Source organism: Mesoplodon bidens (genome assembly GCF_964165515.1).
Source record: "Mesoplodon bidens genome assembly, chromosome: 18".
Lineage (NCBI taxonomy): Eukaryota > Metazoa > Chordata > Mammalia > Artiodactyla > Ziphiidae > Mesoplodon > Mesoplodon bidens.
The window spans coordinates 51,758,287-51,827,459 of NC_138175.1; the positions used below are offsets into that span (position 1 = coordinate 51,758,287).

A 69,173-nucleotide genomic window follows, 5' to 3' on the forward strand; every position below is an offset into this window, starting at 1 on the left:
TTTACATATTTACTTGACATAAACTTGATCACTCACCAGTGCGAACCTGAAAACGGAGTTAGAGAGGCAAGGAGGTGGGGCTGGGGTACAGAGGGTGCCAGACCGGAGGAGTGGGGAGCAGAGGGATTGGGCACGGGATGGAGGGGTGAAGGTGGAAGGAAGGGGCTGGGGACTGAGAGGGAACGATGGGGTACAGAGGGGGGAGGGATTGTAGAACTGGGGTGCGGTCGGGAGTTGGGGGCGGAGAGGAAAAGCGGAGGACTCAGTGGATAGGGAAAGGGAGGAGGCGGAGCTGGGCGACTCAGGAGGCGGGGCTGGGCCACTGGAGGGGGTGGGATTGGAGGTCGGAGGGGCCCACCCGGGGGTAGGAAATGGAGGAGTGAGCCGGGGGTGCGAGTTAGAGGGTGGGGGCTGGAATGAACTAGGTGGGTTCAGAAGTGTACTGGTGTCGGAACTTGGCGGGAGATACTGGGCCAGAAGGCGCGGCCAGCCGACCTTGCTTGCACTGTGCTGGCGACACTGCTGAGAAGTCCGCGGCAAGGAGTGTGGCGGGGGGGGGGGCTGTATTCCACTGCACCCGCCCCCTCGACACACACACACACACACACACACACACACACCTCTCTCTCTCTCTCTCTCTCCCCCCCCGCCCCCCCCGGCATTCCAAGTCTTCGTCTCTTGTCCCGCCTCTTTCATGGAAGTGACAGACCGGTCAACCAACCAGAGCTGCGGGCCGGGCGCTGCTCAGCCAACCGCTCGGCGGGGGGAGGAGCTGGGGAGGGGGCTCGCAGGGCAGGGGAGGGGGCTAGGGGCCTCGAAGGGCTCCGGAGCGGCGACTGGCGAGTCATGGCGCTGGGGCTACAGCGCGCAAGGTACTGGGCTTTGGGGGCAGGAATGATAAGAACTGGGGGGGCTCCTCTTCCAGCGACCCCTGAGCCGGGTGGGGAAGGCGCGGGTGCAAGCCTAGGGCCACTCGGGCGCGCGGTTGGAGACACATCCCCGCCGCAACCTCCACCCTAGGGGACTGCAGGGGTGGGGGCATTTCCCCAAGTCCAGGCTGCCACGCCCCTCTAGCCAGGAGCGACATCGGGGTCGTGATCCCAGATTTCCTGCTGTTCCGGGTTCGCTTCCCCTCCTGACTGGGGGTGAAACTCGGGGTCCCCACGGAATCGGGGGTGGTTGCGTTTCAGCAGTTCCCAGGCTTCTGCGGGAGGCATTCTCCCTCCACATACTGACCCTTCTGGCCTCCGAGCCCCCAGAATTGAGGTTGTTCTTTGACACCAGACCCCTAGGGTCCTAGGGGATCCGGGGTATCCCCAAATTGAGCCTTCCCATATATAGGGAGTCCCTTGGAATGCGGAGTCAGCTTCTGAGTTCAAGAGAAGAGAGATCCTCCTTAACTGGACCCTCCCTGACCGTCTCCCAAACCTTGAGTTGTCTAGAAATAGGCAGAGATGGTCACCTTTCAGAAGCCACCTTGGGACCCTTCCCGGGGGCCTTTTGGAAGGTAGGGTCACCCCCTTTAAGAACAAGAAAACAGCCTGACCCACTTTCCAAAGTCTAGCCTCCTCCACTCCCACCCAGTCCCTGTGACAGTGGGAAGGGGCACCCAAGCCTTATTTGGGGAAGACTCCAGAGCGGGTGCTGTGCCTGATTCAGTGCAAGCTGTGGGAAGCGCCCCCTGCCGCAGTGCCCAGCTGGGGTCATCCTGGACAGGTGGTGGGTCTCTGTGTTCCCTTCCCAGCAGGTGCAGGTTTGCTGGGGCAGCACAGGGAACTCGTGCTCTGGGTCCACTGCCAGGGGGTCCTATCTGGCCATGTTTTCATGGGGCCCCGGAAAAAATCCCACGCCCTTGGTTTCTCCTGTCCAATCTGAGGCGTCCAGGAAGCCTCACCCCCTTCCCTCCTCCCTGGCTTCGCAGGTCTGATTGGATCCTTCCACACCCCCATGTTTTCACTCCCCCCACTTATACACCCCCCAATTCTATTCTAGTCTCTGGCTCTGGGCCTGCCAGGGAACTCTATCCCACCCCTTCTAGGCCAGCCCTGGCCTAGCCCCTCCCAGCACCCCTTCCTGGCTAGGTGGGGGCCCCTCTTGGCTGAGCTGGGGCGCTCCCCACTCCCCATCCAAGGCCAGCCCTCTCCTGTGGTGTCATCCGAGCCCACGCACCACGCACTCATAACTCGCACCCAGATCCCGGCCATGCTTCATCCTCTCCTGCACCCCTAGGATGGCGCTAGTGCCAAAGAGGGTCAGGGTGATGGTGGGTGGGCCCCCCATACTCCCTTACCCCCTTCCCTTCTTCCATCCTTGCCATCCCACTCCAGGCAAGGGTGATTCTTGGGAAGTCCCTGATGGGCATTCGGCCCCGGATGCCCCTCTGGTCACAGGGTTCCCAGAGGACACAGGGCTTTGGGCACAGGCACCCCACTGGATTATCATGTCCTTAGGGATGAGCAGAGTCAGGGGTAGAGAGACTCCCACCGACCCCCACCCCAGGTCCCTTCTCAAACCCAAACCCTCTCAGGCCACCTTGGGGCAATGCCAAGAGGAGTCCCTGCATGTATCAACCTAAGCCCCCGCCCAAATCCTCTACACTTTTTGCAAGACCCCCAGTACCCAGCTGAGTATCAGGAGAGAGAGGCCCAGGAGCAGCCCTGAATGTGGGGAAGGGTGTCCCCGCTTCTCCATGCCTTTGCTCTCGGGTGGCAAGTTCTTCAGGACAGGGAAGAGGTGGGCTTCTCCCTCTCCTGGTTGGGGGGGGCACCAAGCCCTAGTCCCCATTCCCAGGCCTTACCCTGGGGCCTCCCAGCCTGGCTCCACCCCCGTTCTCTACTGGAACACAGAGGAAGGGTGGCAGGGTTCCAGCTGCACGTCCCAACCTGGGCAGAGTGCCAAGGGGACGGACCAGGGCTGGGCATGGGGCCAGCTGGGGAGACTGGCCAGCTGGGGAAATCTGGAGGCAGCAGTGGTGGGACAAGGGGAAGGGACTGGGGCCAATGGACAGAGGAGGGGCAGGACAGGGGTCCGTTGGGTGGCACGCCCACCAAGGCATGGCATTTAAGAGCACAGGCCCCCAAATCAGGGCTCAAATTGCAGCTCACCCGCTTCCTGGCTGTGTGGCTCTGTGCCAGCAACTGCTCTCTGAGCCTTAGTTTTGTAGCCTGGAAAATGAGGGTTATACTTCCCCTCCCCTGCACCCGCTCAAGATGAGAAGCAGTGAAGGGACAAATCTTCGGGGCAGGATACCTGATAGGTGAGCAATAAACTGTGTTCAAGTCAGACAGGGTTCTGGGTAGAAGCGGATACGTGGTCAGACTAACAGAAGCGTTGAGCATAGTTGTGCATTGGTGGAGGGCCCTGGGATTACCAGCCTGGTTACTTGGGTGGGTGATGCAATTGCTCAGAGCCTTGGTTTCTGACTCTGTAAAAGGGAGATCACTTTTCCAGGTTCTTAGGGTTTGTTGAAAGGATTTAATGGGGTCTCTAAGCTCATGAGTGTTTGATCCACCAAAGCTATCATTATTCTTAGTATCACTGTGATTTAGTCTTCTTCCCAAGGTGTTGTTCAAATCACGTGTGTACTTGCACACATACACACACCACACCATGGGGTTACCACTGAAGCCCGAGGGTTTCTCCCGTGTCTACGATGCTCCTAAGCCTTCCATCCCTGATGTGGACAAAGGGGAAATAATAAAAGTTGAACCTTTATATAGCACCAACCAATTGCCAGGCCCGGTTCTAAGCCCTTGACATATATTAACTCATTTAATCTTCACGACAGCCCCACGAGTTTGGGCTGTTCTTAGGCTCAGGGGGGCTATGCAACTTGTCCAAAGTCACACAGCTAATAAGTGATGGAGTTGAGATTGGAACCCTGCACCAGAGGAACTAGCCCCGACTCTGTTTAAAGGGAAAGGCCAGAGACCAGGCATTTGTGGAGCAAGTGAGAGGCCACACTTCCTGTCAGAACATCCGGAGAACAGGCTGGGAGCTAGAAGGAGGGTCCCACTGTAGCCACCAGCTAGCTTCTTCTATGGAGGGAGGAGTGATTTGGCCACAGAGAGGATTATAGAGCCCAGCTGCCCGGGAGGTGGGGGGCCAACCCCACCCCGCAGCCCCGTTCCTGTTCCTACTCCCTGTTCCCTCTGTCTGGGCCCCCAGCTCAGTGAGGCCCGCCCACCCCCACCCTCTGGGCAGGAAGACAAACAGGGCTGGAACAGAACCGGGACAGGAGGACGGAATGTCCCCTGGGCAGAGCGGGACTGGAGGCCCCTGCCCCCCATCAGCCAGGAGGGAGGGGATGAGGGCAACTGCTGGCTCCCTCCACCCAGCTGCCCCCTTCTGTGCCTCCCACCCACTTGCAGTGAGGAGTTCTTTCCCATCTGGAGAGTCAGGAGAGTCCACTCCCCTCCCTCCATCATGCCTCTGGGTGGAGCTGCAGGTCTCCTGCTTGGGGGTGAGGTTAATGCCCCAGAAGTGGCCTCTGGCTTTTAGGAAGGGGCAGCTTCCCCTCCTAGAGTTTTGTGTCCATGGAGGTTGGCGGGGACGTCACAAGAAAGGAATTAGAAGAATAAAGGTTGGGCTTCCCTGGTGGCGCAGTGGTTGAGAGTCCGCCTGCCGATGCAGGGGACATGGGTTCGTGCCCCGGTCCGGGAAGATCCCACGTGCCGCGGAGCGGCTGGCCCGTTACCCATGGCCGCTGAGCCTGCGCGTCCGGAGCCTGTGCTCCGCAACGGGAGAGGCTACAACAGTGAGAGGCCCGCGTACCGCAAAAAAACAAAACAAAACAAAACAAAAGAATAAAGGCTTTGGAAGTTCACTGCCTGACTTCAAATCCCAGCCCCACCAGTTAATGGCTTTGTGACTTTTGGGGCAAAAGACTTCACTTTTCAGAGTCTCAGTTTCCCTTTTGTGAAGTGGAGGTCCAAAGTGCTCTCTGCCTAGGGCTTTCTTAGGATTGAATGAGTACACGTAGGCTGAGTCCTTACTTAGTGCAATGCCAGACCCATAAATGCTTAGCAACTTATAGCTGCTTATTAATGGTTTTATCAATAGTATCAATATGGATAAGATTACATATACTATACTATATGTAACATACTCTATAATTTTTTTCCCCAAAACTATAATTTGGATTCAGACAGACCTGGAGTTTGACTTTTAAGACAGTGGCAGAAACAGGGAGAAGTACTAAAATCTGGAGATAAACCCAGGGCCATACAAAAGAGGAAACTGAAGAGTTGGGACCAGCGTTCAAACCCTGGCTTCACTCCTTGTGGGCAAGCACTGCACCTCTCTGTGCCTGGGCTTCATCTGTTCAGTGGGGAAAATGTTATTGCCTTCCTTTTAGGGATGTCTGAGCTAAACGGGTTAATGTAAGTTACACACTTGGCACAGGGTCTGACCTAATAGTAAAAGCTGTATAAGTGGCAGATATTTCTGAAAAAAAAATGACACTCATCCTCTCCTCCCAACCCCACATGCAGAATTCAGGCATTTGAAGTGGATTAAAGGGCAGAGATGAGTGGTTAGCCATTGGCCCTGGGGTTGGTTTGCTGTGTCACCCTGGCAGGGCCCCTGTTGGTGGGTCGTTGGACTTTGAGATCTGTACTCCAAGATTCTGAGGACTCAGCTCAGCTGAGGAGGGGAAAGGGCAGAAGAGGGGGTTCTGGGAGGCTGTAGGGAAGGGGGCCTGGGGGACTGCAGGCATCTTCTTGCCCCCTCCCTTCCCTGGCTCCTGGCCAGCTCTGCCAGCCCCCTCCCAGCCGGAGGCCTCCCTGTTCCCCAGTCTTCCCAAGCCGGGAGAATAAACAGCAGATAAGTCAGGGAGGGGACAGAGCGGCCCTGGGCACGCCTTGGAGAGGAGTGAGGCACCGGAGGGCAGCATGGGCTGGCGCGGGGACAGATAAAACCTGAGGCAAGGAGCGACTCCACAGTATAATCCACCCAGGCCCAGAGAGCTCCGGCAACTCGCCCGGGCCACACTGCGAGGCTAGCACAGTCGCGGCTCTGCCCTCTCTGAACCCGACCCCCATGTGGCAGCAACCCACGTGCTTGTCCCGTCCAACTCTTTCCCTTCCCGGGGCGCCGCCAGTGAACGCTGCCCATGCCCGCAGGTCGAGCACGGAGCTGCGCAAGGAGAAGTCCCGGGATGCGGCCCGCAGCCGGCGCAGCCAGGAGACCGAGGTGCTGTACCAGCTGGCGCACACGCTGCCCTTCGCGCGCGGGGTGAGCGCCCACCTGGACAAGGCCTCCATCATGCGCCTCACCATCAGCTACCTGCGCATGCACCAACTCTGCGCCGCAGGTGAGGCCCGCCCCCGGGAATTCCCACCTCAGCAAGACCCCGCCCTCGGAAAGGTACATCCCAGGGAGGCCCCTCCTCCGGGAAGCCTCATCTCCACAAGACCCCGTCCCCCGATGTCTTCCCGGCGAAGCCCCACCCCTCTGGAATCCACTTAGTGGGAGAAGCCCCGCCCCTTCAAGTTCTGGGCCAATCGGAACCCAGTTTCTTAGGGATCCCCGCCCCCTAGAAGTCTATCATTTGTGAGGCCCCGCCCGTTGGAATGCGCCCTTGGGAAGCCCCGCCTCCTTAGAGTTAGAACCCTAGGGAATAGGAGGCCGGCTAACTCCCTAAGGCATCTGGACCCTTAGGATTTGGTCTCCTGGGAGATCTTCTCGGCTAGGCTTCCTTTCCTTATAATCAATATCCCCAGGAGGCTTCACTGCCCAATATTTAATTACTTGAGAGAGTCCCGCTTCCCCTCCTCAGGTCCCTGGTTCTATTGCTTGTTCCCTTAGTAGCCATCCCCTTGAATTCTCTCCGTTAGAATTCTCTGTAGGACGCCTTCACACACACACACACACACACACACACACACACACACACACACACATCCTTGGAATCCCAGGACCCTGAAAAGCTTTTATTATGGGGAAAGTGGACTCATCCTCTGGCATGCTCTGCCCATTAGATTAGAATTCTGCCTCCTTAGAATTCTGTTGCGTGGGAGTCCCTGCTTCTTTAGAATCCCACCGATCTGGAAGGTCCTGCTCCTAGAATTCTGAACCCCTGGGAAGCTTGGCCCCCTTGGAATTCTGACTCCTCCTAGGCCCCGGCTTCTTAGAATTTGGACCCCTGGAAATTTCATCCCCTTAAGATTCTGCCCTCCTTAGAGTTCTATTCCCTTAGGGAACCCCTATCTCCTTAGAATTCTGTACCCCTGGGAGGTTCTGCTCCCTTAGAATTCCAGTCCTTGGTGGTCCTGCCCTCTTCCTTGGACTCCAAGCCACTGGGATGTGCCCCACTCACCTGGAGGTACCTATAAGTTCCTCTGAGTGAAGGAAAGCAGAGGGAGGCTAGCCAGGGTGGGCTGACCGCTGACTAGAGATGCTCCATCCATCCTGGTCCGGACACCAGGGGAGTGGAACCAGGTGGGAGCAGGGGGCGAACCACTGGATGCCTGCTACCTGAAGGCCCTGGAGGGCTTCGTTATGGTGCTCACCGCCGAGGGAGACATGGCTTACTTGTCAGAGAATGTCAGCAAACACCTGGGCCTCAGTCAGGTAAGAGGAGCTGCCTGCTTTGTGCAGGTGATGCTGGGATACAGAGGTGACCAGAACCACCTTAGCCCTATTTTTACAAGGCCCACAGTTCACAGGGGAGACAAATATGTCACCAGACAGGAAGATTCAGAATGGTCAGGGCTGGGGTGGGGCAGCCTAGGGGGCTGTACAAGCCGGGGGTGGAGGGTGGTACCTGACCCAGCCTGGGTGGGAATTGAGGGCTTCCTGGAGGAGAAGACATCTGAGCTAAAACCTGAAGGGCTTAGCCAGTCAAAGGGTATGGCGAATGGATGGGACCAGAGAAGACTGGCAATGTACATGGCCAAGGCAACAGAATATGCAAAGACACAGATGTGAGATAAAACAGCATTTGGGGGAAATAAAGACATTAATCCAAGCTAGGTGCAGAGTGCAATTGGAGAAAGTGAGAGAGAAAAGGCTAGAGAGGACATAATTTAGGACCAAAATAGAAGGTTTATCTCTAGGGCACTGTGGAGCCATGGAAAGATTTTAAGCAGGGGAGAGGTTGTGTCAGAAAGGTGGAATCAGAATTTCATTTTATTTAGAAAGATCCCTCTAGGTACTGCACAGAGATAGAATTAGAGGGAGTGAGACTAGCGGCTGGAAAATCCATAAGGAAGTGGATGCAGGGCCCCAAGTGGGAGAAAAAAGTAGGATTAGGGGCCTGGGGATGGGAAGACAAACAAGAGACACTTAGAGAGCAGAACTAATTTTGGCTGATCCTTACAGCAATACCATTCTTCTTCTTAGCTCACATAAATGGGCTCCACAGTTGGCATCCATTCCTTTCCCCTGCCTTGTTATCCCACTCTTGGTACCAATTTCTCCGTTAGTTTGAGCTCTTGGGCTCAGAGAGGTGAATGTCTCAAGATCCCAAAGCTAGGAAGTGGCAGAGCTTGGATTCAAATCCAACTACAAGATCTCACTCCTCCCCTATTCAGCATTAGCTCTGGACTGTGAGCTCTGTGGGTCCCCTTTCATCTGCGTCATCTCCTCCCAGCACCAGGCTCATTTCCTGAATTGAAATAAGGAGTTGGGTCTTCGGCTTGCACAACAAATGGAATTTGAATAGGGTCTCACCTCAGGGCCTTTGCACTTGCTGTTCCCTCTTTCCAAACACTCTACTCCAGAGAGCCACCTCACTGGCTTTGTTCAGCAATTTGTGTAAATGTCACTTCTTCAAGAAACTGTCCCTGACTACTTACTGCCTCTAAGATAGCATCCCATCATTTCATCATCTTACCTTGCTTTAGTGTTCTTCATATCACTTAGTATATTGTTTTATGTACGTGTGTTGTTTTGTTTGTTCATTGGCTATCTCCCGCCACTAGCCAGTAAGCTCTGAGAGGCAGGGATTTTGTCTTCATAGTCACTGCTGTGCCCATACCATGTAGAAGAGTGCCCAGCAAATTATATGCCAAAGAAAGGAATGAATGAATAAGGAGACTGGGGAAATAATCCAGGCTCATGAATTAGGGCAGGATGATGAGGATGGGAGGGAGGAGATGGGTCAGAGGCCCTGGTAAAAATGCTTTTCCTCTAAGACACCCCCTGCTTCCCTCCCTCCCAGCTTGAGCTGATTGGACACAGTATCTTCGATTTTATCCATCCCTGTGACCAAGAGGAGCTTCAGGATGCCCTGACCCCCCGGCACAGTGAGTCCTTGGAGATCTCTGCCCCCAGATTACAGAAACTGAGGCTCCATCCTTTTCTTCAGCATTATCTCCTCCCCCTCTGAAATACTGGACCGAGAAAAATGGGATGAGGAGGACGTGGCCCTGCCCCAGGGGAATACAGGGACATGGCTCCACGCTGGGGGTCTAAAGGAGCATAGCATACCCCATGGAGACCCTCTCTGGGTCGGAAGTCTCGATTTTGGGGATGAGGCTGGGGAGAGGTTGGTAACCAGGGCGCTGGATGGACTGGGCCCTGTCCCAAGCTGCCCGGTGACCTGCTCCTCCCCCCTGCCCCCGGCCCTCCTCAGGCCTGTCCACAAAGAAGCCAGAGGCCCCCACCGAGCGGTGCTTCTCCCTGCGCATGAAGAGCACCCTCACCAGCCGCGGGCGCACCCTCAACCTCAAGGCGGCCACCTGGAAGGTGGGCAGGGCCTGGCCTGGAGGAGGGCAAGGGACCTGCTGGGGCTGGACCTGAGCCCTTAAGTTCTCACAGTGGGTTGGAGTCCGGGAGTCTCCTGGGCCGGGGATCCAGTGGGGCATTCTCAGGCTGGGTCTAGTGCATCCTTTGGGTACCTAGGAGGTTGGGGATCTGGGGGTCCTTGTATCCTTTCTTAGTCTGGGTCTCTGTGAGCCTGGGGCTGGGGGTCCTCAGCATCCTGGGCCTGGAGTCTCCATGGGGTTGGAATCTGGGGTCCTCAGAGCTCCCTGAGTCTTAAGAATCTAGAGATTGTCAGAACCTTCTTAGGTTGGGTCTCTGTGGGGTTGGGGTCTGGGGGTCCTCAGAGCTCCCTGAGCTGGGTCTCTAGAATCCTCAGGGGTTTCTTCTTCTCAGCTCCCTGAGGGGAGGGGCCTACAGGGATATACCTCCCAGCCCCTTGGGTAGCCCTAGGCCCAGGTGCATCATTGCCTCACTCCCTGCCCTCAGGTACTGCACTGTTCTGGACACATGAGGGCCTACAAGCCCTCTGCACAGTCTTCCCCGGCCGGGAGCCCCAACTTGGAGCCCCCCCTGCAATGCCTGGTGCTAATATGTGAAGCCATCCCCCACCCTGGCAGCTTGGAGCCCCCGTTGGGCCGGGGGGCCTTCCTCAGCCGCCACAGCCTGGACATGAAGTTCACCTACTGTGACGAGAGGTGGGCAGGAGCCAGGGGCCCACCCACCACCTGCCAGCCTGGCTCCTCCTCTTCCTTTCTGCCCAAGTTCATTCACGTCTCCTCTCCTACCCCCCAGCTTCTCTCTCTGCTCTGTTTCTATCTCTCTGACTCCATCTATCTGTGTCTTTGTGTGTCTCTCTGTCTCTGAATTGTCTGTGGGTCTTCGTATCTGGGTTCAGACTGCTTGGGTTCAGATGCTGGCTGTGCAGCCTTGGCCAAATGACTTCACCTCTCTGTGCCACACTTTCCTCATCCGTCCTATGCAGTGATAGCAGAACCTACTTTGAACAGTTGTTCTGAGCATTCAGTGAGTTGCATGGTACAAAGCACTCTAGAAGTGCCTATTTTTTAAAATCATTATCATCATGATTACTTTTTATTTCTATTCATTCTTTTTTTTTTTTTTTTTTTTTTTTTTTTTTTGCGTTACATGGGCCTCTCACTGTTGTGGCCTCTCCCGTTGCGGAGCACAGGCTCCGGACGCACAGGCTCAACAGCCATGGCTCACGGGCCCAGCTGCTCCGCGGCATGTGGGATCTTCCCAGACCGGGGCACGAACCCGTGTCCCCTGCATCGGCAGGCGGACTCTCAACCACTGCGCCACCAGGGAAGCCCTATTCATTCTTTTTTATCTTTCTTTTTGTGACTTTCTTTCTCTTCCCCTCTCCTATTTCTTTCACGTTCTCTTTTGTCTTTCTTTTCTTTTCTTTTTTTAATATTTATTTATTTTTGGGCTGCCTCGGGTCTTAGTTGCGGCACCCAGGATCTTTCATTGCGGTGTGTGGGCTTCTCTCTAGTTGCGGCACGCGGGCTCCAGAGTGCGTGGGCTCTGTAGTTGCGGCATGCAGCCTCTTTAGTTGTGGCACACAGGCTTAGTTGTTCCGCGCATGTGGGATCCTAGTTCCCCGACCAGGGATCGAACCTGCGTCCCCTGCATTGGAAGGCGGATTCTTAACCACTGGACCACCAGGGAAGTCCCCTTTTTTGTCTTTCTTTTCATCACTCTTCCAATTTTTACCTTCTCTCTCCTTCTCTATTAGTTTCCTATGGCTGCTGTATCATGTTACCACAAACGTAGTGGCTCAAAACAATACAAATTCTCTATCTCAGTGTTCTGGAGGTGAGAAGTCTGAAATGAGTCTTATGAGGCTGAAATCAAGGGCTATGTTCCTTCTGGAGGCTCCAGGGAAGAATCTGTTTCCTTGCCATGAAAGGCTCTGGAGACCTCCTACATTCCTTGGCTCGGGGCCCCTCTCTCTACCTTCACAGCGCATCACTTCAGCCTCTGCCTCCATCATCACATCTAGTCTCACTCTGATCACCTACTCCTCTCCTATAAGGACTCCTGTGTGATTACACTGCGCCCACCCAGATAATCCAGGATCATCTCCACATCTCAAGATCCTTAACTTCATCACATCTGCAAAGTCCCTTTTGTCATGTAAGGTAGCATATTCACAGGTTCTGGGAATTAGGACGGAGACATCTTCAGGGGCCATTATTCAACTGGCCACACCCCTTTTTCTATTTCTTACTCTCCCTTTCTCTCTGTTACAACCCTGTCTCTCCCTGTCTTGCTGGCTTCATCCCCGTGTCCCCCTCTCCTTCCTTTCACCCACCCTCCACTTTCGCCAGTTGAACTGACCGGGGTCCACTGCACCCACTTCAGGATTGCGGAGGTTGCTGGCTACAGCCCTGATGACCTGATTGGCTGTTCTGCCTATGAGTACATCCATGCGCTGGACTCAGATGCAGTCGGCCAGAGCATCCATACCTGTACGTGTTCAGGTTCCGTTTCCAGTGCTGCATGGCCCCAGCCAACACCAGCTGCCTGCTTCCCCAAGTCCCAAGGAACCTTCTCTTCCCTGGCCCCTTCATACCCAGCACCCTGCTCCCATGGCCTTCTCTCCCCAGTTGCCCTAACCCCTCCCCATGCCCCTCCCCAGTGCTGAGCAAGGGCCAGGCAGTAACGGGGCAGTACCGCTTCCTGGCCCGGAGTGGTGGCTACCTGTGGACCCAGACCCAGGCCACAGTGGTGTCGGGGGGCCGGGGCCCCCAGTCTGAGAGTATCGTCTGCGTCCATTTCCTGATCAGGTAAGCGGGAAGGAGGTGGGGTGGCTGTGTGTGGTTCTCTTCTGGTCTGCATATGTGTGAACAGGTGTGTGTGTGTATATGCACAAGTGTGCATGTGTATGGTGCACATGTGTGAGGGAATGTGCACAGGTACACGTATGTAGAACACGTGTGACTGACCACACACGTATCTGCATGTGGACACAAATGTGTGTGAGCGTGTAATTTAAACTAAAAGGATTCTATATTCAAGTTAAAATAAGAAATCTAGCTGAATCTTGGGGGCTCTTTTTGGCTTTTTAAAAATTGATGTGTAATTTACATAGAGAAGTTTCATTCTTTTTGGTATACACTTCTATGAGTTTCGAAAAATGCGTGGAATCGTGTAACCCCGACCATAATCAAGCTATAGAGTAGGGAATTCCCTGGCGGTCCAGTGGTTATGACTCCGCACTCTCACTGCCAGGGGCCTGGGTTCAATCCCTGGTCAGGGAACTAAGATCCTACAAGCCATGCAGTGTGGCCCCCCAAAACTATAGTGTAGTTTCATCACCCAAGAAAATTCTTTCATAGTGAACCCCACTCCACCCCGCAGTCATCTCTGGCAACCACTGATCTGTTCTCTGACTCTAGAATTTTGCCTTTTCCAGAATGTCATGTACACGAAATTCTATAGTATGTAGCCTTTGAGCCTGGCTTCTTTCACTTAGCCTAATATATTTAAAATTTATCTATGTTGAGGTGTGTATCAATACGTTCCTTTTTGATGCTAGGTAATCTTCTATGGTATGAATATGTATGGACCATGGTTTATCCATTCGCCAGTTGGAGGATATTTGGACTGTTGCCTATTTTGGGCAATTACGAAAAAAGCTACTGTAAACATTCTCATCCAGGATTTTGTGAGATCATATGTTTTCATTTCTCTTGGGCAAACACCTAAGAATGGAATGGATGGGTCATATGGTCAGTGTATGTTTAACTTCCTAAGAAACTGCCAAACTGCTTTCCAGAGTGGCTGTACCCTCTTGCATTCCCATCAACAACGTGTGAGGGTTCCAGTTCCTCCACATCTTTGCCAGCATTTGTATTGTCTGTTTTTGTCTTGTTTCGTCTTCATTGGGTGACATTCTAATGGGTGTGTAGTGGTGAATCATAGTGTTTCCCGCCGCCATCATGCATCTTAGAAGTTTTTCACCATGACAACATTGTGACGAGTTCAGCAAATTATCACCTAAGACTGAGACTTACAGCTTTTCTTTGAAGATTATCTTCCAGGACATGGCATTCATTTCTAAAGCCATAGGAGTTTCCCTGGGTCTTTTTGATCAAGAACAGATTCTATTAGAAAACAGAGGTTGATAACAGGAATATTCATGTAAGTCTTCATACACAAGAAAACAAGGCTGATCATCTTTGGAATGTTCTCTCCTTAACACCCTTTCAAATCAGAATCTTTGAATAACTTGTAGCCTTGGGAAGAAGTCTCCTCACTGTCAGAGCTAAGGAGAGGGGACCTGCCCCCATATCTTCCGGCAAGCTCCTTTTATTCATTATGAAGATTTGCCTTTTGATGGCCAGGTCCTGGAATTTCAATCTGGCGAGTTCAGTTTTACTGGCAGAAAATGGGTGAAGAAAGAATAGGTGTTTACTTAGTAACAGTGAGATGAGAAGCATATGGTATGAATCATGCTTAGTGCTGTGTACACACTGTGTGGCGTGCAGCTGCGTGGCTCTCTGTGCGTGCCCAGGTGCTGACACTTTGTAGAATCCATCCCTCCTCTTCCACACCTAAGCCTCCTTCCGTTGCAGTGAGCACGTGCTCCATAAAAATACAACTCACTTGCACGGGGCACTTACAACATTCCAGGCCCTGGGCTTTGTGCTCACAACCACCCCATGAGGTATAGCAATTATTTTGATCCCCATTTTTGAGGAGAGAAAACTGAGGACCAGAGAGGGGAAGTCATTTGCCTGATGTCACACAGCTAGTAAATGTCAGAGCTGGGTTTTGACCCAAGGTTGGTCAGGAGGCTGCACTGATAACCACCAAACCACACAATCTCTTATTTGCTCAAGCCAGAAACCTAGGAGTCTCTCCTGCATCCTTTTTCTCATTCCTTCCTATCCCCATCCACTCTATCCACCTCTGGGATAGATCTTGAATTTGTTTCCCTTCTCTCTGTCTCCATGGCCACCACCATCTCACACCTTGTTTATAGCATTAACCTCCTGACTGAGATCTAAAGCTGGTTTGGACTCCACTGATCACACAACTGCCGAGGTCAGGGGGCAGGTTCTGAAATACAAATTGGTTCATGTCTCTCCCCTGCTCAAAGCCCTTCTGTGGTTCTCCAGTATCCAGAAGAGAAAGCCCAAGAACCTTAAGATGGCTCATCAGGCCCCATGTGACCTGACTCCTGCATGCCTCCCCTTATCACTCCAAACTTCAGGACCTTTGCACATGCGGTTTCCTCTGCCAGGATGCTCCTCCCCCTTCCCTCCTCCTCTTTCTCCTGAATGACGCCCACTCATCCTTCTGGTTTCAGCTCAGACATTACTTACTGCGAGACCCTTTCCTGAACCCCTACAGGAGGTCATATCTCCCCATTTTCCCTTCTGGTCCTGTCCTTTTGCTTCAGAGCAGTTAAAACCATTTGTAATTATTTATTTGTGTGTTTAACCAGGCCTTCTTCCTTGATTGCCCTTTTCAAAATTGCATATCTCCTTCTTTGCCTTTTTTTCCCCTAATACTTACTGTCCTATAAAAGTGTGACGTGGGAATTCCCTGGTGGTCCAGTGGTTAGGACTCCAGTGGTTAGGACTCCGCACTTTCACTGCTGAGGGCCCGGGTTTGATCCCAGGTCAGGAAAGTAAAATCCCTCAAGCCAGCCCCACAGGAAAAAAAAAAAGTGTGACATGAGCCACAGATGTTATTTTGAATTTTCTAATAGCCATTAAAAAAGTAAAAAGAGGGCGAAAGTGGGGGCTGAGGGGTGGGGGATGGGATGAATTGGGAGATTGGGATTGACACCTATACACTAATATGTATAAAATAGATAACTAATAAGAACCTGCTATATAGCACAGGGAACTCTACGTCACTTTGCTGTGCGGTAGAAACTAATACAACATTGTAAAACAACTATACCCCCCCAAAAAAGTAAAAAGAAACAGGTGAAATTAGTTTCAATAATACTTCATTAAATACAATAATACATCACATCAATAATACATTGTTAAATCAGTAATACATTATTAATTAATGTAATTAATAATACACTATTAAGTGTATTATACATTGTAATATAGGTATACGTGTGTGTATTCTAATACATCCAAAAATGTCATTTCAACATGTAATCAATATTAAAAATTAATGAGATATTTTAGATTCTTTTTCATACTCAATTTTTTCAATCTGGGGTGTATTTTATACTGACAGTACACCTCAATTCCAACCAGCCATGTTTCAAGTGCTTCGTTAGTGGAAATATATATTTTGTAACTAGATAGATACGTTTACCAACAAATAATATCTTTTATTGAAGGTCTGTCTTTTCCCACTAGCATTTAAGCCCCATGAGAGCAGCGAGTTTTGTCTGTCTTGTGCGCTGCTGAATCTCCAGCGCCTAGAACAGTGTCTGGCACACAGTAGTTGCTCAATAAACAATGATGGCAAATACTTACATAGAGCTCACCCCGTGCCAGGCACGGTTCTATGCATTTGACATACACTAACTCATTTAGGCCTCACGACAACCTGGGGAGGAGGTACTATTATTATTCCCTCTTTACAGAAGAGGAAAATGAGGCCCAGAGAGGTTCAGCCGTATGCTCAAGGTCACACAGCTCATAAGTGGCAGAGCTGGAATTTGAATCCAGGCTGCTGGCTGCAGAGCCCTTGCTCTTAACCACTAAGTATTACTGGTTGTGTAGGAAATGTCTGTGGAATGAATGAACGCGTGCATTTCATGTGGTATGTATGCATATGTGCGAGCCCAAGCGTATAGAGCATGTGTGCATATCTGATGTATACACCTGGGTGTATATGGGAGTTCCTGTTTGTGCCTGTAAGTGCCGAGGGTGCATACACGTGTGACTGTGCGACCTTTTGTTTTTCAAGAGGGGTGGGGTGGCTTTGGATGCAGGCTAAATTGGGATGTTTCCAGCTCAGAAGGGGTGGGTGAGGATGGGGAAGGGTCAAAGCGCTGGTAGAAGGACCACCCACATTCTGACCTGGATAGGGCTCTGCAAATGAGATGCAAATGAAGGTCTGGTCCTCCACCCCAGACCCATTCTCCAGAAGCCAATTTGCAGAGAGAACATTTGAGTTGCTTCTGCAGCTACAGACTGGGGAGGGAGGGGGGAGGCAGGAAGGCACGAGGGACATAAGGATGTATTTATAAATCCGTTCCCTTGAATGTGACAAATGCCTATGAATAGAAGCTTCATAAATAAAATCTCTATTCATAAAAATATATCCCCATAAATTCTTCATATTAGGCAACATAAGAATATAGTAAGTGCATATTCCTCATCAATACATTTATAAGAATGTATTTATAAGTAAATATCTATAAACAGACTATTGCGTTCTCATGCCTTTCACTCTCCCTGCTCTCTGCCCCTCATGGCCCCTCAGTCTCTCCTCTCTCTCTCTCTCTCTCTCTCTACCCAGGCTGTGCTAAATGCCAACTCTTTTTTTCTGCCTTTCCTTCCACAGAGGGAGCTTGGGAAGACACACTTCACTTTCTTTTCAATGCTATTATAATAAAAAGCATTCAACAAAATTTAAATCTTTAAAACAAGTCATTGTGGCAAATTATTTTCTGCACAATGCCCACCAGCCCCCGGATGAGACTGCCCTCCTCTAACAGGACATCATATGTGGAGGCTGCCAAGCACCCTCCCTGACTCCCACTCCCCTTTCTGCCCTGTACCCCAGCCGGGTGGAAGAGACCGAAGTGGTGCTGTCCCTGGAGCAAACGGAGCGACACTCTCGCAGACACGTTCAGCGGGGCACCCCCTCTCAGAAGGATGCCCCTAATCCTGGTGACAGCCTTGGTATGGGGCAGGGCTGGGGCTGGGAGGGGTTGTGTCCCCAGGATGCTCGGAAGAAAGCCCAAGTGCCTTAATGCCACTCGCTTGGCCCTGTGTGACCTGCTTCCCTCCCCTTCTTACTCTCTGAGCCACACCAGCTTCCTTAGTGCTCTGGGAACAAACCAAACTCTTTCATGCCTCAGGGCCTTTGCACATGTAGTTTCCTTCGCCCAGAATCCCTTCTCTCTTCCCTCCTCCCTCTTCTCCTCTGTCCCCAGGATGATTGCTTCAGTCTTGTTGCTCTCTGCTCTGAATCCTGCTGTGGCTTCCAATCGCCCCCACTTTCCACTTGTTCCGTGCTCCCACTTCACTGTTCTTTGGCTTCCGGTAATCTTGACCCTTCCACGTCTGGCTCCTTTCTACCTCTTCCTTCTCCTCTGCTTAACACCCCACCCCCTCCAATCCTGGATGGATGAGCTTCCCTCCCGGTTTGTTCTTCACGGCCTCACCATCTCCAACCTGTTGCTGGCAACCCATGCTCCTGGGTGTGGTAATGAGGTCCCCCATCTCCTTTCCTTTTTTGGCTTAGAACTGGCTCAGGGCCACATCTTGACCTCCAGGGACCTTAGAATCTCCTTGAGGATCATGGGCCAGTCTTTTCTCCTAACATGACAGCCCCCCAGGCTGAATGTTATTCTGTGCCACCGGAGAACCGGGTCAGTCACGTGCCATGGTCCAGCCATGTCAATTTTAAATATTAAAACATTTCCCCACCGTTGGGCAATTGCTACAGTCCCCAGCCTACTGTGTGCCCTCACCCCATGTTAGCCCCTCCAGGGCAACTGAAGGGCCAGCAGGAGTTCTCCAGGACTCAGCAGCACTGTGAACGGGGTCTATGCTGATTACCTAGTCAGCTGTGCTCCCGGGGGTTGGCAGAGGGCTCTACCCCTCAGCCTTGGGTGACCATCCTGTGTCCTCCCCATCTTGATGTGTCCTGCAGACACCTCTGGTCCCCGGATCCTAGCCTTTCTGCACCCCCCTGCCCTGAGTGAGGCCGCCCTGGCCGCTGACCCCCGTCGTTTCTGTAGCCCTGACCTCCGTCGCCTCCTGGCACCGATCCTGGATGGGACTTCAGTAGCCGCTACCCCCAGCGCACCCCCAGCCCCACGACGCCCCCGAAGTCCTCTTCCGGTAAGCAGTCCCCTCCACTTCAGCCCTCAGGATCTAGGCTGTTTTGGTCTTTGGCTTGAACCTTGCTATTCTCTGGGCCTCAGTTTCTTCATCTATGTAGTGGAAAGGCTGGGATGAGATGGAGTCGGGGGTTCCTTCAAGACCTAGATTCCAGATTCTTCAACTGTTATCTGGACCAAAACCTAGGATGTTTGGGACTGGCGTGGGTGACCCCCTCATTGCTTGTGACCAAGCATCCAGGTTTTCTGAAGTTTGAATTCAGAGAGTCCAGAATGTCTAATGTCTTAAACTGCACAAACCTGGATTCAAATCCTGACTCTGCCATTTATAGCCATGTTACCCTGGACAACTGGGGCCTCGGTTTCTTCACCTGTAAAATTCAGATAATAGCAAGTAGCCACCTCATTGGTTATTGTGAGGGTTCAGCGAAATCATTCATGAGAAGCATTTAGAAAGGCTTCAAGAGACCATAACGGTTACTGTTTTCACTTAAGAGTCCAGATAGTCTGACCTTTCACTCAGGGGTCCATATTATCTGGTCTTAACTTTCCTTATTCCCCCCTTTGTGACCCCCCCCAAATATCTTCTCTCCACCAGAGAAATAGACTGTGACCTTTGACCTCACCCTTTACCCTTGGGAAGCTGGACTGGGCATTGTTTTCCTCCAGACTCCAAGACATGTAACCCCAGAGGGCCAGAATATCTTGGCCTCAGGCTTTGGTCTCTTGAACCTTTGATGTTTGCTCTGTCAATCTACACCCAGAGGGACTTTCCTGGTGGCGCAGTGGTTAAGAATCCGCCTGCCAATGCAGGGGACACTGGTTCGAGCCCTGGTCCAGGAAGATCCCACATGCCACAGAGCATCTAAGCCTGTGCACCACAACTACTGAGCCTGTGCTCTAGAGCCCATGCACCACAACTACTGAGCCCGTGTGCCGCAACTACTGAAGCCCGCGCGCCTAGAGCCCGTGCTCCACAACAAGAGAAGCCACCACAATGAGAAACCCGCGCACCACAATGAAGTGTAGCCCCCACTCGCCGCAACTAGAGAAAGCCCACATGCAGCAACGAAGACCCAACAGCCAAAAATAAATAAAATAAAATAAATAAATTTATATATAAAAAAAATTTATACCCAGGCACTCAGACTTTGGAACACCCAGGTGCAGAAACTCACATTTGCTATTTGACCCCTTTGGTGTCCCAGCTGGCTGACATTTGACCCTCACTTCTACCCCTGAGCTCAAATGTTTAGACTGCCTTACTGCTTAACATCTCCCAGGCTCAAGATTTCCTTAAGTCTATTCTCTCTCCCCACAGGCTGATCTCCCAGATGAACTACTTGTGGATGTGGAGAATGCACACAAACTCTTTGCCTCTGGGAAAGACCTTGAGGCAGTGGAGACAGATCTAGATATAGCTCAGGTAAGGGCTGGCATGGAAGGAACAGTCTTTACCTCTGGGTTCTGGGTGACATATCTAAGTTTTAGAGAAGGATGGTGGAATGGTTAAGGGGATGAGTGGATGGATGGATAGATGGGTCATTGAATTCACTAGGTGGATGATGGTAGAGAGATGGATGGGTAATGCTTAGGTATTTGGATGGATGGATGGATGGACGGATGGATAGGTGATGTATGTTTGGATGGGTAGCTGGATAGATAGACTGTTGAATGGATGATAGATGGATAATGTTTGGATGATTGATGGTCTGGAGAGATAAATGACAGTGGCATGGATCTATTAGCTATATATCACTGTGTAACAAATTACCCCAAAACTCAGTACCTTCAAACAAACATTTATGGGACTTCCCTGGCAGTCCAGTGGTTGAGACTTCGCCTTCCAATGCAGGGGGTGCAGGTTCAATCCCTGGTCGGGGAGCTAAGATCCCACATGCCTCGGAGCCAAAAAACCAAAACAGAAAACAGATGCAATGTTGCTACATATTCAATAAAGACTTTAAAAATGGTCCACATCAAAAAAAAAACTTTAAAAAAATCCCCAAACATTTATTATGTCACACAATTTCTGAGAATCAGGAATCTGGGAGCAGCTTAGCTGGATGGTTTATTCTGAGTCTCTCATGAGGTTGAAGTCAAGCTCTCAGTCAGGGCCATAGTCATCTGGGGCTAGAGGATTCAATTCCAAACTCACACACATGGTTGTTGGCAGGCCTCAGTCCCTCACTGGCTTTGGCTGGAGGCCTCAGTTCCTCACCATGTGGGCCTGCATAGAGGCTGCCTAAGCATCCTCACAACATGGCAGCTGGCTTCCCCCAAGGCAAGTAATCCAAGAGACAGAGAGTGAACCTAAGACAGAAGATGCAGTCTTTTATAACCTAATCTCAGAAGTGACATACCATCACTTCTGCTGTATTGTATTGGTCATACAGGCCAACCCTGGTACAATGTGGAAGGCAGCCACAAACACGTGGGAACACCAAAAGGCAAGGGTCATTGGGATTTATGTCTCTCCATCACACAAAACTCACTCACCCCCTCCCAAGTCCCCCAAAGTCTCTTCCCACTACAGCATCAACTTTAAGTCCAGAATCTCGTCACCTCAGTCAGGTCTGGGTGTGGCAAAGCACCTCAAATACACTTCCTCTCAATCTGTTGGTCTGTGAACTAAAGAGACAAGTTGTCTGCCACACACGTACCCAACATCCAGTGATGGGACAGGCATAGAATAACTGCCAAAAACACTCCTATTCAAAAAAAGGGGAAAGGAGAGCATACGGGTATCACCGGTCCATAGCAGTTTTGAAATCCAGTTGGGCAAATATCAAAAGTTCCTTGGTCAGAACCCATTCTGACTCAAAAACATCCCAGGAGTTTTTCTCCATGGTTCTTGGCTCCACCCTCTGGGCTCTTGGCAATTCACTCTGAGTCATCCTTCCTTTTTCATAAAAAGGTAACATGTATTTGCAGCTGAGTGGTTTTTGTAACCTGCTTCCTGCTTTTAGAACTTTGATGGCCCAAAGTTCTCTTTTCATTTTGTACCATCTCTGTCCCTTTCAGGCCAAGCTGGCAGTGCTTCTGTTCATATAATTCTCTTAAAAAAAAAAAAAACTTTGTATGTCTTAAATGAATCTCTTTGGAGTTCACTCCATTAGACAAAAGCTGTACCCACAAATCTCTGAGATAAACCCTTCTCTACCTTGGGCTTCTGTTGAGATGGCTGAGTGACAGTGCCCTGAGGTTTAACAGAAGCCCTATTGGTTGATTGGGAAGACCTATGAGGCACATCCTTAAACCCTAGAGTACCTTTTGTCTGACTGAGGATATTCTAGGCACCACCTTTTGTCTTTCTGAGGTCTTAACAAGGAATTTTATAAACACACCCTGGGCTTAATCTTTAGACCATGCTTTCCTGAGAGTGCCCTTCTTTGCTCAGAAACCATTTCTTAATTTTAGCATCACTTGCCATCTGGGGAGTTCCCAGAGTCAGCCAAACCCAAGGTGAGGGGCACAATCCTCCAGAATGTCAAGTCTGCCCAAGACTTCTGACGTCAGCCACAAGTTTGGGGGCCCCCAGGGCTACCCTCATTTCAGAGCAGCTGCCTACAAATTCAGAGACTCTCGTGGGCTCCCTCAGGTTTTATAATTTACTAGAACTAGTCATAAAACCAAGGAAAGCACTGTATTTATGACTACAGTCTTATTATAGCAAAAGAATATTATAGCCAAAGGAAGAAATTCATAGGGTAGAATCTGGGACTGGGAAAGTCCCAAGTTCAAAGCTTTCATGTCCCCAGGGATGGTATTACCCTCCTGTCATTGATGTGTGGAAACATGCATATGGAATACTGGAAGCTCACCCCAGCTTTGGTCTCCAGAGTTTTTATTGAGGTTTCATTGTGTAGGCATGATCAATTGAGTTATTGCCAACGTAGTTGAACTCCATCTCCATCTCCACCTTCCCCAGCACACACACAGATTTTCCGTGGAGGTCAGGCTGATTTCATGTGGCCCAAAGCCCCAGCCCTCAAATCCCATGGTTGGCTTTTCTGGCATAGAGAGTCCCCATCCTGAGTTGTCTTGTCAGAATAAACTATCAGGTGTGGTCCAAGGGGTCCATCACGAGTAGCCAAGACACACCTATCACTTGGGAAATTCCAAGGGTTTAGATGTCACCTCCCAGCAGCCAGGACAAAGGCCGAACCTCTTTTGGGGTAAAATTCTTCACTACACAGGGAGGTTGAGAATTTTCAAGCCCTTCAAACCCCAGCTCCTTCCTGTTTAACATTTCTTCCTTTATCTTTTCTCTCCCTTTGCTTTTTACTCCAAGTAAGCAAGAAGAAACCAGGCAGCCCCTTCAACACTTTGGCTGGAAATCTCCTTAGCTGGATCACCCAGCTTACTAGTTACATTTTCTACTTTCCACAAAACTGCAGGTGACAGTGTTGCTAAACTTTCAGCCACTTCCCAGCAAAAATCTTTCCTCCAGCTTCGGATAACGTGTTCCTCACTTGCCTTCAAGCCCTCAGTGGCAGGCTCCTCATGGTTCAAATTTTGACTAATGCCTTGTTCAAGGCAATCTAGGCCTCCTCGAACGGGCCCTTCAAAGTCCTCCAGCCCTTGCTCACTGCCCAGTGCAAAAGCCCCTCTCCCATTTTAGGTTTTTGTTACAGTCACACCCCACACTTCTTATCAAAATCTTATTTGCTATCTATTTCTGGATAACAACTTACTGTAAAACTTTGAAGGTTAATACAAGCGTGTATTACTTCACATACTTTCTGAGGGTCAGGGGTTTGGGAGTCACTTAGCTGGGTGGCTTTTGCTCAGCATCTCTCATGAGGTTGCAATCAAGATGTCACGCTGGGTTGCAGTCATCTGAAGGCTTGACTGGGACTAGAAGATCCACTTCCAAGATCCCTCTCTTGGCTGTTGGCAAGAGGTCTGTTTCTTGCCATGTGGGCCTCTCCAGAGGGCTCCCCTCAAGAGCCAGTGGCCTGAGAGAGCACAGCAACACGAAAGCCACAGTATCGTTACAACCTAATGTTGGAAGTCACACACCATCATCTCCTCAATATCCTATCGTTACCAGGTCAGCCCTAGTCACTATAGTAGGGGACTAACCTAAGGTGTGAATACCAAGAGATGAGGATCCTTGGGGGCCATCTTGGCAACTGGCTACCACAGAGTCCTTCTACCCATTTTACAGATGAGGAAACTGAGGCTCAGACTCTTGACCTCAGGCACACAACTCAGAAGTGGTGGAGCTGGGACTCTAGCCCGGGTCCACCCAAGGCCAAGGCTCATGCTCTTAACTCCCTCCTGCCCTCCGCAGGACGTCGATGCTCTGGACTTGGAGATGCTGGCCCCCTACATCTCCATGGATGATGACTTCCAGCTCAACTCCAGTGAGCAGCTACCCAGGGCCTACCACAGACCTCCAGGGGCTGTTCCCCGGCCCCGTGCACGGAGCTTCCACGGCATGTCGCCCCCAACCCCTGAGCCCTCCCTGCTGCCCCGCTGGGGGAGTGACCCCCGGCTGAGCTGTTCCAGCCCCTCCAGAGGGGACCCCTCAGCATCCTCCCCCATGGCTGGGGCTCGGAAGAGGTGAGCCACAGTAGAGGTGGGATATAAAGAAGTGTAGAGGGAATTCCCTGGCTGTCCAGTGGTTAGGACTCCGCGCTTTGACTGCTGAGGGTGTGGGTTCAATCCCTGGTCGGGGAATTAAGATCCTGTAAGCAGTGGCGTGGCAAAAAAAAAAAAAAAAAAGAAGTGTAGAGAAGGTCCCTGACCCCATCTTTCTCCTGCCTCCTACTTCAGCCTCACCCCTCATTATTCCTCCTACCCTGACCTCTGCTCCAGCCAGGCCCTCAGTGTCCCCAGCACATGTCATGTTTGTTTCAAACTTTATGTCTTTGCCTAGGCTGTGCCTTCCTTCTGGAGCGCCCTCCACTGTTCTCACTGTTTATCCAAATCCCACTAGTCAACCACGGCCCTCTCCTCTAGAATATATTTCTATCTGGCCTAGTAACAATTTTTGTCATAGTTAAGAGGACATTGCCACGGTGTCAGGGAAACTGTCTAGAACTAAGTTCCCTAACACCTTTGAATACCTGTTGAAAGCCATGGACCCTTCCCAAGAAGATTTACACACACACACATAGACACATGATTTCGCATATAATTTCAGAGGATCCATGTCCCCCTTCCAAAGATGTTACACTACTAATACTCAAGTTTTTGCTCTCCAGATTGTAGGCATGTGCCCATTTAGTCCCCAGGGTGGTCTCATTACTATCCTTATAAGGTTTTCATGGATACATCTCATTATTTTCCAAGGCTTTCAGTTTGGAGCTGGATATACAGTGGGTGCCTAATAAAGATTTGTGAAGTCAGAGAGGGAGGAAATGAGTGAATATAGTAGTTGGATGGATGGATGGATGATGGATGGATGGGGGAGTGGGTGGCTGAGTGGATGGATAGATAGGTGGACGAATGGAAGGACAGACGGATGGTAGTTGTATAGGTGGGTGGGTGATGGATCACTGGATAGATGAATGGGAAGATGGATTGGCAGATGGATGAATGGATGGATCGGAGGGTGTATGAGTAAAGGAAGAAATAGGTGCTTGGGGGAGTGAATGAACGCTCATCACCTGCTCACACGGGTGCCCACACCTGCCCAGGTTTGCTGGGTTCTGAGATTCTTGCCTGTCTTCCTCCAGGGCCCTGGCCCAGAGCTCAGAGGACGAGGCAGAGGGGGCGGAGCTGCTGGGAGTGAGACCCCCCAAACGGTCCCCCAGCCCAGAACCCGAAAACTTCCTGTTGCCTCCCCTCAGCCTGGTATGTGTGGGGATTTGTGGGATTCGCTGGCCCTCAGAACCCAGCGGGCTTAAACCTAGTTTTTATAGATGGAAAAACAAGAGAGGCAGGGCCTGGCTGAAGGTCAAATGGATGGTCAGCCATCCAGCTAGGGCTAGGACCGTGATCTGCTGGTTCAGGCAACAGGTGTGGAAGGGCTTTGCAAATAGACATAAGTTGGTGGTAGGTGCTAAGAAGAAAAAATAAGCAGGGTAAGGGGGGAAATGACAAGGGTGACTATCTCTAGGAATCTTCTCTGCTCCCATGGAACACTCCCTCCCAAACCTAGCACAGGTCTTGGCCTTGGATTATTAGTGTGGCTTTAAGAGTACAGACACTAGGGCTTCCCTGGTGGCGCAGTGGTCGAGAGTCCCCCTGCCGATGCAGGGGACACGGGTTCGTGCCCCGGTCCGGGAAGATCCCACATGCTGCGGAGTGGCTGGGCCCGTGAGCCATGGCCGCTGAGCCTGTGCGTCTGGAGCCTGTGCTCCACAACGGGAGAGGCCGCAAGGGGAGAGGCCACAACGGGGAGAGGCCCGCGTACCGCAAAAAAAAAAAAAAAAAAAAAAGTACAGACAGTAGAGTCAGACTGACTTGGGTTCGAGTCCCAGGTCCATCACTCAGTAACTGTGAGAGCTTGGGTGGGTGACGTCACCACCCTCAGCCTCAGTCTCCTCATCTGGGAAGTAGCAGATAGTTACATTTCATAGGACTGGCATGAGACTTAATGAAATCAGGCCCTTAGCTGCTCCTTAGTGGGCTATTGATAAATGGGCGAATAAAAACCAACCAAACAAGAGCAGCACCTCGGGCTCCTCACTCTGAACAGGGCTGTTTTTGTTTTTTTTTTTTTTGCGGTACGCGGGCCTCTCACTGTTGTGGCCTCTCCCATTGCGGAGCACAGGCTCCAGACGCGCAGGCTCAGCAGCCATGGCTCACGGGCCCAGCCGCTCCACGGCACGTGGGATCCTCCCGGACCGGGGCACGAACCCGTGTCCCCTGCATCGGCAGGCGGACTCTCAACCACTGCGCCACCAGGGAAGCCCCATCAGGGCTGTTTTTGTTTGTTTGTTTGTTTTGTTTTTTGCGGTACGCGGGCCTCTCACTGTTGTGGCCTCTCCCATTACGGAGCACAGGCTCCGGACGTGCAGGCTCAGTGGCCATGGCTCACGGGCCCAGCCGTTCCGCGGCATGTGGGATCCTCCCAGACCGGGGCACGAACCCGTGTCCCCTGCATCGGCAGGCGGACTCTCAACCACTGCACCACCAGGGAAGCCCTGAACAGGGCTGTTTGAATGTGAGAGTATGGTTGATAATATCAACAGCTCTTATTTATTGAGTGCCTACCATGTGCCAGATGCTGACTGCACAAAGTGCCTTGCATGATTATTCAGTCCCTACAGCCACTCTTGAAATATTATTATTATTCTTCACATTTACACATGAGAGGTTAAGCAACTGTATCAGTCAGAGACTGGACAGGAGACAGAGAACACGTTCAAATGGGGTGTTGAGGAGAATTTAGTAACAGGACTGTTGGCAAAGGTGTAGGCATCACCCTGGGGCTAGCAGCACCATCCCTAGCCTGAAGGCACAGGGCAGAGGGGTGGCCACTGGATCCTGGAGAGAGTAGGGTCCACCTTGTGAGAGCTGAAACCTTCCATGGAGGGACACAGCCAGCCCAAGACGACTCAGCAGGGAAGCAGCTAGAGGATCAAATACCCCTTGTCTTCCTCCTCCCACCTGCTGGTACCTCCCATCATGTAAACCTCAAAGGAACACACAGAGCAAGGTTGCACGTTGACGGAGTCCACACGCACAGGTCAGCCTGCTGGGGCACCAAAGAAGGGGAAAACAAGGCTCTGGAGGGACCCACAGAGGACATCTGGGACAGTGACTCACCCGAATTCACACGTCCAATAAGCGCCACTGAACACCACAGTGCCCGTAACCACTGCCCTATCCTGCCTCCTTGGATATGATGATGATGATGATGATGGTGATGATGATGGTGATGATTATGATGATGATGGCGGCTTTGTCTGTGTCCCCTAGAGTTTCCTTCTGACAGGAGGACCAGCCCCAGGGAGCCAGCAGGATCCCAGCACCCACCTCCTAGAACTGAATGAGCCCCTGGGTGAGTAGCAACCTGGGTAGACAGAGAGGCTCTGGGTCCCCTTCTCCTGTGGGAGGAGCCTTTGATGGCTGAGAGAGGGTGGGATGATTCTGAGGCTGGTGGGGGGCTGTCTGTGCCTGGACATGACCTTAGTGGAAACAGGCAGCCCTTCCCTCTTCTCAGGGACACTGTGGGAGGAAAGAGAGGCCCTGAGGGAGGCAGGGGCTGGCCAAAGCTGTCCCTTGAGGTTGAAGCTGAGCCCGGGCCTGAGTCTAGGTCTCCCGAAGCCTGTGTCTGATTGTCCCTTGGTCATTCCCAGCTGTGTGGCTTTGGGAGATAGTTTCTGCTTCTGGAGTCTCGGTTTCCCCCTTCTTGTCAGTGGGGGCCTATTTTCCGTAAGGAAAAACCCCAACGAACTTTTTGGCCCACCCAATATAAGAGTTCATACTGGGCTTCCCTGGTGGCGCAGTGGTTGAGAGTCCGCCTGCCGATGCAGGGGACACGGGTTCGTGCCCCTATCCCGGAAGATCCCACATGCCGCGGAGCGGCTGGGCCTGCGAGCCATGGCCGCGGAGCCTGTGTGTCCGGAGCCTGTGCTCCGCAACGGGAGAGGCCACAGCAGTGAGAGGCCCGCGTACAGCAAAAAAAAAAAAAAAAAAAGAGTTCATACTTTAAGGAGATGTTTTGAGGACTAGAGGAGATGCTGCCCAGGAAGAGCTTAGCACGAGACCTGTTTCACAATAAATGCTCAAGAAATGTCGCCCTTAAGGTGACGCTGGTTCCAGACCACCCCCCCCCCCAAACCCTGCAGAGTATGAGACAAGCTGCTTTGTCTGTGTTGCTCTCATCATCTTCCAGCACAGCTATGAATAGCCATAGCTCCACCTGAAACCTGCAGGCATTGGCCATGAGGGAGCTTTCCAAAGCACGAATCTGACCCTGGCCTTCCTCTGCTCAAAGCTCTTCTGTGCCTCCCTAGCACCCTTCAGAGAAAGATCAGGCCCCTCATCTTGGACTCCAGTCTCTGCAGGGTCTGACTGTTGCCTCGTCTCAGACTGCACTCCGCTTCACATCCTCCGTTTCAGCCACAGTCACTATCCTTTAATTCATTCTTTCCTTCATGTGTGTAACAAATATTCACTAAACACACAGTAAGTGCCAGGCACTGTCCTAAGAGCTGAAGACAAAACTGGGAACAAAACACACGGAAACCCCTGCCCTCATAGAGCTGACATGCTAGTGAGGGAGACAGTCCAGAACAAAGAAACAAATGCAATAAAGAGTACACGTGATGAAAAATAGTGCTACTTGGGAAAATAATGTGTGCAGAGGAAAAAGAGTTCTGCGGTGGGGGGATTTCCATTTTAAACAGTAGGATTAGGGGTGGTCTCATTGAGAAGGTGCCATTTGAACAAAGACCTGAAGGAGGTGAGGGAGTGAGTTGTGACAATTTCTGGGGGAAGAGCATCCCAGGCAGAGGGAACAGCGAATGCAAAGGTCCTGAGGTGGGAGTGTATCTGTCTTCTATGAGGAATAATCAGGCCAGTGTGGCTAAAGCACAGAGAAGAGAGGAGAGAAGCAGATTCCACAGGGCCACTGTGGGGCATTGTGAGGACTCTGAAGTCATCTTGCTTGAGGAGGCTGCCTCAGGACCTTTGCATATGCTGATCCCACTGCCTGGAATGCTTTTCCCTCCATTCTTTGTCTAATTACCACATCCTTTAGATCTCAGATCAAATACGACTCCTTCCACAGAGCCTTCCCTCATTTCCCAAGCTATGGTTTGAAACACTCATCACAGTCCACATTCACATAGGAGTTTGTTACATTATTTGATTACTGTCTGTCTACTCCTCACAGGGCAGGGGTCTGGCCTGTCTTGGTCACTGTGCTTCACTGTGTGTGCAAGGCTGGGCAGTGGCTGGGTACAGAGCAGGGCCTCAGTACATATTTGTAATTGAAGAGCTAACATTTATCTAGAGCTCATTCTGTGCCAAGCTTTGTGCTAAATCTGTTACATACATGATCCAATTGACGTCCCTCACTGGAATGTCAGCCCCGCGAGGGCAGGAAGTTTCATTTATCCTGTTCACTACTGTGTCCCCAGTGCCTGGCACCCAGTAGGTGCTCAACAAATATTTTTTTGAATGAGTGAATTCTCATGAATGAAGTAGGTCTAAGTATCCCTGTTTCCCAGATGACCACAGCTCACTGGGCGCTGTTCAAAGCACTTTACATGGATTCACTCATTTACTCCTCACTGACAGCCCTGTGGGAGGCAGGGGAGTTATTTTTGTTAGCCCATTTTACGGACGAGGTAACGGAGGCACAGAGAGGTAAAGTCACCTGTCCCAGTTCATACAGCAAGTAAATAGCAGAGCCTGGATTCAAACTCAGGTGGCATCTGGTTCCAGGCTTCTTAACATCTGGACACCTGAGATTCAGAGAACAGCACTTGCCCAAGATTTCACTCCTATTTGAATCCGGGCATGCCTGCCTCACCAGCCATGCTCTTAACTGTCTGAAGACGGGTTGGGGTGATAACTCCCCACTGGTTTACCTTCCATCTTCCCCCACAGGCCTGGGCCCCTCCCTGCTCTCTCTCTACCCGGACGAGGACACCGCCCAGCCCAGGAGCCACTTTCAGCCAGCGGCAGGCTTGGCCCAGGCCAACTGAGCCAGGTCCTCTTCCCACCTCCCTTCTCCCCCGACAAGAAAGGACGTCAATCATACTCCAAGCCGGCAGCCAATGCACAGGATGGAGGTGCCGGGAGAGGGGTTCCCTCTCTCCTCTCGGTGACCCCCGCCCGCCTCAGGCCTACCTCAGTCCCCACCCCTCTGCCTCACCCCCACTGCCTGGGGGTGCTCCGGGGTGGTCTCAGCTCAGTGACCTCTGGGAGGGGGTCCCTGGCCCCCTCCTGCTTCTCTCAGGACTTCCCTTGGGGTTCTCAGTACCGGTTACCTCATCCTTTTCTCCAATTCTCTTGGCTTTATTTTCGGTAATTAGGGGTGGGGGAGTTTGGGGCTCAGATCTGCATTTCTGGGCTTGGGGGAGTATTGATAACCATAAGCACCTTGCTTTCCATCCATCTTCCTTTCATTCTTATTTTATTTTTGTTGCTTTCACGATATGTTTTTCATCGCTACGAACTGCCTGGGGTCCGTAAGAATGTGGGACTCTGATTTTCCCACCAACTCAGGTGTCAATGGGGACGGGAGGCCTCTGGGCCAGACCTCACCTCCGGCGACTCCTGATTGAGCCCTTAGCCTCCCAAGCGGCCACCCAGCTCTGCCCACCCCTACGCTCTGGACTTCTGCTGGCTCCTGCCTGACCTGGACCCCGACTCCATAGGTGGTCTTCCTATCCCAGGTGTAGCTTCCAACCTCTGCTTGCAGACCATACCACCTCCAACCCTTTCTGGTTCTAGACCACACAGCTTTCGACCTACTCTGGTTCTAGACTATGCCACTCCCGGCCTTCTCTGGTTCTAGGCTGCGCAACCCCCAACGTGGTCTGGTTCAGACCTTGCATCCTCCAAACTGCTGTGATTCCGGATCTCACTGTCTTCAGCTTTTTCTCCTTCTGGACCTCACAATCTCCAACTCTATCTTTCTACTTCACACTCTCCAAAGTTGTCTGGTTCTAGGCCTCACAACCTCCAACTCCCTCAGGCCTAGGACCACCAGAACCCTCTGGTTCTAGAGCTCACTCTCCACCTTCCTCTGGTTCTAGAGCTCACTCTCTGCCTTCCTCTGGTTCTAGAGCACACTCTCCGCCTTCCTCTGGTTCTAGAGCTCTCCCCACAGGTCTCCCTTGTTCTCAATGGTGCATGCTCCCACTCCTGCTGATTCCAGCTCTTACAACCAGATTTCTTCTGATTTTGGAACCCCACATCCCCAAGCTTGGAATTGGCTCTAGTCTTCCTGATCTGTAATGCATTTTGTTCCAAATCTAGACTTTGTGATGTCTCAATCATTTTGATTCATGGTGCCCAGCTCATCCCTTTTCAACTCCACACTCGAGACTTGCTTCTCCCATCAAAAAGAAGTAAAATGGGTTTCATGTCTTGACCTTATGGGTTTCATGTCTGGACCTTTCAGAACCAGACACAATGTTCCAGTTCTCTTTTGCTCTCGACCTCATTATCGCTACCACTGACTGGTCCTGGACTATACAACCTTTACACTTTGCAATTTCCAGGGCCCTCTGATTCCCGATCTGATGATCTCCCTTTCTTCTGGTTCTAGTAATGGGCTTCAAATGTCTTCTGATTCCAGACTTCGTCCTATAAATTTCCTTGGTTCTAAACTTCACAATCTCCAATTCCCCCTCATTCCACATCTTATGACTCCAAATGATACCATGTATCTAGAACTCAGCCTTCAAACATCTTCTGATTACAGACCTTGCCTTATAAATTTTTCTGGTTCTAGACCTTACAGCTTTAAATTCCTGATTCTAGACCTTACAACTCCCAAATCTCTCTGGTCCTAAAACTTGGTCTTCAGACTTTTTCAAATTCTAGTCCTTACTCTGTATCTCTGGTTCTAGACCTCACAGCGTCCAAGTGCCTCTGATTTCAGATCCAAATTCTTCTGGCTCTAGAACTCAGCCTCCAAAGGCTTCTGATTTTAGAATCTGGACCTTGCCCTGTAGATTCCTGTAGTTCTGAATCTTAAGACCTCTGACTCCCTCACTCCAGACCCCACCCTCCTAACTCTATTCTGGGCTTCCCGCCCAACTCAACTTGCTCTAATTACTACTCTCTGCCTTAAGTCTTCCGATTCCAGATCCCTACCCTCCAGGTCCTTGAGCTAATGGACTTCATGCTCAAGCCTGTCCATTCTCAGTCTCATATCCCTAAAAGTTCTGTCCTAGAACCCCCTCCCTCCCCACCTCAGCCCTCAGATATGTACTTACTATTACTTAACCCCAGGTATCTGGGGAACCTGGGGCTCCCTCACAATCCAGGTGACTTCCCCAGCCGCACAGGCACACGCACAGCCCTATCTGCATATCACGGGGTGGGGAGAGAGGCCAGGACTCCTCAGTACTCCACCACCACCTATGTGTCCCCGTCCCCTTCCCCCAACCTTCTTTCGACGATGGTGCTATTCTTGGTCTCCCACAGGAAAAGGCCTCCCTCTCTCAACCCAATTCACCCCCTTTATGGAAGGCACTTCTCACTGTTTTGTCAAGGGATGGCCTGTCCAGATCGGTGCTATGAGGGGAAGGGTCTGACCCCTCCCTCTCTCAGCGGGTGACCTAGGCCCTCTATGGAGGGAACTGTGTGGGCTGGGGGAGGGGAAGGGACTGGACCAGCCATGCTGGCTCTGAAACCCACTGATCTCTAAACCCCCATAAAGATCTCACCTTGGTAGGCACCAGAGCCCTGTGTGTTGACTCATCTGTGGGGTCGCTTCAGGGGGTGTGGGTGCACCGGGTGATTGGGTGTCCATGTCACTTTGTGATATAGGTCTGTGTAACGTTGTGTGTCTGGTGATGTTTTCATTCTGTGTGGGTCATTGTGACATAATTCTGTGAACCTGTGTATGGGGAGGGTTGTAATTCCTCCTACATGTGTTACTGTCTGGGTGAAATGATTCAGCCTTATGTGTGTTTCTTATTACTTTGGATTTCTGTGTTCCTGAGTGTAGGAGGCATTGCGATTTTTTTTTTTTTGTACCTGTGTGTTGTCTGTGTGGTGTTGTGATTCTGGATGCATGTATGGGACTGTTTGACGGTATAATTCTGTGTACTGTCTCTGTGACATGATTCTCTGTACTTGAGTGTGTATGTGTGCGTGCGCGCAGGTGCCAAAGAGAGATTTTGTGTCTACAGGTTCATGTGTGGATGGGTGTGCCTGTTCTGTCATGCCACCCTCATAACCCCTCTCCTATGTTCCACAAAGTAATCTTTTCAAAGGAAGAAAACCACTTTTAGGAATTCCTTGGTGGCCCAGTGGTTAGGACTTGGCACTTTCACTGCCATTGCCCGGGTTCAATCCCTGCTTGGGGTGAACTAACATCCCGCAAGCCACACGGTGTGGCAAAAAATTAATAAATAAATAAAAATTAAAAAAAAGAAAAGAAAGCCACCTTTAAGCCTTCGCACTTGCTGTTCCCTCTGCCTTAAATGCCCTTCTCTCTTCTCCCCTCTCTTCACCTGCTTATCTCCTACTCATATGTTAGATCTTGGTTCAGACATCCCCTCCTCCGAGAAGTCTTCCCTGCCTACCTCAGCTGGGTGAGGTCCTCCCACAACCTCCTGAGAGCTGCCCGCCCCCCCCCAATCAGCTCTAGGTACTCTGTCCCACTTTGAGTACTTATAACGGAGTGGATATAAAAAGTACTTACACTGTGTCAGGCCCTCTGTCACTTTACTTGCGTGATCTTATCAAACTCTCCTCTAATCCTATACAATAGGCAGTCATTATCCCCATTTTTCAGAGAATGAAACTGAGGTTCAAAGAGGATGATCACTTGCCCGAGGTCACACAGCAGGGAAGGGCTGTGCTGGACTCGAATCCAGGATCCAAATCCATTATGGCATTCTTCCCACACACACCAAAAAAAAAAAAAAAAAATCTAAAAAATCTAACCCCCAGCGTAGGCTCTGGAGCATACAGGAACAGTAGAGTAGGAATCAAGAGCACAGGAATTAGGTGGGACAGGTTCAAGTTCTGGCTCTGCCACTTTCTTATTGTATGACCTTGGGCAAATACGTTGACCTCTGCAAATCTCAGTGTCCTTATCTGTAAAATGGAGACGATACTAGTATTTACCTTCTCGGGTGATTGTTGGATGTGGTAGGGTCAGATTGCCAGGACAAGAAGTTTTGGGGGTGGGATAGCTCGTGCTATCCCCAGGAGGGGAGCCAGAGCAGAGCCTTAAAGGATTTAGTGCTACAGTTCGGTATTGAGTAGCGGCTGTGGGTTTCGGAAGGATAGTCTGGAACGGTGGACCGTGAATGAAGATTGGGGATGGGAGTGGCATCTGGAGATGTTGCCTGAGGCTAAACTATTCAGGGTCTCTTAGGTCATCAGAAAAAGTCTGGGTTTTCTCCTAAGGGCACTGAGGAGCCATGGAAGGCTGGTGACTGGGGGGTGAGGAAGGAGAAAGGAGATGGTGCACCAAACTTCTAAGCCTAGCTCAGGGCTAGGGGATGCAGGGCACCTTTAATTAATAACTTAGAAACACTGGCCCTTTCTGGTGTTGGTTTGAGAAACCGCCCATTTTTCAGAGAGGGGTAAGTGAGGCCCTAGAGAGGAAGGGAAGGTTTCTTTGTTTAAGGTCACGCAGGTAAACTGACAAAAGGGCTTGACCCCCGGCTCCGGTTCCGCGTTGGGCATGGTGCTGCCTCGCAGAAAAGCCACACCCACCAGCAGCATTCGCAACCCACCTACCAACGGGAGAAGACGGCAGGGAAATCCCACTTAAGACCCCGAGAAACTTCTGCGGCTCGGAACACGGAACTTTGGGAGACGGGGCCACGCCGGGCCTTTTTCGCCCGCGCGCCCCTTTTCGCCTTCCCCATTGGCTCATGCTAGGAAGGGCGCCGTCAGGGGGCCCTCTGGTCACCTTCTCCGCGCGCTCTATGGCTAAAGCGCCCTGCGCAGGCGCGCGAAGGGAGCCTTCAGGGCCCGCGCTTTACGACACTTGTGCAGCAGCGGCAGCGGGAACTCGGCACTCCTTCGCGACGATTCGGCCGGGTGCCGCTGGCCGCGGTTGCCAGGGTGGGGGGTCGCTTTGCGGCATGGCGATGGCGGAGGGCGAGCGGACTGAGTGTGCTGAGCCCCCGCGGGATGAGCCCCCGGCTGATGGCGCTCTGAAGCGGGCAGAGGAGCTCAAGACGCAGGCCAACGACTACTTCAAAGGTGCGCCCGCCCTGGAGGGAGCGAAGGAGGGTGGAGAGCGGCCCAGGTCAAGGGGTGCCGGGCCCGCGCGGAACCATGGCAACGAGGAGCGGCAAGCCTGGGCGCGGGGCAGGCACTACCAAGTGACTGGGCGTGGGGAGGCCGAGGATGGCGCTACCAAGGGGCGACAGAGGGGCCTTCTGAGAGAAGGGGTGACACCTAGAAGTGGCGTACAGAGCGGGTGCTAAGTGGGGAGACTGAGGAAGGCGCTTCCAAGTATGAAACGGGAGGGGGACGGGAATGAGGGCACTACCAGATGTGAGACCCCAGAGGTGCCAGCTTATGGTGAGACCTGAAGAGGGTGCTACCAAGTAGTGACATGGGGCGGAGCAGTGATGGCGCTACCAAGTGGAGAGACACCAAGTGGGGGGGAGGGGGGAACTGTCCCAGTAGAGCAGGAAATCATGGGAGTGGAGAATAGATCATTAGATGGGAGGGCAAGGAAGTAGGAAATTTGGGGTTACACCAGGAGAAGGGAGGTTCTGGGAGTAGAGGTGAGGCAATCCCAAGAATAGTATGACTTAGGATCTTGGGAAAGAAAGATGTGGGGGCACCCATTCATTCATTAATTCATTACGTTTATTGAGCATCTGCTATGTGCTAAGGACCATGCTCGACGTTAGGGATGTAGCAGCAGATGAGTCAGATGTAGCCCTGCCCTTATATAGCTTGTAATTTAGCAGAAGAGTCAGACATTGAGTAAACACGCAGATAAATATTAAAATACTTAGAAGCTGTGATGAGTCCTTTGGAAAAACCGCAACGGAGTGTGAAGTAGAGAATAAGGGTTAGAGGCTAGTACTTTAGAGAGGGCGGTCAAGGAAGATCGTACTGAGGAAAAGCCATTTAAGTTGAGAAGGAGAATTGGGAAGGAGTGTCCCAGGTGGGTGGAGCTGCCTGTGCAAAGGCCCTGAGGTCGGGAATGAAAAGAGACTGGCTGGCTTGGCTGGAACTTTAATGAGTTAGTAGGGAAACAGGTACAAGATAAGCTTAGGACAGGGGCCAGTTCATGTAGGGTGTCACAAATCACTGCATAGACTAGTGTGGATTTGACTCTGCTGTCCAAGAGGAGACATTGAGTAGGTAGATGGGCCAGTCTGGAAGTCTTTGGAGAGGAATTTGGGCATGATGAGCCAATGGGTGGACTGGAACACCCTGGGAATGGGTGAGGTCACCCCAGAAGAGAAGGGGCCTAGTACGGAACCTCAAGGGATTCTAATGTTTAGAGCAGAAGAGGCTGAGTAAGAGTGGTCAGTGAGGTGGAAGGAAAATCAGGAAAGCTGAGAGAAGAGAGTGCTTCTAGAAGGAGGGGCTCTACCTGAGGTCGGATGCTGCCAAAGTGAGCACCAAGCATTGACCATTGGATTTGCCTCCATAACATGTTGGTGGTAGCCTTGACCAGAGCGGTTTCTAGGGGATGATGGTGATGGTACCCAGAGGGAAGGGCGCTGAAGAGTGAATGGGAAATGAGGAAGTGGAGACAGCAATTGTTGACAAGGGTTTTGACAATTTTGGTTCTGAGGGGGAGTGGAGAAATGGGGGGAGGGTGCTTTTTTTTAAGAATAGAAGAGACTAAGAGTATGGTCCTACAGAGAGAGAGTTGATCCTGCAGGAGAGAGAGGAGACCTACAGCAGCAGAGCCCTGGAGGAGGGGTGGGGCATGGGAGGAATCCAGAGCATTAGTGGAGAGCTGTCCTCTGGTGGGAGCACGAACAGATTTTAAGAGTGGGAAAGTCAGGTCAGGCCGGAGCAGCGAGAAGGAGGTGGCACTGGTGAGAGGTGAGACTGGAAGGTAGAGCTCTGGAGGCAGGTCAAGGACGTGATCCCTAGGGTGGTAGGAAGCCAAGGAAGGTTTGAGGAGAGGAGTGGCACGGTCTGATTAGTGCGTTTGAAGGCGATCCCCCAGCGGCCTTGTAGAGACTGGACCCAAGGGCAAGGCTGGAGACCAGGAAGGAGACTAGAATGGTGGACAGGTGAGTGGGGAGGAGGGGGGTGCTGCCCACTAGGCTGGAGAGACGGAAATCGACTCAAGAAATGTTTCAGAGGTAGAATGACAGCGGCCGCCTGGAGAGAGGGAGGAGGGAACCGCAGGCAGGAAGAGCTGGATGACAAAGGCCCAGAGGTGAGCCTGGCACCAAGGAAGTGAGTGAGTGGGGCTGGAGTGTAAGAGGCCAGAGGAGTTTATGGTGAGGCTGCGGGCAGGAGCCCGAGCTTTCCCCTTGAGGACCCTGAGGAGCCGTGGATGGTTCTGAGTGGGGAAGGACTGGATTGGGTTTGTGCTTCAGAAAGGCCCCTCTGGAGGGGCAGGAGGGGGCGTACGCTGGGAGAGCTGGGAGGAGGCTGGGGCAGAAACCTGGGCAGGAGAGGAGGAAGGCCAGACCAGGGCAGGCAGGGGTTCTCGGGATGGAAGTGAGAGAACAGATTTGAGAGATGTTCCGGAGGCTGACTTGACAGAACAGGGTGACTGCCTGGCTTTGGGGCCTGAGGGATCAGGTGTCCAGGACAGGGTCCAGTCTCCAGCTGAGGGTGGTGTGGAAGGTGGGGCTGTTCCTGCAATGGGGCTCAAGAGGAGCAGCAAGTATGGGGGTGATGCTGTGGCGAGGGAAGAATTCTGGGAAACAGTAGGCCGTCGGGAAGGGCTCCTTGCCCTCCAGGACCTGGGATCTGAGCTCTTAGGAGGCCTGAGACTGGGCAGGTAGCCAGCGGTCCTGGCATTGAGCTGGAACGGAGGGGAATGCCCCTTCTGGTCCGGGTCCCTTGCGTTTGGCAGGCAGCTGCAGGCACAGAGCCCCAGTCTCCAGGGCTGGGGGAATAACAATGAAAGGAATAATTACAGCTCGCCTTAATTGAGCCCCCGTGGTGGCCAGGTACACCACTTTGTTTAATCCTCCCCCGAGCACTAGGCAGGAGCGGGCCTGTTTGTTTTATAGAGGAAGCTGAGGCTCTGAGAAGTGAAACCACTTGCCCAAGGTCAGAGTGTGTGAGCAGCACAGCCCGGATATCCCCCTTCCTCACCACGTGCTTGGCACCCACGTTCAGAGTCCTTACCCACAGCCTCACCTGGAGCCGTCCTGGCCCCAGTGGGAGAAGAGGGGCCCCAGGCCCCCCGCCCCCGTCAGCATGGCTGGGTCACTTCTGTGAACTCAGGCCCATTCCAGAGGCCCTGGTGGGGCAGCTCTCTTCTCCTCTTTCTGGGCCTCATTGCTCCCCACCCCCTTCTGTAAAAAGAGAGGGGTTCTATTTGACCCCCCAGGAGGCCTCTGAGTCTAAGAGTTTGTAGACAGGTTTAAGAGCTCAGGCTGCCTGGGTTCAAATCTTGTTTCTTCCTCTTACTTGCTGTGTGACCCCTGGGCAAACCTTAACTTCTCTGTGCCTCAGTTTCCTCCTCTAAAATGGGGCCTCTCTTGAGGATTAAATGCGCTCAAATTTGTCGAGCACATAGAGCAGGGCTGGGATCTGGTGCCACTGGGTAGCTGTGTGAAGTACCCTCCTCTTTCCTCTGCTCTAGTCTCTTCTTCCTTTCATTTAGTCATTTATTCACTTCTTTTACAAGCCTCTGCTGACCTCTTCTCTGCTGTAGCCACATTTCATCCAGGAGTTCCTTTCACCCTCACAACCAGCCCATGGGGCAGGGCCGACTGTGGTTCCCGCAGTTCAGATGAGCAAGCTGAGGCTGAGAGAGGGGAGGCTGTCTGCCCAAGGTCTCGTGGTCGGGATCCTCAGAGCCAGATGTCCGGCTCCGAGACACCAGGCTCCCCACCCCATGCCGAACGGCCCGGCAAGAGCGCTGGCCAGTCGGCCTCTGGAGCCCAGCCAGGAGGCTGGAAGGAGCCCTCGAAGGTGTTGGTGTTCCAGGGAGGGTCAGTCAGACTCGGGCTGCCTGCTTCTGCCCTTGCGTGTTTCTGGGAAGCCCTGGGCTGCCCTCCAGCGCTCACCATCCTGGGGGACACACCCATCACCTAACGGTGACTACCCCATGGGGGCAGGGCTGGGATAGGGGAGCCCAGGGGCGGAGGCAGCCGGAGAGGTGCCTGATCCAGCCTGGGTGTCAAGGAAGGCTTTCCAAAGGAGGTGACATCCGAGCCATTTGAAAGGTTGCCAGACGTTAGCCTGCAGAAGGAATCGCCGTTATATTGTTCCTGGCATCTCCCAGCACCTGGCTTCTTTCTCTAGTGTAGGTGTGTCCTGTCTTTCACTTTCTTTCATTCCTTCCTTCCTTCCTTCAGGAACCATTCATGGAGCCTGGAATCCTCTTCTTCCATTCTTTTCACCTGGCTCACTTTTTCTCCTCCTCCAGGTCTCAGCTCCAGCATCCCCTCTGGGTTGCCCCAGCTGTAAAACACTCTGGGTCATCACTGTCTGGGGGTGGATCTGTGTGTGCTGTGTCACTCCCACCCCCCAACTGGACTGTGAGCCCCAGGAGGGCAGGGCTGGGGGGTGCTGCTGTGTCCTCAGACAGGGCAAGGGTTCAAAGAAGTAAGACAAACAGGGCCCCTGCCCTTATGGGGCGCTTAGGTTCAAATTGGGACGATGGATTATAAGCAAACAAAGGAAAGCCATGGTTTATCAGATGGCTCTGGAGAAAAGAATAGTGGGAGTTAGGGCAGGAATTTTCATTTTAGGCTCAGTGTCTGGAGGACTCTCTGAAACTTTAGACCAGAGTGGGCACATAAGTTGCCCAAGGACACACAGCTAGTAAGGAGTGGAGCCAGCGATTGGGCCCAGGCTGCCTGCCCCTGTGCCTGTGCCTGTCTCTATGCCAGGCTCCCACTGAGAGGCCACCTGGTACGGAGGATGAGAGTGAGAGCATTTGGGTCTTGGCCTGGCTCAGAATTCCTGCCTGCCACTTTGTGTGTTGGGGTTTCCCTCTTAGAGCCACGTCTGGAAAATGGGGCTAATGCAACTGTCCTCAGGGTTGCCGTGAGGGTTCAGTGAGGCGACTCATGTACCAAGAGTCCCACGTGGCACCTGGCACATCATGGTCCCCGCAGTTCGGGCACACCTCCTAGCTTCGGCCTCCTGCCTGTTGAATGGCCGTATGTGCGGGGCCCAAGACAGCTCTGCGGATACAAACTGAGTGTTTGACCTTGAACAAGACCTCTGTGGCTTGCTGTAAAGTGAGCACCAGACGGTGCTTATGCCGTGGGGATGTGAGGATTCCACAGGCCGAGATGTAACGTGCAAGGCATGGCCGTAGCTCATTTCAAATAAAATTGACCTTTCCCCTTGGCCAGATGTCACATCCTGTCACTCCACACTTAGAACATTGATGTCCACACCCAGCTCTGGCTGTGGTCTTTGGGATCTGTCCTGCCAGCCTCCCTGCCCTCATCTCCTGCCCTCCCCAAGCTCACTCCACCCCAGCCACACCACCCTCTTGCTGGTCCTGGAACATAATGCTCTCTCACCCCCTTTCCCCCCCAGGGCCTTTGCACCTGCTGTTCCTTCTGTTGGGAATGCTCTTCCTCTGGTCTGGTTTGTCACTTCCTTTGGGTCTCTGCTGAAATGTCTCCTTCTTGAGACCTAAGTAGGTTCCTTTTCCTTCCCCACTTCCTATTCTCCTACTAGAACCCCTCTTTGGGCTTGTTTACTTGCTTTGGGGGGCTGCACAACCAAGGGGCTCAGGGCAGACTCACATTTGCTGGTTCACAGCTCAGGTCTGGCACTCAGTAACATATCCTCTCCGGGCCATGGGGAACATTCAGTAAGACCCTCCTGAAGTCCTGGAAGAAGTATTGTCCACCTGGGGCCTTGGGGGGTGATGGTTGGGTGGATGCGTGTGTGGAAGTGATTTGGGGTCTTAGGGATTTGGGCCTGAGGAGACAAGGCCTGTGCTAGGGTGGGACAGGTCAGGACAGGGAAGGGGGGTGGGCTGAAGAGACGTTTCTGAGCTCAGCTGTGGACCTCAGTTTCCCCATTTGTAAATTGGGGGACTGGGCGAGTACCCAGCCTAGGGCCTCTTCTGGCTGGGCGGTGGCAGCTTACCTCATGCTTCTCCTCCTCCATCTTCACAGCCAAGGAATACGAGAACGCGATCAAGTTCTACAGCCAGGCCATCGAGCTGAACCCCAGCAATGCCATCTACTATGGCAACCGCAGCCTGGCCTACCTGCGCACTGAGTGCTATGGCTACGCGCTGGCCGACGCCACGCGGGCCATCGAGATGGACAAGAAGTACATCAAGGGCTACTACCGCCGGGCCGCCAGCAACATGGCGTTGGGCAAGTTCCGGGCCGCCCTGCGCGACTATGAGACGGTGAGCCAGACCTCGGGGGGTGAGCCAGCTCCCAGCTTCTGAGCCGGGCGGGTGCTGAGGGCCGGGTGGGGCGGGCTGGGGGAGGACGGCCTCTGTGTGTGCAGCTGGACTAGACGGGGGGAGGTATGCGGAGGCCATTCACACGTTTACTTGCCGCTTGCTCATCCAACAGATGCCAGCCGGGCTCGTAGCCCAGCTCTGCCATCGTCGCCTGGTGACCTGGGACAAGTTACCTGGCCTCTCTGTGCCTTCTTTCCCACATCTGTGAAATGGGAGGACAGTAAGACCTACCTCTCAGGGTTGCCGTGAAGAATAAATGAGCCTCTGCTTTCCAAGTGTTTAGAACAGCCCCTAGCATGTAGTCAGTGTTCTGTTATAATTAACTGTTACGATACTTGTTGCTGTTACTGTTGGTGGACAAGAGGCACACAGCTCTTCTGGTGGAGCTTATAATTCGGAGGAGGGCCAAAAACAAACCCGTCACTGTGAGGGTACACAGAATCGTTGCAGGTGAGGATACGGGCCTGGGAGAAAATAGACTAGGGTGATGTGCTGCAGAGGGAGCAAACGGGGGACGTGTTTTAACGAGGTGACGAGGGAGGGGACCTAGAGGACGGCAGGAATCCACCAGTTCACTCGCTCATCTGCCACCCCATCGCTCTAACTGCTCTGATGACAACGATAGTGGTAAGGTCTCCCAGAGCACACGCCTTCGTGCCAGGCACGTTCTACACCCTTCTCGTCAGCTGGCTGAGTGACCTGTGCGTCAGCCCTGTGAGGTGGGAACTGTGATTACTCCCATCGTACAGATGGGGTGACTGAGGCCCAGAAGGCTCGAGTCCCCTGCCCACCAGCACGCAGCAGGCGGGCGGCAGAGCTGGGATCTGAACGCAGGCAGCCCAGCCCTCCGGCCCGCGTCTTTCCCCGCTGGAGAGAGTCGCTCCTTGAGAGTAGGGGTTTTGTTTATTCTGGTCATTGGGATGGTGCTTGGCATCCAACAGGGGCTTAGTGTTCGTTGAACGAATGATCATTCTGCCTCCGTCCCCGCAACGCACCCGGCACTCCCTCCTTTCATTTCATTCGTCACGCACTCTGAGCAGCTTCTGTTGTGTCGGGAGAGGCGGCAGGGGAGGCTGAGAGCCACAGGCTGCAGTTGGAGGGAGCCAGGTCAGACGGATGGGGCTGGCTGCTGGCCCGGAGAGGAGGGCGGCTGTCAGGCCAAGTGCAGGCTCGAGCCAGGAGCTGGGCCGGGGGCACCTGTGTCAGGGTGGGGCAGAGGCCTGGAGGAGGAGATAATTCAGAGACTGAGGGGCGGAATGGAGGAGGGGGCTGGGGTGACCCCCCGGGAGGAGAACGGAGGAAGGAGCAGCAGAACAGAGCCCTTACAAGCGTGGGCTCCCAGGCCATTCCCCGGCCAAACCTCTCCCTTGTCCCTTGGCGTCCTCATTTGGAGAATGGTGACAGGAGGAGTGGCCACCTCCTGGGCGGCTGTTGGGCTCTGGTGAAAGTGGTGTGCGTAAAGATCATAGGGCTGGAGGGCTCAGTAACTAACTCAGAAGACAGGTGGGGTTGGGTGGGGGCAGGGCTTTCCTGCAGGTCCCCAAATGGGGGGAGGGGCCTGAAGGAGATGGGAGGGGGCAGGAGAGGAGAGGAACCCCAAGCACAGGTCTGCGGCACAGCTCTGGCCCAGACTGCGGCCTCGCCCTGCATATTCCATGAGGCTGACAGGTCACTTGCAGCCGTCTTGTGGGCACACTGCATCTGAGTTTTCTCCCAGGCCTTGCGGATGCCCTGGGGGCCAGGTCACGGCCCATTTCCCTGTGAGGGCTCTGCCAGCAGCCCTGGGGAGCCCCTGCATGAGCCTGAGATCCTTGCCCACCTGGGCCAGCTGCCCGCCTGCAGGCCGTCCTTTCTGACACGTTTCCTCCGACCCTGGGTGCAGGGCAGAGGGGCTGGGCCCTGGGGTGGCTCCCCGTCCAGAGTCTCTACCTCCAGGGCTATCTTGTGACGTGCTGGAGTTTCACGGGGGATGTGCCCAGGCCCCCTCTTAAGTCATGGCATCCTTGGAGGCGGAACCGAGATGTGACCTTGGTTAAACAAAGAGCCTGAGGCTCTGTCTAACAGCCGCCTGGGCCCTCAGGTGAAGGACCTTTCTTTTCTCAGCCTCAGTTTCCTCACCTGCCTACTCACTGTGGACCTAGCTCTGCTGTGAGCTCTTGATGTGCTTTCTACAAGAAGGAAAATGCGTTCAATCCATTTTACAAGAAGGAAGAAGAGGTCTAGAGAGAGGAAGTCCCTCCTCCAAGGTCACCCGGCAGCGAAGTGGCAGGGCTGAGACTTGACCCCATAGCCCATGCTTGTAATGGTTAGTGGGCCGTGAAGTCTGTAACAGTTTGAGACCAGCACTTGTGTCTTCATCAAATAGAATCGAGAGACAGCAGTTTGTTGTGTGGAGGAAGTGCGTATTTATTTGTGAAAGAGGATTTTTCATTCATGTGAATACGGATGCATATGAGGTGTGATAAAATATATATTTCTTACTGTGAGTCATAGTCTCAAATTCTGAAGGTCACTCATGCAGGGGCTGGAGGCACCGGCTCCGCGGTCAGGACGCCCGGCTATGAGCTGTGTATCTCAGAGCTTTGGATCTTCGGCCTCAGTGTCCTCATCTGTAAACGGAAGAGAACAGCAGAGCCTGCCTCAGGGCCTTGTGAGGATTCGGCAGGAGTAGTACGTTCAGAGTAGGGCCTGGCCCTGCTCAGTACCGGGTGCGCTTCCTCCCGGGGGCGTCTGGGGGAGAGCCTGCGGCCCCCAGGAAGAGCCGTGTGCAGGCACAGGGCCTTGTTAGGGGGCGGGGACCTGGGGGCACTTCTGCTCTCCCTCCAGGGCAGGAGCTGATCTCCACTTGCCATGGGTCCATGTTGAATCCCCCCACCAACGCCCCTCATCTCCAAGCTCATCCTTTCCGGGGGACTCTGGCTCCAGGATTCCCCGCCCCCTTATTGGGTCCTCTTCCCAGAAGATTCCACCTGTGTTCTTTCCCATCTGTGGCTGGAACTCAGGTGGTGAATCACACGGGCCCGGGCCGGATCTGGGGGACTCCTTCAGCACTCCTCACCCTCTCCTGGGATTTTGGGGGTTTGGTTTGTAATATGGTTTGCATTTGGGTTTCTTCTTACAGCATAGCCCAGCACAGTCAGTTAGCAAATGCGTTTTGCCTCGCTAGCCTGTACGAACGCCCGTCCCCCTAAGGTGTGGACATATGATAGTAACGGGAACGGTCACAGCTGACACCTGACACGGCGCTCTCAGGGGCCGGGTGCGTTGGTGACCTTCGTGCTGTGATAACTCACGTGACCTTCATGACAACCCTACGCAGTGGGGACTCTTACTATTCCTGATTTACAGGTGAGAAGACCGAGGCCCAGAGAGTAGTCACTGCCCCGAGGTCCCGCAGCCAGGAAGGGACAGCCTGGTCCCAGGCTTGTTGGCATAATCATCACCCTTAGCTCAGGCAGCGTACTCTGATGGTCTCACTCTGATGTATTATGGAAGGAGTGTTGGTGTGACCTCCTAGATGAATTCACTGGAGGGTCTCGACCCGTGGGGTGCAAACCCTAATGTCCTGCTTCCCACTGCCTCCCCCAGACCCCTGGCTTCCTTGGTTGCCCGTGTGCCCCGGGCAGGCATGGCCTCTCTCTGGGCTGCATCCCATCACCTCTACACTGGAAATAATCCTAATGGCCCGCCACACGTTGTCATGTGGGTCCCCTGAAGTCAGCTTTTGCTCCCAGACTACAGTCCTCCTTCACCTCAGTTCTAAACCCGAGCCGTTGTGAAAAATAGTCTGGTAAGTTTGGGCAACTCATTTGGTGGCAAAATCTGACCTGAACTGATAGGCCGTTGATGGTCTTGTTTGCCCCCTTGTAGTGCGACTAGAAGTTTCACTGCAGAAACGGGAGTGTGTGTGGTTACCAGGTGCCACCCGGACTTGCTGGAGGTGTCCTGTAACATACAGCACGTGGGTGCACTGTGTCACCTTTCTAAAATCCTAAGAGTTCCCAATTCCCAAACACGCGCAGCCCCCATGGCTTCACGTGGGGATCACGAGCCTATGTTATCATTTCATTGATTCGAGTCGTTGTAGTTACTGTCTGTGGATACTCCCAGCTGAAAATACCACTTTTTAAAAGCAGCTTTTTCTTTTGAGAGCATTGTAGCTTCACATGCAGCCGTAAGAAGTAATACAGAGAGAGGTCCCACTCTCCCAGTTTTCCCAGTGACATATCTGGCATCATCATCAGAATCTGGATACTGACACAGATACAACCCAGATCCCACCTTTATTTATTTATTTATTTATTTATTTATTTTTAATATATTTTTTTGGGTACGCGGGCCTCTCACTGTTTGTTGTGGCCTCTCCCGTTGCGGAGCACAGGCTCCGGACGTGCAGGCCCAGTGGCCATGGCTCACGGGCCCAGCCGCTCCGCGGCACGTGGGATCCTCCTGGACCGGGGCACGAACCCGTGTCCCCTGCACCGGCAGGCGGACTCTCAACCACCGTGCCACCAGGGAAGCCCCCAGACCCCACTTTTTTTTTTTTTTTTGCTGTACGTGGGCCTCTCACTGTTGTGGCCTCTCCCGTTGCGGAGCACAGGCTCCGGACACGCAGGCCCAGCGGCCACGGCTCACAGGCCCAGCCGCTCCGCGGCACGTGGGATCTTCCCGGACCGGGGCACGAACCCGTGTCCCCTACATCGGCAGGCGGACTCTCAACCACTGCGCCACCAGGGAAGCCCCAGACCCCACTTTTTAAAGAAAAGTCCAGCATTCGCTTCTGACCCAACAGGCCTTGGGACCCACTTGGCCCCTCCAACCTGGAGCAAACGACCTTCCCCAGGAGCGGGAGCCTGGCAGGGTCACTTCCCTGTCCCAGCCAGGCAGCCAGTTAGAGTAGCAGTCGCAGCAGCCCCAGGCCCTGGCACAGGCACTCGCTCGCTGCTGGGCCCTGTGATGGGCCTGCTGTTAAATTCTCACAGCCACCCTCCACCTCTCCAGCCTCCCTCGCTTTCTAGAAGCTGAGGGAGGCTGGAGAGGTAGGGCTGCCTGCCCTGGAAGGCCTGGATGCAGACCCTGGAGGCCTGGCCCCAGAGCCTGCACTCCTGACCACAACGGTGTCTCCCTGGAGGGCGCACAGGGCACTGTGGGGACGGTGGCAGCGGTAGGGAGGGGAGCACATCCCAGCGTGCCAGGGGAGCAGGGTCTCAAGCAGGGAGAGAACGGATTCCTGGCTTCTCGGGTCAGTGACCTCACCTCTCTGGGCCTCAGTTTCCTATTCTGTCTAATGGAGATGTGGTAACATCACATAGAGCTGCTCTGAGGCTACAGTGAGCAAGGTGATCGCTCACAACGTCAGCCACGTGGTGAGCGTTCGAACCCTTAGCTGTGTCCTAGTGCTGCTGCTGCTGCTGTCGCTGCTCCCGCCCCTTTATTCCCGGGGTTGTCGGTGTTTGCCTGCATCCCGCACCCCAACCTCTGAGCTCTCTGAGAACAGGGTAGTTGCTCAGAGGGAAATGCTTAGTGGGGCCTCCATCCACTCCGGGCATTCGTTCACAGCTGGGACACGGCCTCAGCCCTGCCCTCATGGCCATGGCCGCCTTCCAGTGGGGAAGCAGACCCATCTCCAGCAGTGCTCAGGGCTGGGGCGGGCGGGGGGAGCCCAGGGCCCTGTGCGAGCTCAGAGGGGGTGCCTGACCCAGCCTGGGGGAGAGGGGAAAGGGGAGCTGAGACCTGGAGGAGGAGGAGAGGCTAGAAAGTCACTGGAGGTAGAAATGAGGTGTTCTGGGCCGGGGGCAGCCTGTACAAGGCCTGGAGGTGAGAAGGAGCTGGCGCACTTGGGGACTTGGGAGTTTGGTCTGGCTGGTAGTGCTGGGCAAACAGAGAACGTGGAGGGGTGGGCGGGCCTCTGTGGGCCAGGCCCAGTGGTGGTTTGGACTTTGTCCTGGGGTGTGGACTCGTAAGTTCTCCTTGGTGGGAAGGACTCCAGGGAAGGTCTGGTGCTGCCTTTTTCCCAAGCCTCGCACCGCACCCCTACCCCGGGCGGAGCTGCCTGGAGGGTACCCTAGCCTGAGCCTGCCCCGAACCAGCTTCCTGCCCCCGCTCCTGGCCAGCACACCCATTCTCAGGGGCGTGAGCCACACTGACCCCCAGGGGTTATTAGCAGATGCCTTGTCCCAGGCTTCTGACTCACTCTGGCAGGCTTTCCACGGGGGGGCATCCCTGCCCTTGAGGGCCAGCCCTGGCAAACCCCTTTCGGCCCCCCGGCACAGGAGCTATGGGAGTCCGCTCCTGGGGAGGCCAACAGGGTGCGCAGGTCAGGCAGGGTCCACTAATAATTACAGGAACAGTTACAGATAACTAAACTGAGGCTCAGAGGGGTGAATTCACTTGCCCAGGGTCCCCCAGCAAGTAAGTAGCAGAGCTGGAATCTGAATGCAGCCCTGCCTGCCTCTCAGCTTGGAGGATCAGAATTTGTAGGAAGAGGGATAGAAGGAAAGGAGGGCGGAGAGGACAGGCTCCTTTTCCTGAGAACTGAGTGTGTCCCAAAGCCGTGTGCCCGCCGCTTCCTCCATACGATCTCGTTTAATGAATGCAGCAGCCCACGAGAGGGGCCACTGAAGAGCAGCCTACGCTAATGTGGACTTGACTGCCGCCTGGCACCGCTGCACACACTTTGCAAGTGTTCACTTGTTTAGTCCTCCCAGCCCCCTAGGACAGAAACACCGTCACCTCTACCTTACACAGGAGGAAACTGAGGGAACTCACTTGTCCTGGGTCTCCCCAGTGCCCAAGGTTGAACAAGGGCCACGTCACCACTAGATGCCCGCTGCTGCCTGCAGAGCCCAGGCTGCGTGCCAGGCCCTGTGTATCACCCCCAACAGCCCTGGCAGGTGGAGCCTGTCATCTCCCCCATCTTGCAGATGAGAAAACTTAGGCTCAGCGAGTCCGGGTTATCCAGCAAGTCATTGCCTCTTCAGATGAGTCTGGGCTGTAAATGATGACTTTGGATCCGGCCCACCCTTTCCTGTCAATTCCACCCCCCTTGGTATTGACTGTAACGGTATCAGTAAAGTGCACCTCGGCCCGCTCTGACTGCAATGAGGAGGCTGAAGCGGGGCCACTTTTATTTTGATGGTCAGAGCTAAGATTTATTAAGAGCATCTGGGTAGCACGTTAGCACGTTTACCCACCTGGCAGCCCTGTGTGGGCAGCTCTGTCAGGCCCAGTTTGGGGATGCAGAAGCCGAGGCCTAGAGGTGAAGCGAGCCCAGGCTTGCACCCCTAGTGCCCCTGGCCCGGGTGCTCCGCTCAGCAGTCGTGAAGCCCCGGGCCAAGCAGGCCGAGGGCAGCTGTGGCATCCCCGTCTCCCTATGGCCCCGACCCCGGCCTGGGTGTTGATGCCTCTTTCCTTCCCTCCCCTCTCACCCACCCACGCACCCAGGTGGTGAAGGTGAAGCCCCACGACAAGGATGCCAAGATGAAATACCAGGAGTGCAACAAGATCGTGAAGCAGAAGGCCTTCGAGCGGGCCATCGCAGGTGACGAGCACAAGCGCTCCGTCGTGGACTCGCTCGACATCGAGAGCATGAGTGAGTCAGGCCTGGGTGCCCCGCTGTGCCCGGCCCAGAGCGTTCCATTCCCAGTGCATGCTGGGGCACAGGGGGGATGGGGCTCAGTGGTGCCTCTGGTGCCTGTCCCCACACGCTGTCTGTTGCTCCTTCGCCTGCGCTTCTGGGGACTCCAGAGTCCAGAGCTGGGTCTGGAGGTTCCAGGTTCGGGCGAGCTTCCCTGCTGTGCCACCCACCCTGCCCTCCACAGTTGCATTCACCCGTCACGGGCCTCCTGTGTCTGGTTTGTCCTTAGGTCCTCTGGGCGCTCAGCTGAGTCCGTCATTCATTCCACAGATGGTTATTGGGCACCTAATAGGTGCCACTGTGCTAGGCACTGGGGATACAGCTGAGGACAAAGCAGCCCCTGCCCTCCTGTAGCTGGTGTCCTAGTGGGGAGAGAGGATTGACTCGTCAGTTAGCAGTGTTAAGTGCTATTGAGTCCAGTCGGGGCGAGGGCTGGGCTGACCTGAACGGAAGGAGCGGGCCACGAGAGGACCCGGCCGGGGAGTGGCATCTTCTCTCACTCCATCCCCCTCTCAACCTGTGCGTCCAGCGCCATCTGCCCCGTGCCTGGCAGCCAGGCCCCGCTTCCCACCCTCACGGTGGCCCTGGCCACTGACTCTCATCCCCCCATTCACACACCAGCCATCGAGGATGAGTACAGCGGACCCAAGCTTGAGAACGGCAAAGTGACAATCACTTTCATGAAAGAGCTCATGCAGTGGTACAAGGACCAGAAGAAACTGCACCGGAAATGCGCCTACCAGGTAATGCCCCTGTCGAGGGCTGAACACACCTGTGACCCCAGGACAGCATCACAGCCGGGCCTGAACCCCATCACGGCGCGAGAGGAGAAGGGTGGTACCGGCAGCGAACACTTACTGAGCCCGTAGTGTGCCGGGCACCCTGCAAATGAATTCTTTATTTCTAGCATTTCCATTGGGTTATATTTTTCAGTAGCTTTCATCTCTGCCCCATATGTTCATGCATGTCATTTACCTTTTCTGCTAGATCCTTTAACACATTTTTTTCATAGTTATTTTAAAGTCTCTGTCTGGATATTCCACCATCTCTGGGTCTGCTTCCGTTGTGTGCTCTCTGCGTCTTATAATTTTTTATTGTATGCCAGACATCTTGTGTAAAAGAGTAGTAGCGACCGGGACAAAACTTTCCTTCAGGTAACGGCAGGACCTGATTCTGTCGGGCTGCTATTGTGAGGGTCTGTGTCCATCTCATCTGCAGTTTAGGGGCAGGTCTTATTGGACTTAGTGCACCGCCGGTTTCAGATGTCTTCAGAGTGGAATCGGACTCTCCCGTCAGCAGGGCTTGGGATCTTAGCCCTGGCAAAATCCCAGGGATGTCTTTATGCTGTAAGTCTCCAGCTTCTGGAACTGGAGGAAAGCGCTCTGATTTTCAGCCCCGCTGCCAAGATGGGGTGGCTGGGGAGTTCTCCGCCCTCCAGTCTCACCCCCACTTTTGTGCCTCAGATGGCCTCTCTCCACTACGCCGCCTTGCGCCTCGCCTTCTGGGTGGCCGTGGGAGAGAATCCGAGGGCGAGGGTGAGGGTGGAGGCCTTCTGTGGCGGGGCCCCTCAGGGCTCTGTAATGCCAGCCCACGTAGTCACGAGGGTTCTGCCGGCTTCCCCTCTTCTCAGCCTTGAAGGGTCTTGCCCTCCTGGCGCGCTGCCAGGAGGAATGCAGTCACGGTCCCTTTCTCCCAGGGAAGGGTTTCTCACCGTTACTGTCTGCAGTTTGATTAACTTAGGTTTCTTTGTGTCCTTGCTCTCAGATGTTTCAGGGGGTTTTTTGTTTGTTCATTTGTTTTTGTTTTTTCTTTTGGCTTGTTCTCGTCATTAGGGCAAGAATGACAGTCTTTTACAAACTCTTTACATTCTGACCTGAAGTGGACATCTCCTCCTTTTTTTTTTTTTTTTTCCAGGCCCTGCTGTGCAGCTTGTGGGATTCTTAATTCCCTGGCTAGGGATTGAACCCATGCCCTGGCAGTGAAAGTGCCAAGTCCTAACCACTGGACCACCAAGGAATTCCCTCCTCTTCTCTTTAACACTCTGTTTTCCCAGCTTTGTATTTAGAAAATTGTCAAGCCTACAGAAGAGTCAAAAGAACAGTGCGGTTAACATCACACCCCTTTCACCTAGGTTCACCGTTAACATTTTGACACATTCAGTTCATCTTTCTATGTATATGGGTGTGTATATACACATACACTTTTTTCTTTTTCCTGAACCATTTGAGAATAAGTTGCATCATAATCTGTATCCCCTAAAAACAGGACGTTCTCCTACGTGACTAAGATTTAGTCATCCCACCTTAGTAATTTAGTACCAATACAGTAATACTGACTAATGCAAACAGTCCACAGGCTGTCCATAAGATTTGCAAACACTGTCAGGTGTACATGACATTATCAAGGTCATCTTCAATCTGAAAGAACTAATACTCTGTGTTTCTAGACAAATATTTTAATTTTCCCCAGTTTTTCCCCCCAGACATTCTTTTTAGCTGTTTTTTTTTTTTTTTTTTTTTTTCAAATCCAAAATCCGGGGAATTCCCTGGCAGTCCAGTGGTTAGGACTCTGTGCTTTCGCTGCTGAGGACCTGTGTTCAATCCCTGGTTGGGGAGCTAAGAATCCCACAAGCTGTGCGGCGTGGCCAAAAATAATAAAAAAATAAAATAAAATCCAGAATCCATTGAAGGATCAATTACTGCATATGCCCTGCCTTTTTAACCTTTTTTTCATCTAGAACAGTCTCAAGCCTTTTTTGGGAGATTTTTGTGACATTGACATTTAGACGTTTCCAAGCCAGTTGTTTTATAAAATGTTCCACATCTGGCTTCATCCTGTGTGTTTCTTCATGATGCTGATTGTTTTTTTTTTTTTTAACATCTTTATTGGAGTGTAATTGCTTTACAATGGTGTGTTAGTTTCTGCTATATAACAAAGTGAATCAGCTATACATATACATATATCCCCATATCTCCTCCCTCTTGCGTCTCCCTCCCACCCTCCCTATCCCACCCCTCTAGGTGGTCACAAAGCACTGAGCTGATCTCCCTGTGCTATACGGCTGCTTCCCACTAGCTATCTATTTTACATTTGGTAGTGTGTATATGTCCATGCCACTCTCTCACTTCATCCCAGCTTACCCTTCCCCCTCCCTGTGTCCTCAAGTCCATTCTCTACATCTGCATCTTTATTCCTGTCCTGCCCCTAGGTTCTTCAGAACCATTTTTTTTTTTTTTTTAGATTCCATATATATGTGTTAGCGTATGGTATTTATTTTTCTCTTTCTGACTTACTTCACTCTGTATGACAGTCTCTAGGTCCATCCATGCTGATTGTTTTAAGAGAAACCAAGAATCTAGGTTTTCCCATGAAATAATCCTGATGTTTAAATGCCGCATAGGACACTGGGGTCACAGCTTGGGGGCCGCCTGTGTTCCGCAGCCAGGCCTCCCCTGCCCCTTCCTCTCCTCTCCTCTCCCCGCCTCTCCCTCACCCTCAGCCCAGCAGCGTCTCCTGGCCAGTACAGTCTCTCGGGGGCTGGGGTGGGCAGCAGGCCCTCCAGCTGGCCCCACTCACAGCCTGCCCTGCCTTCCAGATTCTGGTACAGGTCAAAGAGGTCCTCTCCAAGCTGAGCACACTCGTGGAGACGACGCTCAAAGAGGTGCGCGCTGGGGGCAGTGTGCGGGCAGGCGGGCCGGGGCGGGTGGCTCCCTGGCTGGGGAGGGGCCACGGAGCTCAGAAACTCACAGACCCACCGGGCTTGGTCTGCCTTCTCTCTCCCTGACGTCTGCCCTCCTCCCCCGCCCTGTCTCTCTCCTCCTGGCTGTCTCTTTCCTCCCCTCTTCATTTCTGTGCCTTCCGCCTGTGTGTTTCGCATGGTTCTTCTCCGTCTGCTGTGACCTCTCCCCCCTCCCCCTCCCCCCTCCCCACATCTCTCTCTGGGCCCCTCCCTCTCCGGTGGCCTCTTTTCTTCCAGACAGAGAAGATTACAGTGTGCGGGGACACCCACGGCCAGTTCTATGACCTCCTCAACATATTTGAGCTCAACGGTTTACCCTCGGACACCAACCCCTACGTATCCTTCTTCGGAAGGGCAGGCCCCTCCCCTGCCCCGCCTCACGGGTGTGGGGTGCAGGAGGGAGAGGAACCCCTGCCTGGGAAACAGGCGTGAGCCTGAGGAGGGAGTGCTTGCTCTGGCACTGAGCGGGGGTGGAGCGGCCGGCTGGTGGCCTTGCGCTCTGGGCTCTGGGACCAGACCGGCCAGGGCCAGTCCCCACCTCCTGTGTGACCTGGGCAGGTGGCCAGTGTGTCCGAGCCCCAGCTTCTCCCCAGCTTGAAACAGGGCTGGATGTGTGTGGTACAAGAGCACGTACGTGGGGCGCCTGGCCCTGCCCACACCTGGCTTCCCTCTTGGCTGTGCCGTTTTCCAGCTATGGCTGTGGCAGGTCACTTCACCTCGCAGTTCCTCAGGTTCCTTGTTTGTAAAATGGGGAGAAGAGATAGTGGTAGAGCGGGCTTCCCTCATCGGGCTACTGAGAGGAATAGTGTGTTAATACCTGTGACGTGCTCAGTGGCCCACGGTCCATGCTGAATAAGTATTTGCGGATGTTATGATTGCCTGATCAGTGGCCACTGGGTGGGGCTACCAGGCCTGTGCAGTGTCGGGTGGGGGGGCCTGTGTCCCATTTGCCCTGTGGCTTTGGGCCTATACTGGGGGGAGAGGTGAAGCCGGCTGACCACCTGGGGTCTCCCCCTCTGCCATCAGTTTCCCTGAGGAGCAGACGAGGTTGGAGATCTTAGTACCATCCCGAGGCCCAGAGAGGCCAAGCTGCTGGGCCAGACCTACACAGTGAGGAGAGACGCCCCAAGCCCTGCGGGCATTCTCGACCCCAGGGCAGTGCCGACAGGAGCCGGGGTGTGGAGGGGCTAAGGAGGGATCACTCCCCGCAACCCTTGTTTTCCTTAGCAGGGCAGATATTTAATGGCGACTTCGTGGACCGCGGCTCCTTCTCTGTAGAAGTGATCCTCACCCTTTTTGGCTTTAAGCTCCTGTACCCTGATCACTTTCACCTACTTCGAGGTGAGCTGGAAGGCAGCAGGGTCTGGGGTCAGTGTGGGGACCTGGGCAGAGCCCTCGCTTTTTCCTCTGTGAGCCTCCCATTTCTTATCTAAGAAGTGGGGATACCAGTTGCAGGTGTGTTTGTTTTGTGTCTTCGCTGAGATCATGCGCGGGCCTGCCCTGTGAGGTCGGGCAGGTTGTGCACTGTGCAGCGGCATCACGTTCATGGAGCTCTGTGGGCCCTGGGGAGGACTTGGTCATGGGAGGGCTCTGAGCAGAGGAGGGTCAGGGGCTCTCTCTGGTGTTAAGAGGATCCCTTGGGCCTCCGTTTGGGGAACAAACCAAGGGCTGAGAGTGGGAGCAGGGAGACTGCTGGTGGCTGGACCCGGGTGGGAACAGTGGTTGGATTGGGGCTCACTTTTCAAAGTAGAACCCAGAGTGTTTGCCAGTGGGCTGGATGAGGGTGTGAGAGAAAGAAGGGGTCAAAGGGGGTACTCCAAGGTTTTGACTGGAGCATCTGGAGGGCTGTGGCTGCCACTGACAGACAAGGGGACAGGAAGAGCAGGGTGTAGGCTGGAAGATGGGGAGCTTGGCTCTGGACGTGGCTGTGAGACTGAGAGATGTCTGGGGGCCCCGGGGGGGCTGTAAAGTATGGGTTCCTCAGCGTACATGTGGTATCGGGCAGGATGAGCTCAGCAGGGAGTGAGGGCCGCAGGCGGAGGACCTGCGTGCTGAGAGGTGGGGTGGTGAGCGGGAGGTGCAGCTAGGAGAGGAGGAGAACCAGGAGGAAGTGAGGGCAGCGGGCTGGGTTGGGGGCTCCTGGGGGCATGAGTGCTGACACCGGGCAGGTCCACAGCCAGGTTCGGGGAGTTCTTGCAGCAGGACCTGGCATGTGGCAGATGCTCAGTGAGCGCCTGCTGCAGCCGTGGGGGCCTGGCAGCTTCCTTGTCTCCCCCAAGCCCTGGGAGGGAGGAATGAGGTTGCGGGTGGGAAGATAAAAGCACGGCGTGGGACTGGCCCACAGCAGGCATTCTGCAGGGGGCCTCTTCTTTGTCAATACCTCCCCCTCCTTGGTACTTCCAGCCCAAAACGTACAGCAGGTCCTTCAAGAAGGAGCGCAAGGCTCACAGGGGCAAGGGACACGCCTCTGGTCACTTGGGATCGGGGCCAGGGCTGAACCCAGGCCAAACCCACTCCGTGATGAGCAGTGCAGGCCTGGGCCTTGTGGCCATGTGCCTTCTCAGCCCGTTTGCCCCTCTAGAAAGGGGCCGGGTTTCTGGGAGGGACCAGTGAGCTTCTGTGTGGATGCCATTGGCTTGGGGCCACCGGGCTGTCCTCCTTGGCCTTGGCGGGGTCTGAGCCAGAGGGCACCCAGCAGTGATGAGGTTTCTCTTTGTCCTGCTGTCGGCCAGGCAACCATGAGACGGACAACATGAACCAGATCTATGGCTTTGAGGGTGAGGTGAAGGCCAAGTACACAGCCCAGATGTACGAGCTCTTCAGCGAGGTGTTCGAGTGGCTCCCGCTGGCCCAGTGTATCAATGGCAAAGTGCTGGTGAGGCAGACCCGCCCCCGCCGCCGCCATGCGGTGCAGCGAGTCAGAGGGTTGGGGTGTGGCTGGCCCCTGCCCTCACGCTGCTGTTCCCACCTGAACCCCAGATCATGCACGGGGGCTTGTTCAGTGAGGACGGCGTCACCCTGGACGACATCAGGAAGATCGAGCGGAGTCGGCAGCCCCCAGATTCAGGTGACTGGGGAAGGCTGGGGACAGCCCCTCCCTCCGGGGGCTCGGGGGCTCCAGCCCTGCCCCGATGGGCTTTGCGCCCTCGGCAAGAGACAGCAAGGCTGAGCCTCAGTTTCCTGACCTGTAACTTGGGTCAGTGCACCTCCCTCGTGAGGCAGTGCTGGCCGGGGAGCATGAGTGTCCGCAGCACACAGCGGTCATTTATTTATTTATTTGTGAGTTCACCTGCTGCCCCTGGAGTGATGTGATGGGGACAGACAGCAGAGTGTTAACGACACACAGCTGTGGGGAGAGGGTGTTTGTGGAGTGGTGAGGTAGCGGCCGTGGGAGGGCCTCCTGGGGGCACCACGCGAACGCCGACAGGGCGGGAGGAGGAGGTGCCTTCTCGCAGGAGTGCGGCCGGGCAAGCGCGGGGCGCAGAGGGGCTGGTGAGGCCAGACCCTGTCCGGCCTCACAGGTCCAGGTGAAGAGCTTGGTCTTCGTTCCTAGGGCAGTGGGAGCCACAGAGGCTTGAGCAACAGAGGGACCTGGTCAGAACTGCAGTGTTAAAAGCTCCCTCCAGGGACTTCCCTGGCCCCAGGGCGGTCCAGTGGTTGGGACTCCGCGCTCCACTGTAGGGGGTTCGGGTTCCATCCCTGGTGGGGGAACTCTGATCCTGCATGCTGCGTGGTGCGGCCAAAAAAAAAAACAACAAAAAAAACGCTCCCTCCAGCTTTGGGGCCCTAATGGATTGAATGGGGTCTGGCCCCGGGGGGAGGTCAGCGGGGAGGCGGGCAGTGGCTCAGAGTCCTGTCTCACGTGCCCCACGCCCGCTCCGCGGCGGATGGCCCCTCCCCTGCCCTCCGTCAGGCCCTGACGCTACCCTCTGCTCCCTTCCAGGTCCCATGTGCGACCTGCTCTGGTCGGACCCGCAGCCGCAGGTCAGTCTGCCCGGGGCCGTGGCCAGCAGGTGCGGGCTGTGGGCAGAGCGGGCGGGCTGGAAGAGCGGCAGGCACCCTGAGCTCCCTGTCTCCCCAGAACGGGCGCTCGGTCAGCAAGCGGGGTGTGAGTTGCCAGTTCGGGCCCGACGTCACCAAGGCCTTCCTGGAGGAGAACAACCTGGACTACATCATCCGTAGCCACGAGGTCAAGGCCGAGGGCTATGAGGTGGCGCACGGCGGGCGCTGCGTCACCGTCTTCTCTGCCCCCAACTACTGGTACGTCCCCACCTGCCCCACCCATCCGGGCCTGTCTTCTCAGCCCACTGGTGGTTTTCTTTTTTTTAACTTTCTGTGATAGAAAATTCCAAGGATACATAAGAGTAGATAAAATAGTATGATGAACGCCCACGTACCTGTCACCCAGGTTCAACAGTTACCAGCTCTCACCACCCCTACCCCTACCGTGGGCTATTGTAAAGCAAACCCCAGGCATTCTCTCTCTACCCGTTGTTGCCCTAGTATATTTCTGAAAGAAGGAAGTCTTCTTTTCTGTATGTAACTGTGATACCACTGTCACACCTTCAAAAGAGGTCACCTGAACCCAGCCAGAGTTCCATTTCCCCACGTCTCTCATCAGTGTCTCATTTTAGTCCATTTCTTCCAAGCAGGACCCAAACAAGGGCCACGTTTTCAGTCTCCTGATCTTCGAGTTGCCTGTTCTTACTGCCCTCCCCCTTGCTGGTTTCTGGTTGAAGAAACCAGAGTCTCTTGTGCTCTGGCCGTTCCATCCCCAGGTGGCCGGGCACCACATTCCTCTGTCCCCTGTGTTTCCTGTTGACTAGAGCCAGGGCACGGTCAGCCTGGAGACCAGGTTTTGGCAAGAGGCCTGCCTCTGGGGGGCTGCCCGTGCCCTCTGCCCATCCTGTCAGGAAGGCCCTCTGCCGGCCCTGCTCCCCGGGCCCTCTTCTCCCCGCCCCCGGCTCCCACATGGCCCTCTCTCCCCCTCATCCCCACTCCTGCCTGGGCCCCCTGGGCCCCTCTTCACCTGGATTCCTGTCTCTTGCCTGGTCAGCCTCTCTGTCCGTCCGTGTCCTTGACTCTGTCCAGGGCTCTTCTCCGTCCCTCTCCCTGCCCCGCCGCCTCCTTGGTGCCCCAGGCCCACCCAGCCTCTGATGGGCCACACTGGCCCCTCTGCCCTTGTCCCCGCAGCGACCAGATGGGGAACAAAGCTGCCTACATCCACCTCCGGGGCTCTGACCTGCGGCCCCAGTTCCACCAGTTCACAGCAGTGGTGAGTCACCCCCTTGGGTTCCCTGCTCTCCCTGGCCTGGGCCCCGGGGGGAAGAGGCTCTTAGGAGTGCATAACGGCTCTCAGGGGTAGGGCTGGTTTCTGCATCTGGTGCTCAGAAGACCCTCCTCCACGCGCCGCCCATTTCTGTCCGTGTCTAACCTGTGTGCCTCTGCTTTCTCAGCCTCATCCCGACGTCAAGCCCATGGCCTACGCCAGCACGCTGCTGCAGTTAGGGATGATGTGAGGCCCACGTGGCAGGGCCCCTGCTCCCCATCTGACCCCAGGCCCGGCCCAGGGCAACGTTGGAACCCCCTTTTACTTTGTAAAGTTTGTATTTATTCCCCTTTAGGTTTGCAGAGGGGGTGGGGGGCTGGCCAGATGGTCTGCTCCCTGGACAAAGAAGGAGGTGGAGAGGCGGAGGGTGGGGCACCGAGCGGGCATTCTGGAGGGAGGCCAGCACTGCTGGGGGGGGCGGGGCCCAGAGGCTTCCCCGTCCCCTTGCTTGCGTGGCCCCTCCCCTGCTAAAGCAATAGGTCCCCGCCATGGGAAGACCCCTGGAAGGAGGGTCATCAGGGAGGCCTCACCTGCACCTCACCCGCTCCTGGCAGCCCCAGGGCGGGGCTCGGCTGGGGCTCACCCCCTTCCCGGCTCTTTTATGTCTGTAATTAAATATGTTAAAATAAAGTCATTATTGTAAGTCAGCTTGTCTCCGATGGTGGAGCCTCGGGAGCTGCTGGGATGGGGGTGACCGCTTCATAAAGCCCCATCCCCTCATCTCTCATCTCCCTGGGGCACCCTGGAGCTGGACAGGCCGGTCTTGGGGCCAGCCAGCCAAGCAGCCGCTTTGCCCATCATAGCGGGCTCCTGAGGGAGAGTTCTGCTGCCTGGGACAGAGAACCCCCATCAACGGCTCACGTGCAGGTGGGGAGACCAGGGCAGAGCAGAAGCTGGCAGAAGCTCCTCCTTCCCTCTGCCGATCCCCGTCAGCAAGTGTTCACTGAGGCTGTTCACAGTCCAGCAGGGCAGAGCCCTCTTGGGCAGGCCAGCCTCGGTCCTTACATCACGCAACGAAGCAGACGTCTCCACCCGCCGTGGAAGACTGGAGGTATTTTCTACCGCTTCCCGTTTTATTCTCCATCAGAGGTTACTGTTGAATCCCATTCAGGCTGCTCTCCCTGGCTTGGGCCACTGGAGAGATGTCTGTTTTTAAGTCTGAGCTCTTTTGGATCCACCTTTTCCAGATGACAGCAGATGGAGGGTGGAGTCCGGTGAGGACCTTGACCCCTCAGGTGCCCCCCCTCCCCCTCCGCCGGGGACAGAAATGAGGCGATCTCAGTTCTAATTCTGTTCGGGGCATTCAGAGAGGCCCTGCGGGTACGTCCTCTTCTCCACGGCACGTCGGCATTGCAGTGGATGTGAATGAACCACCTCCCAGGGGGTATGCACTGGGCTGTCCTGAGGCAAATAGGCACGAATCCCAATGTGCCAGTTGCATTTACTTCCCATGGGAAACAAGTGTTCTCTGAGGAGTCCTTCAGACCTCCAGGGGGAATTCGGCAGGCGAGACGCCCGGCATCCGGGTGTGTGGTTACTCCTGCTGGTAACCCAGGAGTTCAGGAGTCCCCAGGCCCACCCTCATGTTCAGTCATTCTCTAGAAGAACTCACAGAACCCAGAAAAGCTGTTATACGCACGGTTACAGTTTATCACAGCAAGGGAAAAAAAAAATCAGCAAAGAGAAGAGGCACACAGGGCAAGCCCAGGAGAGATGAGCCGCGGGCTTCCGGTTGTCTCTGCCAGCGAAGTCAGGTGGATGGCGCTGGTTTCTCCCAGCAACCATGTGACAACACCACAGGGAAGGTCACCTGGGCCTTGGTTTTCAGGGTCTTTACTGGGCTTGGTCACGTTGGCCACCCATCCTACATGGCTGACCTTAGTCTCCAGAGAGACTAGCCGATGCCGTGTGGCCCAGGGTCCCCAGCATAAATCTCGGGTACATATAGGCCACTCGGAGTAAAAAAAGACCCTTATCTGGGAGGATGTTCCCAGGGCTTAGAGCCCCACCTTGCCAGACCTTTCTTTGGGCGAGGTGAGTCCTTTACTGCACAGCAAACCTTAAAACTCACTTTAAACACACACACACACACACACCCCTCCCCCCACCCCTGTCTTTCTCTGTTTCATGGGTTGACAGGGTGGCCATGCAGTTCTCACTTGAAGTCTCAGGCATTTGTGGTCAGGTGGCCTCTGGGCTGGCCTGGCTGGACGTCCAGGATGGCTCACTCCCACGCCTGGCGGCTGGGGCAGGCTGCTGGCTGGGAATTATGGCTGGAGTGCCCACACTGGCCTTCCCTGTGGCCCGGGCTTCTCACAGCGTGGCAGCCGGGGCCCACCAGGGAGCATCCTGGATGCCCAGACAGAAGCCGCGGGACTTCACGACCTGGTCTCGGAAGTCCCGATGCATCCCCTCCCCCACATCGTGTCTGTCGACCAAGTCATCTAGACCGACCCAGATTCAAGGGGCTGGGGAAACAGATGGGAGACACTGTACCAGTCCCCTCCCCAGAATACTGCCTGCCACGCGAGGCCTCACCAAGCCCCATGTTGACAGCACTTTCAGAGGAAGTATTTTAATAATTTACTTAAATTTCTCATTAAGAGTAAATTTATTGGTTGGTCCCAAGTTGCTTAGAATTAACTTTAAGCCCGGAGATGCAATTATTCCTATAGAAAGAGGCGCATAGCTAGCATTTAATTTGTCAGCTGTTTGGTTTGGCTTTTTATTTTAAGGATGACTCGATTCCAGACTGCATACTGCTGGCAGTCTTCTTAAAATACCAACAGTTTCTTTTTTAACTTTGTATTTGGAAACAACTTTAAACGTAAAAAGTTGCAAGAAAGGTCCGAAGAACACCCCTGTGTACCGTTTACCTGGATTCACCTATTACAAAACATTTTGTTCCATTTGCTTGCACTGGTGTGTGTGTGTCTCTGTATGTATCACACACACACTTCTTTCCTGAGTCATTCGAGAGTAAATTGCATGGCGTACCTCATGGTCCTTTATCCTTATGTACTTCAGTGTGTTTTTCCTAAGATTAAGGATGCTTTCACATAATCACACTACAGTTGTCCACTAGTAAATTTAACATGGCTGTGCTATTTGTATTTATCCTACTAACTGTATTCCAGTTGTATCTGTTGACCCGATCAATAATGCCCTGGGTTACATTTAGTTCTCCTGTCTCTTTGGTCTCTAATCGGAAACATTTCCTCAGCCTCTTTATCTTTTATGATATTGACATTTGTGAAGAAGACAATCCTCCCCATCCTCTTTGTTTAAGGAGTGTTTATTTGGGGTCGGTCTGATGTTTCTCCCTGATCAGACTCTGGTGTGGATCTCCAGCCAGAACAATAGTGAGGTACTAAAAAGGCCCTGTATTTGTCATGTGTGTTGCAAATAATTTTCTCTCCCCCCCTTTTTTTTAATACTAGTGGTAAAAAAAAAATCACATCATATAAAATTTACTATATCCCAACCTGTCTTTTATCTTTAGGCTTTGCTTGTGGTGTTTTTGCCATGTAAAAGTTTACTTCTTTATTTTTTTTATTTTTCACCGTGCAGCTTGTGGGATCTTAGTTCCCCAACCAGGGATTGAACCCGGGCCCCCCAGTAGTAAAAGTGACAAGCCCTAACCACTGGACCACCAGGGAATTCCCTATTTTTAAGAAATCAAATGTATTGGTTTTTCTGTTATTGCTTCTGGCTTGTGAGTCAGAGTTAGAACACCTTTCCCTCCACCCAGATTTCAGGGAAATTCCCTCAGGTTTCCTTCTGGTGTTTGCATGAAGAGGGTGAGGAAACTGAGGCCACTTGCCCGGAGCACACAGAATAAGCAAGGAGTCAGGATTTGGACCCCCAGGTCTGCCTACCTCCAGAGTTAATATGACCACAGGGCTAGAGGCCCAAAGAATGAGGGAGCCAGCTTGAGGAATTGGAGAATGAACATGGGCAGAAGCAGTTGAAACCTGAGTGTTGGGAAGGCCGGGGTGAGAGCCCATCTGGGGTGACTAAAGGGGCAGCCTCAGGGGGCCTCATGCTTTGCAGCCTGTACTTTAAAAACCAGCAGTCATGGGGACATTGCAACCCTCCCGTGTTCGTGGTGGGAATGGAAACTGCCACTGCCGCTGTGGCACACCGTTGAGTAGTTCCTCAAGAGGTTAAACAGAATTACCATTCCTAGGTACGGTCCTGACGCACAGCAATTCCACCCCTAGGTATATGCCTAAAGGAAGTGAAAACAGGTGTTCAAACAAAAACTAGTACACGAATGTTCATAGCAGCATTATTCACTATAGCCAAAAGGCAGAAATTACCCAAATGCCCACCAACAGATGAATGGATTAAAAAATGTGGTCTATTCATACAATGGAATATCAACTCAGCCTTAAAAAGGAATGAAGTTCTGATCCATGTTACAACAGAACCCTTGAAAACATGATGCTAACTGAAGAAGCTGGACACAAAAGGCCACATACTGTACGACTCCATTGATCTGAAATGTCCAGAAGAGGCAAATCCATAGAGACAGAAAGATTAGTGGTTGCCAGGGCCTGGAGGGCAGGGAGAAGGGAGTGACTGCTTAACGGATACGAGGGTTTTTTAAGGGTGGAAATATTTTGGAACTAGATAGACATGAAAGTTGCACAACACAGTGAATGTACTAAATGCACCTGAATTGTGCACTTTAAAATGGTTTAAGTGGTAAATTGGATGTTATGTGGTTTTTCCACAATGAAAAATAGATGCATTCACTTTAAAAACAGGGATGCTGGATGCAAATGTTGGGGGAAAGAAGTCAGGCAGGGCAGGGGTTCGGGGGGACACCAACCACACTGGCCTCGCAGAGACCCTGGGCAGGATAGCAATCTGCCCAGACCTGTGGGCTCTCTCCCACCAACATTGAGTTAGGTCTCGAGAGAAGACCTTCAAGGAAATGCATCTGTGCAAGCTTCAGTTTCCTCACCTATGAAATGGACACCTTTTCAGGCAACTCAAAGTAATTGCTACATGGCCAGCTCTAAGTACTTTACATGCATGAACGTTTAATTCTTACGCCAACACTATGAATAGACGCACTTAAAAAAATTTATTGAAGTATAGTTGATTTACAATGTGTTAATTTCTGCTGTACAGCAAAGTAATTTAGTTATATATATACATTCTTTTTCCTATTCTTTTCCATTATGATGTATCGCAGGGTATTGAATATAGTTCCCTGTGCTATGCGGAAGGACCTTGTTTATCCATCCTATATATACTAGTTTGCATCTGCTAATCCCAACCCCAAATCCTTCCCTCCACCCCACCTTGGCAGCCACAAGTCTGTTCTCTATGTCTGAGTCTGTTTCTGTTTCATAGATAAGTTCATTTGTGTGAATAGACATGCTTTTTGATGCCCATTTTACAGATAAGCAAATTGAAGGACAGAGAGGTTAAGTTATGTGTCCCAGATCACACAGCCAGCAAGCAGCAGAGCTGGAATTTGAACACAGAGCTGGGCTCGCGTCTGTGCCTTTAACCAGTCTGCAGTAATATTGAGCACTCCCTGTGTCAGGCGTGTTGCAGGCATGAACACATTGGCTCCTCATAACAAGAATCGTCATTTTACAGATGAGGAAACTGAGGCACAGAGTCAGGCAGCAATTTACCTGAGGACACAGCTAGGGAGGGGCAGAGCTTCTTGAATGGGAGATAATAAGACCTTTGACGCTAATGCTAAAAGCAGAACATTTGGGGGAAAGCTTTTGAGCCCTTTCAGCAAACAAAACAGACAAACTAAATTTTCACGATGATGAGACACAGAATACATAAAGATTTAAGTTAAATAAGAATTCATCCCACCTGGGTGATCTCTTTTTTCTCCTTTTAGGACAGATGGTTTGCAATCTTACCGCGGATAATAAAGGCTCATAAATCCCTCAGAGCTTTGCAATTCTCAAAGCATTTTTGTTAACCATCTGTCCTTGCAAGATTTCTCATTAGATACTTTTGTGACTGTGTATTCTACAGCTCTAGGGGGCGCTGTTAACGTCGTGGTGTTCTATATTCATTACAACACCGTTCCAGCAGATGGCAGTAAAGTACCGGGGTAAAGGGAGTACCTTTTCTCTATTCCGCATTTTTTCCCCTAATCATTTGTATGACAGACATATTTCTAATTTGCATCACTTGGTTTCAACTACCAATTTTAACTGAGCCTGAATCAAAGTATTTGGCATTTACCCTTTTCTATGTCCCCTCCTATCTGGGCCTGTTTTCCCGTCCCTAAGACAGGGATGTTTAAAGGAGTTTTCTTGGGACCTCTTTCCCAGAGCTGCCCCATGACTCATTTGGAGGTGGTTTAAAGGCCCTGGCTGCTGGATCCCCAAGCGGCTTGGTGGGCACTCCCCTCCTGACTTTCCCTAGTGGCCCAGCGCCCCCTCTCAGCCCTTCCTAGCTCCCTCTTCTTTCCTGGGCTCCAAAGCCCTGTGTCTAACTTGAAGACAGTTATCAGCGTGGGAAGGGGAGGTAGACGGCCTTGGACTGCTGTCAGGGCGTAAAGGCAGAACAGGATTTATACGAGAAAGAGAAGAGAAAGCTTCAGATGGTTTGGGGACGAGTTTTGCTTTTACCCTTTGGTGGTGGGGGGCAAAATGATTATCTAGCAACTAGAAAAGAGCAGGCTTTCTGGGGCCATTAAAGAAAGCCATTTCAGATATTTGGGATTCTCCAGAAAACCTTGAGAGTTTGGCTGTGGAGCATTTGTGGGAGGCTGTGTCTGTGACATCTGCGGTGGCCTCCCTCTGGCAGCGCCCCATGGCTAGCCCAGGTTGGCTCTATTCCTGTATCCGGGTTTCCTCAAGATCTGTGTTATCTCTGTCTCTGTCTGTAGGTTTCCGTCTAAGTACATCTACATCCATATCTACACTGACAGCTGTATCCTTATCTAGAGCTACAGTCGTATGTACAGCTGCGTCCTTATCTGTATGTATATCTACAATGATATCCAAATCCAATCTATGTCCAGATTTGTGTTAGTTTCCTAAGGCTGCCGTAACAAATCCCCACAAACTGGGTGGCTTAAAACGACAGAAATGTATTCTCTCACAATTCTGGAGGCTGGAAGTTCGAAATCAAGATGTCAGCAGGGCTCTAGGGGAGACTTCTTCCTCGCCTCTTCCAGCTTCTCTCTCCTGGCATTTCTTGGCTCCAATCTCTGCCTCCATCTTTACATGGGCTTCTCCTCTTCTTTCTCTCATAATAACACTTGTCATTGGATTTAGGGCCCACTTGGATAATTCAGGGTGATCTCATCTTTTTTTTTTTTTTTTTTCAGTACGTAGGCCTCTCACCGCTGTGGCCTCTCCCGTTGCGGAGCACAGGCTCCGGGCATGCAGGCTCAGCGGCCATGGCTCACGGGCCCAGCCGCTCCGCGGCATGTGGGATCTTCCCGGACCGGGGCACGAACCCGTGTCCCCTGCATCGACAGGCGGACTCCCAATCACTGGGCCACCAGGGAAGCCCTCATCTTTTTCTTTTTAATATGGAATATGGTTTTATTTTTTTATTGAGGTATAGTTGATTTACAATATGTTTCATGTGTACAGCAAAGTGATTCAGTTATACATATATTATTTTTCAGATTCTTTTCCATTATAGGTTATTACAAGTTATTGAATATAGTTCCCTGTGCTATACAGTAGATCCTTGTTGTTTATCTCAGGATGATCTCACCTTGAGATCTTTAATTACATTTGCAAAGACCTTTTTTCCAAATGAAGTTACAATTGCAGATTCCAGGGTTTGGGTTAGGATGTGGACATATATTTTTTGGGGCGGTTACCATTCAACTCACTATAATATATATCTCTCTGTGTCTGTACCTAAGTCTATATCCATACCTCTAACCATATCCTTATCTATATCCATATCTATAGCCGCATCCTTATCTACATCTATATCCATATGTATATCCTTATTTACATTTATATCTATATCATTATATCTATGTAACAGAGGTTATAAGTATACGACCAAATAACAATAGGAATTATTTTTTGGTTGAAGAATCCTAGCTCATTGTGTGTGTGTGTGTGTGTGTGTGTGTGTGTGTGTGTGTGTGGTCTTATATTTATCCAAATTCTTTCCATTAGCCTATATTACTTTGTAATAAAAAACAAGAAATCTATTACCATATTGAGGAAGACAGGTAAACCTTCACTGTGCCTAAAACTGACCCCATTATCCTCTCATCCCAAGCCTCCTCCTCCTCCTCTTCTGCCCCATCTCAGGGGTGGCTGCCCCGCCCTCTCTGTCATCCAGGGCATGATCCTGGCCTTGTCCTGGCCCCTCCCCTCCCCTCAGCCCCTCCCATACAGCTCTAGGCAGTGACCCTCCCATCTTCCCCACGTTTGCCCCATTTGGGGCTCAGCACCTGTCACCCTGGCCGAGGTTTCTTGGCAAGATGGAGGGTTGATTATGCCCTTCCCCGTTCTAAGCAATTCCATAGCCCCCAGTGTTCCCAGGATAAAATCCCTAGCAGAGCCCACAAGGACCAGGACAGTCTGGCCTCACTTTGCCACAAAGCCCTCACCCCGATTAAACCTAAACTGAAGAATTTGGGTCATATATCTAAATAGATTATTTGGGTCATATATCTAAATAGATTATTTCTTTTTTTTTTCCTGCGGTATGCGGGCCTCTCACTGTTGTGGCCTCTCCCGTTGCGGAGCACAGGCTCTGGACGCGCAGGCTCAGCGGCCATGGCTCACGGGCCCAGCCGCTCCGCGGCATGTGGGATCTTTCCAGACTGGGGCACGAACCCGCGTCCCCTGCATCGGCAGGCGGACTCTCAACTACTGCGCCACCAGGGAAGCCCGATTATTTCATTTTTAGACTTGAAAAAAAAAAAAAAACACCCTCTGCACCGCATGCTCTGTCTATATGCATGCATTTGGATATAAATATTAAATATGAGGGAGAGGGGATGCATGGAATTCATCAAATTAAAACTGAAACCAAAAAACAAAAACAAAAAGAAACCTGAAACCAACTCGAACATTAAAAAATAGTACATGGTAACTGGAGAAATGAATAAGGACAAAAAGATAAACTTGAGGTAGCAAGAGTGGCCCAACATCACTGATCTGAAATATCTGTAAAAACTCAAGTGTTTGGAGATTCAAGCAACAAAATCATCTGCTCTGACTTGGCCAAACTTCCCAGAGTCCCTGCTGAATCTCAGCCCAGGAGCCAGCACTCACACAGCAACTTGTGAATCCTCTTCCACACTCAAGCATGTCTTCTGGTGAACACTGGAAAGGCTGCCCTCTGGAGAGGCACTTGCAGTGCCTTTGTGTGTGTGTGGAGCAAAAGATTCCACAGTCATTGCCATTTTTCTGTTGTGGAATACACTTCGTAACATCAGTCTGCCAACCCTGAAAAAATTCAGGTCTTTTCCCTCTGGCTTCAGACAGCAAGTACTTTCTTATATTCTCTACACAAAACTTAAAATGAATATCTTGGGAGTCATCAAATGAAATAATTTGATTAGAGAGTGTCACAGGAATGACAGATCATGGACTTCTAGGTGAAGGGAATCAACCGAGGACTCCTTTTAAACAAATCCACCTTTTACGGTCCATCTTTTTGCTCCATGATATCCTTTGGTTACCAGCTATCTATGAAAAAAAAAGTTGTTGAAGAAGTGACCATGGTTCCCAGAAGATTCTGTTTCAAATTTTCCTTACAGGGACTTCCCTGGCGGTCCAGTGGTTAAGACTCCGCACTTCCACTGCAGGGAGCGCGGGTTCCATCCCTGGTCTGGGAACTAAGATCCTGTAGGCTGCGCAGTGTGGCAAAAAAAAAAAAAGAATGACCTTATGGCTGTGACCTGTAGTCAGAACTCTTCTCTCTACAGATTCTTATTCAAGCCAACATCTTCCCACAATTTATTACTTGCCTCTGACAGATGCTCACACTGGGGTCAAGAAGGTGGAGTTAGTCGTGTCCACTCTGGAGCAGGGCAGACTCCGGCCTCTTCTCTGCCAGCCGCCGCCAGAGGGCGCACTGCAGAGAACTGTCTCCAAAATGGCAGTATCAATTCTTTCCCTCCCTGTCTATGCCTGGTATTTCTCCCATCAAGAGGTGGAGTCTGTTTCCCCTCCGCTTGAATCTGGGCTGGGCTTATGACTTGGCTTGACTAAGAAGTCAAGTCCAGTCAATCACTCCCTTCCCCAAACCCTCTAATGGCTTCCAATGTCAGTTAAGGTCAAAGCCACAGACCTTATGGTGGTCTAGACCTGCTCCGTCCAATAGTGTAACCAATGGCCACAAGGGGCAATTTAAATGTAATTAAAATTAAATAAGATCGAACATCCACTTCCTCAGCCATACCAGCCACATTACACGTGCTCAAGAGCCACACACGTGGCCATGGCTACCGTACCAGGCAAGTACAGAAAGTTCTCTTGGACAGCACTGGTCTACTCACTCTGTCCGTATGTCCCGTCTCAGCTTCATTGTCCACCACTCTCACGTGACTTCAGCCACCCAGGTATCCATGCTGTTCAGGGAACA

General features: G+C 52.8%; 2 protein-coding genes and 1 long non-coding RNA gene across 8 annotated transcripts; 2 read left to right on the forward strand and 1 right to left on the reverse strand.

Moving 5' to 3' along the window:
* The first annotated feature begins 832 nt into the window (after window positions 1–832).
* Window positions 833–33,051, forward strand: HIF3A (hypoxia inducible factor 3 subunit alpha). Of its 5 annotated transcripts, XM_081215694.1 has the most exons (15): window positions 833–872; window positions 6,123–6,313; window positions 7,427–7,572; window positions 9,164–9,248; window positions 9,578–9,690; window positions 10,195–10,403; window positions 12,094–12,200; window positions 12,371–12,518; window positions 17,446–17,564; window positions 18,541–18,731; window positions 20,052–20,156; window positions 24,030–24,301; window positions 25,420–25,537; window positions 27,611–27,692; window positions 30,251–33,051. In XM_081215694.1, the coding sequence occupies exons 1-15, from the start codon at window positions 847–849 to the stop codon at window positions 30,346–30,348; spliced, it is 2,010 nt and encodes a 669-aa protein (XP_081071820.1). In that variant the 5' UTR covers window positions 833–846; the 3' UTR covers window positions 30,349–33,051. The 5 variants fall into 5 exon arrangements, with proteins under 5 accessions (XP_081071820.1, XP_081071819.1, XP_081071818.1 ...); XM_081215692.1 differs by lacking the exon at window positions 833–872 and having other exon boundaries at window positions 6,036–6,313; XM_081215693.1 differs by lacking the exons at window positions 27,611–27,692; window positions 30,251–33,051 and having other exon boundaries at window positions 25,420–26,099.
* On the reverse strand, window positions 13,816–23,701 carry LOC308605550. 2 transcript variants are annotated; one of them, XR_014013705.1, is made up of 3 exons: window positions 23,428–23,701; window positions 20,520–21,043; window positions 13,816–14,112 (listed from the first exon to the last, which is right to left on the reverse strand). It is a non-coding gene; the product is annotated as an uncharacterized lncRNA (long non-coding RNA). The 2 variants fall into 2 exon arrangements; XR_014013706.1 differs by lacking the exon at window positions 13,816–14,112 and adding an exon at window positions 18,854–19,101.
* A 2,340-nt stretch (window positions 33,052–35,391) lies between the features above and the next one.
* PPP5C (protein phosphatase 5 catalytic subunit) lies at window positions 35,392–59,254 on the forward strand. Its single transcript, XM_081217215.1, has 13 exons — window positions 35,392–35,548; window positions 41,602–41,843; window positions 49,347–49,494; window positions 50,161–50,282; window positions 53,135–53,200; window positions 53,516–53,614; window positions 54,514–54,619; window positions 56,011–56,153; window positions 56,258–56,345; window positions 57,222–57,262; window positions 57,360–57,538; window positions 58,472–58,553; window positions 58,735–59,254. Exons 1-13 carry the CDS (start codon window positions 35,428–35,430, stop codon window positions 58,795–58,797), a joined length of 1,500 nt encoding a protein of 499 aa, XP_081073341.1. The 5' UTR covers window positions 35,392–35,427; the 3' UTR covers window positions 58,798–59,254.
* Window positions 59,255–69,173: the final 9,919 nt, after the last annotated feature.

Bases quoted from the DNA above. Each gene is read 5' to 3' on its own strand.
- HIF3A (XM_081215691.1), top strand. From the start codon at position 6,040: ATGTGGCAGCAACCCACGTGCTTGTCCCGTCCAACTCTTTCCCTTCCC. The intron at 6,314-7,426 runs GTGAGGCCCGCC...TCCGGACACCAG, and splicing joins GCACCAACTCTGCGCCGCAG to GGGAGTGGAACCAGGTGGGA. The intron at 20,157-24,029 runs GTAAGGGCTGGC...TGCCCTCCGCAG, and splicing joins CAGATCTAGATATAGCTCAG to GACGTCGATGCTCTGGACTT.
- PPP5C (XM_081217215.1), top strand. From the start codon at position 35,428: ATGGCGATGGCGGAGGGCGAGCGGACTGAGTGTGCTGAGCCCCCGCGG. The intron at 53,615-54,513 runs GTATCCTTCTTC...TTAGCAGGGCAG, and splicing joins CCTCGGACACCAACCCCTAC to ATATTTAATGGCGACTTCGT. The intron at 56,346-57,221 runs GTGACTGGGGAA...GCTCCCTTCCAG, and splicing joins TCGGCAGCCCCCAGATTCAG to GTCCCATGTGCGACCTGCTC.